At 41.5% G+C, this 72,089-nt stretch overlaps 1 long non-coding RNA gene across 1 annotated transcript; it reads right to left on the bottom strand.

The window, feature by feature from the left end:
• Positions 1-2,932: 2,932 nt before the first annotated feature.
• LOC119696097 lies at positions 2,933-51,403 on the bottom strand. Its single transcript, XR_005255489.1, has 3 exons — positions 51,267-51,403; positions 36,336-36,392; positions 2,933-4,896 (listed from the first exon to the last, which is right to left on the bottom strand). It is a non-coding gene; the product is annotated as an uncharacterized LOC119696097 (long non-coding RNA).
• Between the last annotated feature and the right edge of the window lie 20,686 nt (positions 51,404-72,089).

The raw sequence follows: 72,089 nt of genomic DNA on the forward strand, positions 1-72,089 counted from the left end.
AGTCCTTTGGTCAGCTGATATCCCAAACCCACTTGTGGAAAAATCCCTGTGTTCCAGCAGACACAGAGATGAGAACTTCTGCTTAGATTCCATTTCTCCTTGGCTCGTGTTCATAGCCCTGGCTGGCTGGAAGGATGGAGCACGGAATGCCCTAGTACCTGCAGTCTGTGAATAGAGCAGAACATGGCTTCAAGGCAGATGCTAGGATGTAGCACATTTCACCCCTGCTCACTGAAATTATCTTAACTTCTACTTATGAGATCCATTAAAGGAGAGACTTGGTGTTAGGTAACAGAATAGGAACAAAGGATTTCTCTACATGAACTGTTTATTGGGTTACTAAGATTATCGTGCATCACTGAGCAGGACACAGTGATGTATGTGACCTAGGAAGAAGTTGCTGAAGCCCCTTAGGGCAATTCAGATGCAGAATCCCACCTGCTGATGTTTATCAGGGTAATACTTTTCTCTTCCTACATGCTCCACCACTGTGATAGGACAAGGTTAGTTGCCTGGCGACTCTGTGTGATTTTTGTGTGATTTTTCTCCTCATAGTGGAGAAAACAACAGTTGCTCCTTGCCCAAAGACCTGTGACTGAAAGAGGCAGGTTCTGCTCCTGAGGGCTGCAGAATAGGGCAAAGGGACCATGTGACTGGGCTCTGCTAAAATGCAGGAGCTGGAAGGATCAAGGGATCTTAACAAGAAGGTTTCTCCAAAGATCTGCCATAGCAGAGTCCAAGTAGGCACAGGAATTGTGGGATGTCACCAGTTGTGGGAGATGGTGGAGCTCAGTGGAAGACATTTGAAATTCACTGAGAATTCAAACATTAAACCAAATAAAGAGACACAGAATTTCCCAGCAATATCCCCTTTGTGATTGTGTACTATATCAGAGCTGTCACATGAAATGAGGAAAACATAATGTGTCATTTTGAAGGATGTAACAAGGTGCTAAAGAGCTGCTGGCTCTTGGAGACACTGACTGTGCTACATCTGGTCACTTCCCCCACCAAGGAGCCTGGGGCTGATGGCTGGTAAAGCGCGGCTGGGTAGCACAGGAGGTAGGTGGTGCGTGACCTTTAATTCCTCAGATAGAGGAAATTGCCTGCAAGAATGCAGGAGAAATTAGAGGAATTAACTTTGGTCTGTTAATACTAGATCTGTCAATCTTGTTCTTTGGTTAAAGTGCATGGGAATTCCTGTAAACAACCGATGGCTTTAAAGGCTTTTAGCTGTAAGTCTGTTCACCTTCCATCCCCCTTTGCCTGACCTTGAGCTTTAATTAGAAGTTCTGTGATTCATGACTAAACAGAATAATTGCATAAAACAGGGCAGAAAGGCATTCAGACATAACTGGATTTACTCTAAATATGAACATTTGTACATGTACTGATCATCATCATCATCAGGATAATAACATGGTACATGTTATTCCAGATCTTTGTATCTATTAGTGAAAACCAAATTGCCCCAGGTGGTTTCTGAAATGAAAAAAATCCTGTTCTGAGTCTGTAACAGTTAATTTTTAACTACTACTTACATTCCTCTTACTCTACACATTAAACCCACATGTCATCAGCTATTGATTTCATAGCTTTAACAGTTGGTGAAGGAAAACAAACTGTGTGACAGAAAATAGAAAATCTATGTCAGGATGTGCTCCACTTTGTGTGCCATTTAGTAGAAGACCAACAAACTACAGATCCCTTTGGCATTGTCCAGCCTCCTCATCCTTCCCCTGGCAGCACAACAGCAGAGGAAAAAGGGGTTGCAGAGGCAGATAAGCTCTCTTCTTTCCATGGCCCCCTGAGTGTGTCCCCACTCTTTCTAAGCAACACACATATGTGCAGCACTCAAAAGCATTTGGTGAATAACATGGAATAAACCCCAGTTCAAGTTTTAGCTTGGCACTGGGATACACCCTTTCTGCTTCCTCTCCTGCACCTGCTTGTGCCAGGAGCAGGAGGTTTATTCTCCAGTAACTCCCCTCCCTTCTTCCCCCGCAGAGCAGCCTTTACTGCTGGGTGTGCTTTTTGTGGATATCTGGCTTCTTCAAGCAGAAAGTTTTGACAACACAAGTGTTGCTATTTTGCCAAGTGCTACAATATCTGAGAGTCAGGCATTTGATTTTCTTCACCAGATATTTTTAAACCTTTTGGAAATTCATAGCTACAGAGTTTTTGAGTTCAGATGTGATAAAAACCTGAAAAAGAACATATTCCCCTCCATATCAGGTCCTCAGTCCTTTACAGCCAGGAGGTATCACATCCTGACAGTGCAGAGACGTACAAAATGCCCTCTCCCCTCCATCCAAATGCTACTGATATTTCTAGAAATTCAGGTGTTATTTTATTAAATGACATTCCATTTCTGTAGGTGGAGTCAATCCAAAAAGAGATGGTGTCAGAGGATGTATGTTAGCTGCAACACTTTGGACATGGATTCTGAGGTTTTATTTGGCCTGTAATTAAGACTTGATAAAATGGAGCATTTATCAAACCCAAATGTGGTAGAAATATCCCTCTTCTGATGAGGCAGTTGTTTTTTTGGGTTACTGTGTACACATCCCTGCCAGTACAACACTGAGACAGGGGGATAAACAAAGGAGTGAAGTCAAAGAATTAGACTAAAGTGAAACCTATGCTTCAACCGTAACCAATAAAGTAAATTTAAAGGCAGAAAATGTCTGATCAGAGAAAGCACACAATTATGTGTGTAATAGTAGCTGGCAGAAAAGGGAACTCAATAATTACAGTGCAATTCTTGTAGTAATACAGGCACATATGTTTTGCAGACTTTAGTACTTCCTTGAGGAGCAATGGTGTAGATTCACTTGTCCCCTAGCTCCAGTCTCCCTTTGGGGTCAGAGGCCCAAGGAAGAGGGCAGTACTGAATAAAAGAGTGGACATTTTCATGAAGAGGGTTCCTGCTTCATGTATGCGTCACCATAGAGTGGTTGCATGTATCCATCCCTGACACAACCACAGGGCTTTCAGTAACACAGCTGGCAAGTAAAATACCATGCTTTAAGATTTTGAAAATGTTTTAATAGTTGAAAAAATTAAATTAACTGAGTGGAGAGGGTGCTGCCTTCTTTACAGGAAGAGATCCTGACTTCCTGTGCAGCATCATATGCAAATAGGTAATGAAATTCTCAGGAGGCTAGGACAGTTGAATGTTTTCAGGATATATTTCAGAACCAAATATCTCTTTTAATTGTAGGCTATTTCAGACACCAGATATTTCAAATAAGTTCATTTGGACCAAATTTATTTGGTCCAAATTGTTGATCAAATTTAACAAAAATCGTATCTCTTTCTGTATACTTACATCCATAGGGAGTTATTACTTGAATTTTTACTCAGCAGCATGTATAGGACTATCTGGTAATTTTATGTACATAATGAGTTCAATAATCTCAATGATGCAACATTTCCTGGTCTGCTCTGCTGATCAGCCCTGCTCTCAGGGTCTGCTGAATGGAAAAACAGGCACGCAAATGGCTCAGTCCATTACTGCCTGGCACCCCTCCTAATTTCTGCCTTCACTTGCCCCTGCACTGCAGGAGCAAGCTGCTAGTGCAGAGCTCTCAAAAGAAGTGCATCACAGAGGAAGGTTATTAACCTCTACTGTGTCTACCAGAGATCTCCTGCCTCCTGAAGGTTAATTTTCTGATTTCACTGTTTGCACTTGTGCTGTCCTCAAAGAAGGAGAAGCACACAGATGAATTCCTAAATCAGAGGAATTCCTAATGAAAATGTGCATACCTTTGAAGATATCTCTGTGTTGCTCCCAGCCCCCATTTCCCGGCTCCCAGCTCCTAGCTATTGGGAGCTTCTCAACATGAAAATTGAGAACAATCCCAGTGCTGTTGAAGGGTGAAATCCTTGGCCTGTAAAGCTGCTAAATTTCATCAGATTTCATGGAGCATCTCAAACTCAGTTTTGCCACTATCCTGGCCAGTGGTCTTGCTGACATGCTGGAGGAGTTTTGCTTGTTACTTTCTCTCCCAGGAACAGAAGAGGAAGAGACAATGTCCCTCTTGGCCATCATCTATTTTCTTCATCAGTGAAACAACTCAAGTGGTTGGGTCTAAGAGATGAAAGCTTCAGTAGATTTTTGTGATAAGACTGTAATTTTGTGCTAATTTCATTTCATGAACACACATTTGTTCATTGCTTCCTATATTTGCATGTATTTGATTTTCATACCACAGTCAAATGGTTTTAAAATCTGCTGAATTAGGAAGAACACTTCATAACATAAACTCCTATATATAGTATCTTGGTCTATGGATATTTAACGGACTCCTTATTGTATCTATAATTTAGTTGACATGCAAAACGTGCACAGAGTTCACAAAACAACTTTGAACTCCTCATACCAAGTAATCTGCTTTACTCGTTGCAATAAAATTAAATGTGGCAGGGAATTGCACAGGAGGCTGATGTGCCCCTGTATTTTTTTTTTTAGCAACTGGACTGCTTTTTAGCCTCAAAATTCACACAAGTAAGTTATTTGTTCTGATCTTTGTATAAGCAGTTTTTAGATGTGTGTTCTATACTTCTGGTGCCTGATTTGAGGCAGAGGCTGGGTGCAGAACTGCCAGATATTCAGTCCTATAATTGTTCTCACACATGCTCCCACTGTCACCACAAGACAGGTTTAGAGCAGGCTGAAGCTAAAAGAGACAGTGCCACAACCACATGTTCTCCAGTTCCTCATTCTGACCCTCTGCTCTATGCCTAGAACTCATTCAGGCAGTTATATCCCTGCCAGGCTTTGACTGATTACAGATGCCAAACTCCAGATGCCAGATTCTCTGTACACAACCAGGGCTGCTGCTTCTCTTCATTTTTCCATTGAGTAGCTGGTTACCAGAAAAATCAGTGATGCTGAAATAGAAGAGTCAGAAAACAAAGATTAGGAGTTGGGACCCAAATTCATTCTTGTCTTTCAATCTTAATCTTCTCTGCATTCCCAAGCCCCTATTGTAGCATCAACCTGAAGTGTAGTGACAGCTAGAGATTATCAGGAAAATGATCCTGTGAAAAGTAAAAGAAATGTCATTGATTAAAGACTAAAGAAAATGGGATCACAAAAGGTTTCATGAAAGAAACCTTATTTCCAAAACTATCTGTGTGGTATTTTATAAATTCATATTTCTTTAGGCATTCACTTGTATTTCATACAAGTCTGCTCAAGAAAACACCTCCTGAGAGAGTACACATGAAACACCAATGCTTTAGTCCTTTCTCCACATAGTGTCAGGGATTAGGAAATGTGAATGCAAAAGAGCATTAACCTGAAAGCAGCAAAGAAAGACCATTTCTCCTGAGGCCTGTAGAGGCAAGACCATCTTCTGAGTCAGGAGAAACTTCAATTATAGGGATTCTCCAGTACAAGAGAGTTATTTTGGTTTTGATTGATGTTAATTTTATTGATAAAAATGTGTGGACTGGATTATGAAAGGCTGCATGACTCACAGGGGCATATAAGCGTGTACAGAAAAGATCAGAAGAGAAAGTGGACTTTCTTCTGCCTGCAGTGGAGTGAGTCAGAGTCCAGAGAGCTGGGGAAGATGTGACCACTGCCCAGCACTGCCACCAGAGTGGGGTGAGGGTATTTTGCCCAGGCTAACTGTGGCAAGACTCAGCTGTACTGCGTCACGGCATTCTGGTCTCCTGAATGTGCACGCGCGCACACACACACACACACACACACAAACACATATATATACACAAAAATAGATGCATTCAATGCATTCAGTGCATGCTCTCTCTGGCCCAGGTCATGTCTGGAAGCTACTATAGAGGTCTAGATTGCTAAGTTTATTTCAAAAATTAGTCAGCTGAATTTGTCCTAAAAATCACAGCTTATTCACTCTACTCCCTTGTTTGCAGCCTGGCAGCTGTTGAGGCATGTGGATGCTCAAGGCTGTGACTGTCCTGTTTGGAGAGGGAGGTCCCGAGGAAAGCCACTCCTACAGGCTCGCACCGCAGCCACAGTGCAGTCCCTAAGCGGAGAGCCGCGTCCCTGGGGAGACAATGCCTTTACCACTTACTTTTGCCTTTGCTGCTGAGCAAGAACTAACAGGAAATATTAGCCTGGCCTGCAAGGATGCACCTGCACTCTTAGTCTTGTCCTCTTCAGCACACTCAATGCAGGTGGCATTTTATCTGTTGAGGCTGGTTTGTGATATCTGATCTATTTTTTCCCCTGATGATTATCTATCTTTCCTCTGCAAAGGGAGTATTTTTTTTCTTATTTTATTTTTTTCCTTCTTTTTTCTGTTTCTTGTTGTTGTAATATCCTGAGGGCAATAAACAGCAGAGCCTTTTTCTGTGAGAATAGATCCAGGTTTCAACATACATTACTTCTGTTCAGTTTCAGAACTATTTTTTTTTTCAGCCCAGTGACTTGCAGCAGACAGCCTAAGTTTGTCCAGCCACTCATAAGTGATGAAAAACTTTGACATCCTGGGAGGAGCTGCTGTTAAATGGCTGCCGTTGGAATATCTGCCTGGTGGTGGTTTGGTTTCCATCTTACTTTCGCCATCTCCAAAACCCAGTCCATCGCTCTCAGCCATTCACCAGTCACTCTGGTCACCCGTGCCAGTTTACTGGCTTAACACTGGTGGCTTCATGGCAGAAAATCTATTCTGAGCGTTTCTGAAACAAAGCCTTAATGATATATGACTGCCAAAGTTAGCTGTTTCACAGCTGTAATAGCACACTGTAGGCTGTGTGGCAGCCAAGCTGTCTTTGTTACTGTATAAAGTGAGGTGCAAGCGCCTGGAATGCTACAGGCAGCCAGAGCCATCGTGGGTGGCAGCTGCCTTCAGAGTCCTTGAAAGGATATGCTGTGATAACTTGATAAGGTGTTTGCATGTGTTAAAGGGCATGACATCAGTGAAAGGCTGGCTGGTGAGAGCACAATTTTCCTTGGACGTTAGGTGCTCCAAACTGCATTAGAATTAGGTGGAAAATATGAAGCATGTTGTGGTTTTGTACATGACTCGAATTATTTCATGAAAAATAGTTTTCCTGCTAATGATGTTGGACACAGGAACATAGGGCTAAATTTTTAAAACTCATCTAATGCCTGATTCAGTTCATATGTTTACAGATTCTTTTACAGTGCCCCTCAACTTTTCCAGTGAGGATATACTGCATTTTGTAAGAAATCCTGAAAGTCATGGCACTGGGATGTGGGTTGGCATTCCCATTCTGGGGGCTGGTTTCTGTAAAGCTGCTGTAAATCAGCAAGAATTCCACAAAATTATTTTGGTGTAAACACATGGTAGGTAAGAAGGGCCTTAGACTTGCTATTCTCATTCTCTGCATCTATGTGGACCTAAAAACTCTGGGCAACAAGAGAGTTTGACCACTGCAACTGGCCTTCTACTCTTTCTCCCAGCTCAAAACTGGTCCTTATGTTTCTTGAAGAGATTTTGTCTCCACTCTGCTTGGGGAAGAGTCAGAAAGACCCATCAGCCCATCCATGCAGTCAGGTTCCACACAGCCATTCTTGTGAGGCTGCAGTGGTTCTTGCTACCAAGTAAGAACTATAAAGTTCAAGCAAGCTCTTTAAAATAAGTGCATAGGATACAGCATCTAAGGACTTATGTTAGAGTGATTCTCCCTTCAGTCTCATCACTCTGTGGAGCTGTGTTAGCACAAGCTGGTGAGATGCAGGACCCTTATATAGTGTAAATATTGGCATTCCCTTGAGAAGGGTAAATGATATGGCAAGCATCTTTAAACTGCCTGAGGTAGTCAGCCAGAGGTGCTGTGGCTGCATTTTCCAAATAATAGAGAAAGCTGATTTTAACATGGATTTGTTTCTCAGATATGGGAATTACACCCTGTAACTGACTGGTGTGTCAGAGTGAGATGTGTATCCCACAGCAATGGAGTATTTTAAGACTATGTCCTGCTCTTGATGAATAAATTTAATTCACATGTTGAACAGTTTCTGGTCCCATTTCCTCTTGGTGAAACCTGATACCTCATGAAAACAAATTCTCAGGGCTTTTTCCCCTTATAATCCATTTGTCTAAATTTCACTGAAGTTGTTGAGTTATGAAAATTTAGCAAGAGGAAAATGAACTCTTAGTGATTGTCTTGTTTGAAGGATTGAACGGATTAAATTTATAACTAATCCAGAGCCACAAGCCATGTCTGGCTGTGAGATAAACACTGATGCTGCATAAGTTATTGATACCAGTGAATCATTTCCATGATGGGAACCTGAGATGAATGATTTGGACTACAGTACATTTAGGTTGTTGCAAGATCTGTAAACTTGACAAGGCAAAAGCACATGCTGTATTGCACATTGCTGCATTTGGGCTTCCATTTATGGAATTTTAATATAAATGGGAAGGCCCATTTATATTATGCTAACAGAAAATACAAAATCCCTCTTTCTCTTCCAAGAACTTGGAAGCAAGAGAGAAAACTGTAAACCCAAACCATCAGTGATTTTTTTCTTTTTGCCTAGCATAATTTACAAAATATTTCTCTCTTTGGCAGAGGTAAACTGGGGGCAGACCAATCACACCTAGACTAAATGTGTGTCAGAGGTCTGAGGTCTTTTCAAAATACCAGGAGAGATCCTCAGGTCTTCAGTGGAGCACCCAGACAAGTTACTCAGGGCAAGACAGGATAGGAAATGAACTCACAGAGATGCACACATGCATGTGACTAGCCCGGCATGAGTAGAGAGCACCTTACTCCTTTCTCACTTAGAGTAGGAAAAGCTGCTTCACATTCAGCCTGGTCTGCTGGAATGAAGACGTCTCTGCCTATGGCAGATGGGCTGGAACTAGTTGATTTTGAAGTTTCTTCCACACAAACAATCCTATGATTTACAACAGGCTTTTGCAGTGCATGAAGCAAGTGGTGTGCTATAAATTGGCAGGTGTTCTTACTTCAAGTACCCTTTTCTTATGCCCATTATTTGATAGAAGTTTCTCAATTATTCAGTCTCATTACTGAATAGTGTTGTGCATTGAATTCCTGACCTCCAGGTTATTTCAGGATGCCACAAAGTGGATGTAGCTGGAGATCTTGGGCACAGGCTGCAAAAGTGAATAGATATTGAACTGATGTTGGACACAGGAACATAGGGCTAAATTTTTAAAACTCATCTAAAGAATTCTATATTTCCTAGACTACTGAATCCACATGCATAATCAAATGGATTAGAGTTGCTCAACTGCCCCTCTTGGAAATGCTTTTGTGCTTCTTGAAGCTGTTTTTGTTCTGCATGTAGGTAATATGGAAAGGGATATGTTCCACTAGCATCTTCATACCAAAAGAACAATAAATGTGCTGAAAATTCAGATGATCTGGGAATAAGTTAACTTAAACAGGAGGCTTTTAAATAGACTTACAAGCTGCAACAATGCTGGTCTATTGACATACATAATTGGAATTTTCCTCTTCAGTATAAAATAACCCAACAACTGAAAAATCAGAATATACTAAATTTCATCTGTCTTAGCAACTTTCTGAACTCTGCAGTAGTATTGTGTTTCTAGCTGGATGCCACATATTTTCAAGTTATCTCTTCTCCTACATGACCAGAAAACCTGACCTTGTAGACTCCACTGCACAGTCCTCTCTGTTGCATAGAGAGTGAGTAGGTCACAGGTCAAAACTCAAGTGGTTGTTTGTCCTTTTTTTGTTCCCTCAATAGCCAGGAGTATGATGGCACAGGCAGATGCTGAGATGCATTCCAGAATTCAGGATCAGGGATTCAGGTCCTGGCTGATTGGTTGGCAGCTCTCCTAAGGCAGTCAACTCTAAATTACAGAAACACTAAGACATGAAGTAGTATTTGTATTCACTGCAGCTATGCATTATTATTGTTGTTGTTATTATTATTATTATTGCACAGGAGAAGTTAGTTTTCCCTTTAGTAACAGGAACAAGTGGTCTGAGGAACAGCAGTTCATTGAAAGTTCAAGCAGTTACTTACCCAATGGGCACAACAGATCCAAGATGTTGAGCCACTTAGAAATGATAGCTAGAACTAAAAAAATCAACGAGGAGGTGATGAATCTTGGATGTGTATCAGGTTTATGTGTTAAGCCAGCCTTCTGGGAGATATTTTAAAAAATTCAAATTGTTTTGACAACAGAGGAAGATAGCAAGGAGCTATATCATTCATGATAGCTACTATTCAGAGAGCAGGTTCCTGTCTTGTATGTTTTCTCTGTCAGGAAAATCTTCATTCCGAATTTGTGTGGAGGGGCATGAGCAGAAAACTCAACCTTCTGGGAATTTACTGTTTTAGTGGTCTGTGAAAAAGCTGCTGGAGCCCCTTTTGTGACCCCATGCTCATCTCCAATGGCTTTCTCTTGGCTTTGTTCCCTGACTAAGCCAGGTGGCTGTGGGAAAGATGCTGCTCCATTCTACATTTAGAAACAGGCAGAGAGCAGAAGAGATGCTATAAAAAGTTTTAACTGCAGTGAGAAGTTCAAATCTACCACTCATCCTGTAGAACCCTCTAGAGTGCTGCCCTTCCTCCTAAGCCCCCTTCTCCCTTCATACACAGTCAGGAAACATTTGTGAATCTTAAACAGAGGTCATGCCTAAGGCCCACTCACTTGCAAGCCCTTTGTGTGCAGTGAACAAAGAACCAGTTACAGATTTTTCCTCCAGCTTTGACAGAAGAGCCCATGAAAGGACAGGTGAGGTCAAAGCTGTAGGAGGACAGTGGAGGTGAGTAGCTGGAGGATCAGCAGAGTGAACCTGTGAGAGTGTTCAAGTGGTGTAACTCTTGCATGCAGGAAGAAGCAGGGAAAAGTTTTCATGGACTGGGAAAGGACTTCAGAGGGCATGCTCTCTGTTTCACACTCTCTGCTGCTGATTCCTCCAAGGGAGGAGAAGGCTTCAGGTTTTGCTGTCTTGCTCAGACTCTCCACCTGATAGGTACCCTCTAGCTTAATTTCTCCTTCATTCAACAGAAAAAGTAGTGGAGTTGTAAAGGACAAAAATTTTTTTTGCCATCTTTGACAATTCTTGTATTTTGTGTTGACTTCTCATGTAAGGAAAACCAGTGTGTTGTGTGTGTGTCTGTATTCCTAAGATCATTGAGCCCAATCATTGAGCCCAACCACTGAGCCCAGCCACCACTAAACCATGTCCCCTAGGGCCGTATCTACACACCTATTAAATACCCAACTGTTTCCATGGACAGCTTGGTCCACTGCTTGAGAACCCTTTCCATGAAGAAACATTTCCTAATATCCAACATAAACCTCCTCTGACACAGCTTGAGGCCCTTTTCTCCTATCCCTTTTTACCTGGAAGAAGAGAGACACCCACAGTGCTACAGCCTCCTTCCAGGCACTTGTAGAGAGTGATAAGGTCACTCCTGATCTTCCTTTGCTCCAGGACATACAACCCCGGCTCCCTCAGCTGCTCCTTGCATAATTTACCTTCTAGACCCTCTGCCAGATCTTTTGCCCTTTTCTGGAATTGCTCCAGCACCTCAATGCCTTTCTTGTAATGAGAGGTCCAGAACTGGACATGGCACTCAAGATGCGGCTTCACCAGTGCCCAGTACAGGGGGACAATCTCTGCCCTGGTCCTGCAGGCCACACCATTGCTGATCACAGCCTTGGCACCTGGGCACACCCTGGCTCATGTTCAGCTGCTGTTGACCATCATCCTGAGGTCTTTTTCCTCTGGGCAGCTTTCCAGCTGGTCTTCAGTGCTGTGTGGGGTTGTTGTGACACTAGTGCAGAAGCCAGCATTTGGCCATGTTGAATCTTGAGGTAACATTTCCGTTTCTGTAACCTAAGGAATGTCTGGCAAAATGGTCTGGCGAAAATCTTGGAATGCTGCTAAGAGAGCAGGTAAACAGAACATGGGACATCAGCAGTTTTTGTGACAGTACATACAGAAAGGACAGTAATCCTACCAGCTAAAGAGAGGGGTTCTGCTGGTGGTCATCTCCATCTCAGAAAGAGCTCAGATGGTATACACTTGGTGGAAAGTCATGTCCTCTGCACTTGCCAGAGTAGATGTGGCTACCCAGAGAGAGCTTTCATGAAAACATAAAACCATCCGGGACCCAAGTGCCAGAGTCTGTCAGTAATAATGGCTGGCAGTAGACACAACATCTGTGTGAGGTGTGACCGTGTGGATGACCTTCTCAGCCTGATGTCAGCGTTACTAGAGGAAGTAGGAAGGTTAGGGAAGTCTGAGAAGGAAATGAACTTGCAGAACCATTCTCTGACCTCCTGGAGATGGAAACAGGAACAGAAAGCAAAATCAAGGGGATCCTGTGTTTTTCCTCCAGCAAGCTGAAGACAGTAGCTTAAAAGCAGCAGTGAATGGAGGCAAGTCCACACTCAGGACAGCAGGCAAACCTATTCCCTGATTACCTCACCTTCCAAGTGCCTCTGTACAATAGGATAAGGGATGCCTGCCGACAGGTACTGATTGCTACCACAACAGTGCACCTTTGATAATTTTGCACCGGCTGGGACTCCATGAGCCCCGTCCATGACATGGATGGACTGGAGATCCAGGACAGGAAGTGGGCAGAAAGACTCACACACCCTTCAGTAGTCCCACGTGGCCAATGTGTAAGTCCAATGAGGAATGGAGACTGACAGTGGACTATTGGGCCCTGAATGAAGCCACACCACCACAGAGTGCTGCTGTGCTGGACATGCTGGAGCTTCAGCATGAGCTGGAGTCCAAGGCAGAAAAGTGGTGCTGCCATGGACATTACAAATATGTTTCTCTCCATTCCTCTGGCAGCAGAGTGCAGGCCACTTTCACCTGGAGGGGCATGCAGTACACCTGGAACTGACAGCCCCAGGGGTAGAAGCACAGTCCCACCATCTGCTGTGGACTGATTCAGACTGGACTGGAAAAGGGTGAGGCTTTGGAACATCTGCAATACATTGATGACATCGCTGTATGGAGGAACACAGCAGGGGAAGTTTTTGAGACAATGGAGAAGATAATCTGGATCCACCTGAATGCTGGTTTTGCCATAAACCAAAGTAAAGTCAAGGAACCTGCCTGCAAAATTCAGGCTTTAGGAGTAACTGGCAGGATAGACATCTTCAGATTTTAATGGACGTATTCAATAAAATATCAGCTATGTCCCCACAAACCAGCAAGAAGGAACCACAGGCTTTCCTAGGCACTGTGGGGTTTGCAGAATGCATATTCTAGATCACAAACCCTCAGACCATGTGACATTAAAGAAGAGTGATTTCAGGTAGGGTCCTGAACAACAACAAGTTCTGAACAATTAAACAAGAGATTGTCTATGGAGTTTCCCTGTAAATTGCTCTCAACCCATGACCTTTGCCTTTTGTCTCCCATTGGAGGCTGAGGGGAGCAGCACTTGGTCTTTTTTTAGTGGGAATACTAAATTCCTAAACTATATCAACAGTTCAGAAGGGACAGGCAAGGCAGGAGGGGCAGAAGGATTGCCCTCTATGGGAGGAAATAAATGGACTGTGAAGGGTTCTCTCTGAAACCACAAAGAGATCAAAACTTTATGGGTGAGAATCAAAGACTGAGGTAACACAGGGAACCTTGTGGATGGTGTCTGTTAGAGGCTGCCTGATCAGGGAGAGCCTGTTGACAGCAACACCTTCTTGCTCTAGCACAGGAGGCACTGAACTCACCAGATCTCGTCCTGCTGGGGCTCTTCAACCCCCAACATCTGCTGGAAAAGAAGCACAGTGAGCTGCAGGCAATCCAGGGGACTACTGGAATGCACGGAGGATAACTTTCTAAGCCAGGTAATGGACAGCCCTGACAGAGGGGATGTGTTCCTGGACCTAATGGTCACCAGTGCAAGTGAGCTCATGGGTGATGTCAAGGATGGAGGCAGCCAGGGCTGCAGTGAACATCACTGCTGGATCTGCAGTCCCGAGAAATATGGGATAGGTGAAGAACACAGTCAGAACCCTGAATTTTAGGAAAGCAAACTCCAGCTGCTCAAGGAATTAGTCAATAGGATGACATGGGAAACTGCCTTATGGACAAGGGAGCAGAACAAAATTGGCAGATCTTTATGGACACTTTCCTTAGAACAAAATTCTTTATCCACTGGCATAAGAAATCAGGAAAGGAAGGGAAGAGACTGGTATAGATAGTCAAGACTTTCTGCTCGAACTAAAGGGCAAGAATGCCCAGACAATAGAAGCAGGGACAGGTATGCTGGGAATAGTGCAGGGACACAACCTGGCTAGGTAGGGATGGGGTGAGGAAGGTCCAGGAAAAGCTAGGAGCAATCTTAGCAGGGGCTTCAAGGAACAATAAGAAGGGCTTCCACATGTATGTGACCCAGAAAGGATAGATCAAAGAAAGTAACTACAGACAAGGAGAAGGCTGAGGTACTCTGCAAGTTTTCTCTTCAGTCTTCACTGGCAACGTCTCTTCCCACGCGTCTTGAGTGGGTGAAGAGAAAGAGACAGCCAAGTGCTGTCAACTTGTTATGTTCTGATCCACTGGGTGGGTTTAGGTAGTTTTATTTACTCTAGGTGGTATGCAGGAGAAACAACAACTCTCAGGAGGTTCAATAACAAAACATTTACTTACAAACTTTAGAACATTAAGGTAGAATAAGGTTCTTGGCAAATTTTATAATGTCACTGTTTTTGCTAGAAATGTAGCAATATAAAAGCATAAAATTGACATTTAAGAAAAGAAATGAGGTAAAAGAAACAAAGAATAGGAGCAGGAAGGTATGTCTTCACCCGTTCACGGGGGAGGAAGCCCATAAACATGAAGTCCATTGGGTTAATATACACTCAGGCTAGGTGGCAATGCCAGGGAGTTTTATACTGGATAATGTAGTACTGTAGATCATGGGACATTTTGGGAATCTTTGATATCTTCTAAGATGTTATATCTCCCTCTTATATTTGCATGATTGAATCAATTATGGCCCATCGGAAGGGATGAATGTCCTCACGCTTACCTGAAAATGTCCCAGTGCTTCACTTTTCCAGAGGGGAGTTTTCCCACCTGAGCCTCTTACACAAGGACATTGTAATGATAAAGAGCACTATCCCACCTCAAAGCATTTGCCTCTTACCTGCCTTGTTCCTTATCTTGTTCAACACAAAGCTTTTAGCCTCAAGTGAGGGCTAAAACTTGGCATGTCTCCACCCCCTCTACACCTGGGCAATCCCTTGTAACACAACTGTTCTGCATTTCTAAATACTGGCTCTTTGTAGTAAAGATCGTGCCCGGTGCATGCTCTGCCAAAGTTGGTGGTTGATTAAATCCGTAATGATGCCTACAGACCAACACTTCGTATTTGCTAAAAGCAACTTTTTGGAGCTGTCTGTGCATCATGTGTGGATTTGTTTCTATCTGAAGAGTTAACATGATGTATTATAATATATTAATATTGCAAATATGTGAAATGGTCTCACTCTGTAACTCAGAATGTTAAACACCCATCACCCTCTTGAGTGGAAGAACATGCTGAGAATGTTCAGATCTATCAAGACTGAAGAGACTTGATCCAGCAGAGATGAAGTTGTTAATTTGAAGATGTGCTGTAATTATTCCAGTGTAGGGCATCATCCCTTTTACAGTGTGTTGCTATGCCTCACCTTCCTCTGCAGAATTCATTCTTTCTGTCTCATGGCTGAATGTTAAAATAGGTCCTTTATGAAGAAATGCTGAGATGAGTGAAGCTGCAGAGGCTTCATTGTTCAGTCACAAATTGGCTTTTAATCTGACTTCCCAAGTACCTGGGTGGTCTTGACTATTTGCATGCCTAAGAAAAAAAAGCTTATGTCTACAGACAGAATGAATTTACATTCTTGTTTTTCCTAGCTCATTTTAGATATATGGCATTGAGCATCATAAGCCAAACATGTGTATTTCTGATGTCACTGCAGCATCATTTACAGCACTGAAGCCAGAATAATCTCAATGTGTATACTATTTCCTGCCTTCCTCACAGACCTCAATTATTTATATTTCAGAGACTCAAACTCGTTTCCAAATTGCAATTTTTTGTTTTCCAAACAACTGAGGAGACCAAAACAAGTTTTGAGATTCACCATTAGATATGGTATACCCTCTTTCACTTTTAAAGCAGCTGCTATCACCAGGACAAGACACTTAATTTTGAGGGAGAGCATCCAAGCAATGGTGAGTCAAGACAGATTTGTGGGACACAAATCTAGAAATTCAGAAAGAAATGTTTCAGATTGTTTGTATTAAAACTGTAACAACAGTGATCCTATTCAGGCTGATACAAATACATGCTTCCATATGCCTTTGAACAGTTAGTAAGGGATTAATGTTAATACCTGTTTAACTCGCAATTGTAATTGGCCCTTTTCCAGCCATCTTTTTTTTTTTTTTTCTGAAATCTTTATTTATGAGAGAATAGCAAAGCTGGCAAGAATATAGAAATTTTTTGCATGTTTTCAGAAATTTGAATATTCAAGTGTGATCTGTGTGAGCCCTGGCATCAGCAATTGTGCCCAGATGTATGTGGCTCTTCCCTGGGAGTGTGCAGTGGAACAAGGTGTCAGGGATGTTTTCATGGACACCTGCAATGGCTTCATTTTCCAGTTTTGACAGAAATCCCCAAATGTCTCTGGTAATTTGGAGAGGTAACAATTAATGCTGCTCCATATGGCTTCATCCCAGAAATAACTTCAAAAGTAACTTACAAATACTGTCTGTATGAAAAGTAATTTTGGGAAAGTCTGGATAAGTGCCTTGATGAATGAGATTTGTATAATATGTAAAGGGACAAGCACTGTAACACTTTTTATGGCAGTAGGCAAGGAAGGATTTTCTACTGTCTAAACTTTGAAAAGATATAATCATCTCCTAAAAAAGAGAAATAGTTCTTGTACCTTTAATTGGCTTAAATATAAAGGATTTATTGAATTATTAATCTCTTTTTGTCCCAAAGGAATTTTATTCCTGTATTAAGGCTTTATTTTCTTTCCAGTGGCTTAAGTTATCTAGCTATTGAACTTGCAGTTTGATTTTCAGTAGTGAACTGAGTCTCCCTCAAAGTGATGTCTTTAAAAAGTTAAAGACATGTATGGCCTCACCTGAGAAAACTTCCACTAAGATGTCTCTCAAATATTCATTGTACTTTATTGTCATTCTTCCAGGCTACACGTGATGCAACTGTAAGAGATAAATGTTTTCCCAAAGATGTAAAATTTCAGTTCTATTTTGATTTATCAATCATGTTACTAGGTTTTTGATGGAGTTACAATTTTAAAAATACCACATTCCTTTGCCTCAGGAGGAATTTTACTGGTGATTGCTTAGGTTTATACTAATGGGTTGGGTGTTAGCTACTCTGTTCAAATCATTCACAGTGCTGTTTAGCAAATATGAAAGAATTCAAGCTCTTCTGGAAGAAGACACTTATTTCCTGTAGCAGTGCAGTTAAATGCCACCCTCAATTTCTACAGGAAAGTGAGAAAGAAAAAAGATGAAGAAAAGAAAAGAGACAGGCTTGGAAGTGTTTGTATTTAATGTTTCATAAAATGAATGACAATAACAACAACAAAAGCAAAAATAAAGAAAATGAAATATGCACAGTCTCGACACTGAATAGTGTTTTAGTCTGTCAGCAATTTTACCAGAACCAACAACTATCCAGGCAAAAATCAATCTAAACATAACTACAAATGCACTAGCACTATGTATTTTAAAATAATAAGCTCTGTCCTTCTTGCCATTCCCATTCCCTTGGAGGAATTTCTTGTATATTTGTTATTCCATTGACATTTTCACTTACTTCCGAGGAGGGGTGAATGTCCTTGTTTCATCACAGTAGTGTTTGGAAGAAGGGTGCTTGTAAATGGAATGATTTTAATCATGGAAGAGAATCACTCTAGACATGCATAACAACTCTGATTCAATGTAAGCCATTTATTTTCATCAAAAACTTAGTTTTTGTCAGACATGATTTTTCACAGTAGCTAAGTGGTTTGGTTGTGACAGCAGCTGCCATGACTCAGTAAGTGCAGTTCATCCAGGGAAAAAGCAAAAGACATTCCATCTGGCCATCTCTCCTCTGTAGGAGAAGATAAGCATGGCTCTAAGCCACACTACAGCAATGCAATAAGTGAAGCTCCTCTTTCATATTCTTATTCTATTCGATGTAAGAGAGTCCCTATCAGATACTACCATACAAGCAAGCAGTCCTAGCCAAACTGGAGAAGAACCTCACTAATAAAAGGAAGAGAGACCACAAGAAAACTTCTAGAGGGTCAGAAACAGGAATTTCTGCTTATTGGTTTGGCTGAAGGTAGTCTATTTAAAGATAGTATCTTGTAGTTACATAGAAAGTGAGATTATCCAATTTCAGGTATGCAGAAACTATGGTAAAATATCCATGAGGGGTTGTGTTAAGATACAGTTTCCTTAGGGGAAAAATCACCCTTACTTCCAATAAAAATGAGGACGATTTATCAGCTGGATTTGTGCAAGAAATCAGCCCCTCTGTCTAGGGCTTTTTAAGAGGAAGGGAAGAAGAAATATTTTCTTCATGGGTAATGGTTCTAGTTGCATTTTTAGTGTACATATGTAACTGTGGTAAACGCTCACACAAAAATATGTGGCCAGAAGCTGCCAGTTTGAAGGGGCCTGGTGGGAAACTGGAGGGGTCTTAGTCTTCACAAAAGGCCAAAGAAGCTTAGTATTTAGCACTTATATGCCTGCATGTCAAACACATACTTTGTTTGTTTCCCACCCTAGGCAATATGTGGTAATGAAGATGTCCTGGTAGTTTATTACTAATAGCAAAGAACCTGCAAGAGGATAAATTAATTTTGCTGTGACTAACATCTGCTTCTGCAGAGATGCCCAAACTAGTTCTGAAGGAGCATGGTCATCATCCTGAGCTCAGGACTCACCAGTGGCCCAGTGCTCTCCCTGCCCTTTAGGACTTCTCTGCAGCGCACCTGACACATGCCCCAGGATCCATGCAGACATGGCTGGATCTGCACTGGGACCCCCAGCCAGCAGCAGCATCCCACTTTGAGCACACTTTGAAATGTGAAAGTGCAGCATCTACCCTAGCCCTGTTGCTATATGTCAGACTCAGATAGTCTGCCTCTTTGATTGCTTCTGGCACATAATCTGTAGTATATGCAGAGTAAACTTTAGCTTAATTGCAACTAGGAGCAGCTCCAGCATGGTATCTGGTGGGCAAAAAGATGTCAACTGAGAGGTGCTGAGGTTCAGATGCTTTGTTACATCCCCAAACTGGGACAAAAAATCTCTGGTTGTCTGCAGAATTCAGAATACAGAAATCAGCTTTTTCAGTCTTGGATGATCAGTAATCTCTTGCAAATCCAAAGCAAATCTGCAGAAATTTTTTGGGCTATGCAGAAATAATGGAAGGGGGAAAAAAAGAAGGCAATTACATTGTTTATTTAAACTGACATCTGATGCAAACTAGAACTTTTTAATTAAAAGAAAGTGCTGCAGGTACTTTATCCTGAGGCTCTCATCACACCTTATTGTTTGACACAAAGCCCTGGAAACCCAATCAAAAGTGTTAAAACCATTTAGACTAAAAAGTGGGAAAAATAAATGCCAGATTTGCAATAATTTTAACCCATGATCTGTCACTATTCTGCTGACATGGAGGAAAGTGTCTGCTCCAAGAGGATGTGATGCTTCTTGCAGTCAGAAGAGGTTGTTGACAGCAATCCTGGCAAGAGCATAAATTTGTTTTCTTCTGCATCTTGCTCATTTTAGGAGATGGTGGCATGTTGGAGGTGAATCCCCATGCTGTGAAAAAATGTAATCCTACTTGCAGTATGTAACAATTCTGTGTTGTTTTTTAAGGAGAGTTGGACACATCTGAATTTCTGGCATCAGCCCAGGCTCTCCCAGAAGGTCTATTCCGAGCTCCCTGTGCAATGAAGTAAGAGCTGTGCATATGTCAGTGTATTAAAGGTTCTGCATGCTGTGAAACATAGTTAAGGGAGTTTCTCACAGGCACCCCTTGCTTTTATATTTGGAGATCCAACAATCTTGCAATGGCACAAAAATCTGGTAAGAAGCATGGATTTGATTTCAACTGACAAGTAGTATTGGTTTAAGCTAAATTTACCTCTGTTTAAAGCATAACTTAACAGATTGCTGTTCACTTTTGTTACTTCAGTGATGTAGCATTAAAGAATGCCAATTCAAAGATCAGGAGATGCCTAATTAGGAACACTTACTGAAATTTAAAACGCTTCCCATCAGTTAAAGGATGACTGCTCATATGCTGTAGTAGAAATCACAAGTAATGAAGTGGAGGGAATTCTCTCACACACTGGCATTATTGATAGAATGGACATTTTCTGCACACTGAACTGATAATAATCCAATACAAGCTCGCACATATCGACTGTCTCTTTGTATCTCAATATTAAGTGTTCACCCAAACATGAAAATCAGTTTTTCAAAAATAATTTTTTCACTGAATAGCAGCTTGATTGATTAACATATTTTAGAAGATGTTTATTCCCTATCAAAAAGCCTAGAGTTTCAAATGAGAAAAACATATTGTGTGAATTCATTATAAATATAGAATGAATAGATAAATACAGATAAACTGTAATAAATATTTCTGGGAACTTCTATTTTATTTGCTTTCATCCCTTCAGCCTATCTTGAAGTAAAAAACTGGAATATCAGCACTGGGCACTGGAGGACATAATGCAGAAATAGAAATGCCTGAAGAGGAAAATTCATCATGTTTTTACTTGTTGCAAAACAACTTCAAAGTGGATAAATTCTGACAATTTAGGATCCATCTTTATCTGAAGCACTCTCCTATTTCTGTCAACAGGGATGTCACTTGGCACCATGAGTTCATGAGATAGATTCTTATCTACCAGAAAACCCATATTTAACCTGACAAGCAAAGACCTAATTTTATCACAGTAATGTTGATTTTTGTTGGGTTGTTTTTGGGTTTTTTTTAGAGTAATCAAAGGTCCTTGAGGAGTATGATTAGGCAATTATTTACTTAGGGAAAAAAAACAACCAAACTGCTACAAAACCAGAATTCTAATTATAAAGAGACACTTATGTTTGCATTCCTGGGAATGTCTTCCTCAATATTACTTCTTTGTCACTGGAGAATGGGAATAATAGGCTGTACTGGTACATATGTTAGTCAACCTGCAGAAAAGCTCAGATTTCATCTATGCCCTTTAATGATCCTTGTGGATCAGAACAAACCAGCCAAGACTTAATTTTCCAATAATTAAATGGCATTTTTGTTTAGTCTACATCCATCAATTATACAATGTTTTTAATGGTCAGTGCCATCTGCCTCTGGCTTCCTACACATCTAAAACTCAAATGCCAAAGCCAATCTTACAATAGGGAAAACTGAACAAATTATTTGCATTAAGGAGCAATCCATGTTATTAATCTCTGTTGCAGTGTGCAGTTAAGAGCAATGAAGGCTGAATCCTGATGACATTACCCATGTAAACTACAGTAATTTAAAATTTATTTACTCCTGAAACTTGACTAATCTCTTGAAAAGTTCAGATATCAGAGAGAATCTGATTTTAAAGCCATTAACAGGATGCTAGATGTAATAGCTCACTATACCTTGCACATAACACCGTTTTCCCTAACAATGTCATAAACAGGGTACATTTAAAATTAAAAATGTAGCCTCCACAACACAAAATGCAATTCAGTATTTTACAAACATGTTATTAGTGAAGAAAGTCAAGCTTTTAAAATTGAAATTACTATATTTATTCACAGCAGAATCACATCCAGAAATGTTCTCTTGTTTCAACATACTGATCAGGTAAGTGGATTTAAATTTCTTGCAAACACTATTTATTATTCTTTATATATATATTTCTCACCTGCAGTCATCTGGAAATATTCAATTACAGCATCAGAGAGAGCACAGTAGGATATGCTCACTTCCTTCTGGATTCCAGCCAGTATTATCAGCTAGGTCCATCTTTAAGTTCCCATACACCACTGTGTAAGCAGAGTAGCTGTACTACACACCTCTTCCACTGGGATAACACAAAAGGATATTCATGCAGAGCTCTCCATCAACAGTGAGATGTCAGCCCATCTGGAAAGTTGTTTACAGGCCATGTAAAAGGGGGACAGAGAAGAGGATTGACTCATGGCAGCCAGATTCATAAACAATGACCCAAATATCACTGTTTCAGAAGGAATGGTGCAAGAGCTAAGCTCCCTCCCATGAATTTGGACAGCCAGTATTTATGCTGCAGATAACCCCAGATGACCTTTCTAGCATTGAAAGAATAGCTTTGCAGAGATGAACCAGTACTGAACAACTTTTCCAGTGTGTCAGGCAAAACAAACTTGGTTCACACCATATCTGCCATCTTTTGTGATCTTACATAAGTGTAACATAATAACAGGAATCTATTGCAAAGAAATGCCATGCTGCTCTTGCTCAAATTCTACTACCTCCCTTTTCAACTACATTTGAACAGTATCTTGTGTTAACCCTCCTGGTGGGGGATGAGAAAAGCAATTAACTTTATCACCTTGGTGCCATCGCATAGTTGGTGCCCCCCTTTTCTCCCTTCATGATAATTTCAAATGCATGAAGAATTAATATTTAACTACCTTCTAAACCTTATGATGCCTAGGTTATTACTTTTATCAAATACCGAATAATGCATATTCCATTACAACACAATTGTGTGAACTCTTGCTTGGAAAAAGAAATCACTAGATTTCTCATAGCCTCAAAGAATAAATATATTTCACTCTGGGAGGAAAATTAAATATGTACATATTGCTTAGCCTCAGCTGCATCCCCAGACATAATCCCACCATATGCCTTCTATATTTTTATTACTACTATTTTTCTATTTTGGGAAATGCCCAAAACAAGCACTTCCATTCCTCTCTTGTTTTAAAGTGATGAAAACTGACTTGGCTGACTTCTGTGTACAGGGCAAATTAACAGGACCATACCACAGAAACCTTTGAACTAATATAAATTTAATCACTGCTATTTGTTGTGAAGGTAAATACAAGCATCTTGACTCTGGGAGCCTCTCCAGAGAGCAGAGAATACTGAACCAAAGGGATGCTAAGTTTCTTAACATTGCATTATTTAAGCGCTGTTGTCCTTTGCTGAACTAAAGAGAAATATATTTTTTTAAAAATTGTCCATGGAATAAGAAGCATTGTTCTGTGGCTAACATAAAACATGCAGAAGCATCTGACCCTAGCCGCTTATCTTGGGTGATTTCATTAGCTAGTCTTATAAGCATATCTTCCCTGGAAGCAGGTGGCTTGGTACACTCTTTGCCCTGCAGATGTGGGGTTTGCAGGCACCACTAGTGAGATGCAAGTTGAGCAAAAGTGGGTGACATCTGCATCTTGTGTTGAAGGTCACTCTAGAAATACAAGTTCAATGAAGCACCCATACACCTTGGGGCAGAGGGGGGATATGTGTATCCTGCTGTGACATGTGGCTCTGACATCAGCCTGACATAAAATCCATTTCCCTGACATGCCCTTTTGGTGTTCAAGATCCTGGGTCACAGTGCCTGCTGCCTGGCTGTCTTTTCAGACTGTGCTTCCTCTGCTTTGCTAATGCTTGCCTTGGCTTCCCCTTCTCCTCTGTCTTGCATTTGTTTTAACAAGACTGATGCAACTTGCACTTCTCCATGTGAGGACAAGCCACACATCTGAAGAGAAAATTGCTCCCTACAGATTTGCTTGCAGAACCAGAAAAACAGTCCTTTGCAGAAGGGATTTTTCAATACTCAGTGTGCGTATGCCAAAATGCCTCAGCAGATTCTCTTGCCTTCACTTCTCCGCTGAACTAATTGCTCTGCTGGAGTCTGTTCCTGTTGTTCTTAGGGAGGCAATGGAATAAACTGGATAATGGAAGCCATAGAAGTGGCAAATGTCCTGTGTTTTTTTCACCTGCTCTTCCTGCCCTAGGAAGGATGTGGGTTGATCTTGAGAGGAAAGACATCAGATCAGTTCTGTTTTTTCTTTTTCTAAAATCAGCCACTAAGTGAAATAAAAAATTGTGCACAGGAATACTAACAGGTCTTTGTTTTCCCCCCTCACTAAAAGCCAGCAGCTGCTTAGTATTTCACAGGGAAAGATAGGCAATGTGATGATTGTGGCCACTCACATGCACTGATTTGTTTTGTTGTATTGTTCTCAATCAAATTTCTTAGTGCTTTGAGACTGGAAAAAATCACAAAGAACATCAAAATTATGAAATTCCTAGGAAGAAAAAAAATATTCAAGTAAACAAATTGTGAGTTAGTTTTACCATGAAGTGTCTTTGCTGACAAGAGAATTAGATCAAGATGTTTTTGACAAGCAGGATGTTGTGTTGACTGTGCAAACTTTTTCTATGCTGACATATATCCCTTAATAGTAAGGTAGGATCTTTATTTCCACATTTCATGGAGAAACTGATTTACAGGTTGAAAAGAAGATGAATTCTTTAAAACTGTACAACATTTAAACATAATCTTTTGGTATTCTACACCAGGTTTTCTGTTTGCATAGAACTATCTCCAAATCTTCTTTATCTTCTTGAGATTTTTCATTTCACCAGATTTACTTCATTAATTCCTTCTTCAAAAGAGATCATTTTTCTCCAGCCCACTAGATTGTTTAGAAATAATTAAAGACGAAGAGAGGGAAGTGAGAGATTTTGATGCCACATATTCACTTATGATTTGGTTTTCGTAGCTTATAATTTTCTTGACACCCCTTATAGTGTAGCTAGTGTGTCTTGAACAGCAATTTGTCAAACTTTGTCACAGCTTCACCTCCACAAGTGAGAAAAAGGCCTATTTCTACAGATGTCCAAATAAAACCTCTTCCAGAATCAAATGGTTAGTGCCCTGAATTGTTGTATAGCAAATGCACAGTCTCTAAATAATTTCAGAATGTATGTAAAATGAAAGAGATCTCATCCTGTTTGCTTTTTCCATTTGCCCCATTTTTGTGCTCCATCCTAGTCATGAAAGTCAGTATAAAAGTCCGTTGTCTGTGCTCCCATGCCAGCGTACTCATGTTGTGGTTGTATTCATTCAGCTCTCAAGAAATAGATAAGTAGTTTGGATCCAAGGCATATCACACACACTAGACTCAGGTCTACTTTTATCTTTGAATCAGTAAGACTGAACTTTTGTCTGTCCCATAACTATTTTCCCCACTCTCTGAGTTGCTGGAACTATCGTGGCTGGAGAAAAAAAACCACAAAAATGAAGATTTGCTGCAATGTTCACAAACAAAAGACAAGCTGATATTAGTGCAAATTCTGAACAGTACATTTGCAGAAGATTAGGCAATTGCTGACTTCCTTGGAAATGCTTCTCTGGTTCCTGTTTCATGAATGTCCCATAGAAAATGAAATGTACTCTGATTGGCCAAAGAGCCTGGGAGGGAAGTGTGACTCCTGGTTGGTTTGTGCTGAGCATGGAAAGCTGTTTACAAGAATATATACTGAAGATGTTTCCAGTAATGCTGCCCTCTCAGCTATGAAAGAATTGCAGAGCCCCAGGCCTCACTAGAACTCTCTTACAGGATCCTACTTAATTTGCTAGCCTAGCCCCTTTCTAGGCTCTGTTTGAAAATTCTCTGTTACAAAAGCAGGGTGCACAGCAGGCAATATATTTTGAGAGGAGTATTGTTCTACTACCAAGACCATATCATTGCTTCTGGTCAGATTCTGGGCTCATGTTTTACAGTATGAAAAGGATGAAGGATGCCAGAATAGGGCAATACTGCCTATCATTTCAAGTTATGCCAAAACCAAACCTGTTGATAAGGAAAAGGTCTGTGAAATCTATGAACTACTTTTTACAGATGTACCATACACAGACCTCCACAAGGTCAAGAGAGGGGAGCAGAGGAGGCTGTTTACTTTGGCTCTGTCTGAATGGTATCTTTTCTTAGGAAATCTCTCATCCAACAACTTTTTCTGTGACCACAAAGGTTACTGTGAGTATTGTATGTTTGTATTAAGGTAATGAATAGAGCTGCCCCAGCATGTGTGTAAAGTGCTCATCACTCATCCTCTCTACTCTAAAGAGAGAAGCTTCTGTGTGATTGCAGACAAGATGCAGAAATGATTGATCCACTGCTAGGGAAATGTTGGTGGAAAAAGAAAAAAAAAGCCAAGCATACATGAACAAAGTGCTCAGGGAATTGGCTTTATTTGTATTCAAATCCATACTTTACTATAATTCTGGAGACTGTCACCTATCAAGAAAAGTGGGATAGTTCCTTTCCTTGGTAAAAATAATACCAGAAGATTAAATTACCTTCTTCTTCCTACTTATTTGAAAAAAATGATCACTTTTCCTATAACACATTTTGGACATGAATAACATTTCTACCCAGTTATGCCTATCAATAACCTTTCACGTATTTAGGATGGACCATCATGTCCTTCTAAATTTCATTCTAAATTATGATCTTCCAAGCAGAAGTTCTTGTGTGTTCTGGTGTATTTTGATATCAACATGTGGGATAAGGAGGTATTACCTGAAACCAACAAATACAGCTTTTCTGAATTTACTTATCAAGCTCTTTGCTCGCCTAACATCTTTCTGTGCCCTTAGATTGTGCGTCTTGGACTGTTTTAGGCTACTCACTTGGCTGTTTGCATTATGGCTCAGTCCTCCTGGGAGTTCTGAAACAAAGAGAAATAGAATTGGAGACAGTAGGAGTAGCTGCCTCTGCTGGCTGAACTTTGATGTCAGATAAGGGCAATTCCAAGAGAAAGAATAAAGTACTGGTGGGATTCTGCAAAGGTCCAAGCCCATAGACCAGACAACCACGAGTCCTCAAACCAGGAGGACTTTCTTCACTTGTTCTGGCTGAGACCATAGTATCCCAGCACTGGAGAAGGTAGATTCTCTGGAAATGCAGAGAATGTAAATGCTTAGACAATAATGTATTTTGGGACATAGTTGTTTTATCTGGAATTTTGAACACACATGCTATATCTAATGCCTTTGACATCTTTATTTGATCCTAATCTGGTGTAGTTGTATCCTTTCCTGGCATCGAAACTGTTTACCACCCCAAAGAACAAGATAGATTGTTGTATGAAGTCAAAAGGATAACTTGGGGTTTCTCTTCATTCACAATCTTAGGACTTTTCCTTTGTCCTTTCTACGTGCTTTAGTCTCCATGTACAACTATTCCTTTTAAAGTGCAGTTTTTACTTTACAGGATTTTCTAATATGGATGGTAAAATGTAGTTTCTACAACAAAATTTAAGTCCATAATAGAAGGGTTAGGTTTTATACATCCAGAAAACCAAAGCCTGAATCCCTAATGATTCATCCACTGTTGTATACACTTCCAAATTAGAAGTGGAAACATGAAATATAGGGAGTAATTAGGTGATGACTAATAGAGACTAATTATTTTGCTGCTGCAAGATGAGAAGACATTTTTAATATCATCTTCAGATTGACTTTACACACTTACACCTTGTCAGCTGAAGTTGAAAATCAGTAGAGAGGTCTACTTGAGGTACTGAGGTGCTTATTTTTAAGGGAATTTGAGGTGAGCAGAGAAATAACCATTAATAAATCAAATTCAAAGAATATCTTCAAATACTAAGGTTAAGATAACAGAAAGTTCTATTTGTGAACTTGCAGATAACCAAAAACAACAGTGTAGAGTGGAGTTAACCACTTTTATTCACCTTAAAAGGCTTAAAATGAGGTCCTAGCAATCATTACTTAAATGTCAGTGGTACTTACTAATTTGATTAAAACTTATATGAGAAGTGATTTCATAAATATGAGCACATTTTTCTGTGGCTGACATTTTCACAAGGGGGCCTGGACCAGGCAATGGTTTGGGGGGATGTAATTTCTTTCCTATTGTATAAAGGAGTAAAATTTGCAGGACTAATTGAGACTTTGATGGAGGAGCAAGCCCTGGTGCTTTCAGCAGAGCATGGGAGTTGCATTTGAACTGCTATACATTCTGCTTCTAAAGGCATGCTATTGTCACACTTCAAACAGGTGGAGAGAGCTCATGCAGCACACAAACCTTGGGATTTGCATTGCTGTTTCCTCTAACTTTTCAAATGAACAAGGTTTACTTCTCGGCAGGGTCAGATCAGTGAAACCTCAACATCACTTTGCAGTACCTGGCCAAGAAGTAAGGCAGTTTTAAGGAGGTACTACCCATAGGACATGCAAAATAGAAGTTATAGGAGGTCAGGCACACCACCAGCAGCACCTTCTGAATGTTCACTGCAGAAGGTGCAGCCATGGAAAGAGTTAGGGAAAGTTCAGGAAAATTCCACAAAAATTACTTTTCTGAGGATAAGAAGTGAAGCAACAGAAAGGACAAAAAGGACTTTCAAGTAATGAGGACTGTAAAAAATACATAGGAAATACAGGCTCAGTGACAGAACAAACTGGTCACCTCACTCATGTGTCGTATTTCTACTATTTTCACTTCACATGCTAGCTAAGATAATCACTTTGCACCTAGAATGGAATATGCTATCTGAAGACCAGTTTGAGCCTTTAATCCATGAGGTCTTGGCTTTCTCCCAAAGCAGAATGAAACATTAACTAAAGAAACTTTGAAATCTTTGATGAAATTGAGTAATTTTCTAGCCAACCTTGCTGTCCCTAATCCCTGTGACAGGAGCAGGCAAAATGCTTATGAATGCTAAAACAGATTGTGTCTAGGTGATCAGAGAACGAGGAAAGCTTAATGAATAGCTTGTCTGAGCCAAGTGTAAAACAAGGAAGAGAATTGATGAAAAGTCACCTGCATGTGCTCCTCTCCTCTTGCCTTTGATGTCTGGATGACAAGTTGCTGTATTTGAGGTGCCCGCCACAACAGGCGGTTTTTGAAAGGCTTCAGCAGAAGACATATGGCCCATAGTTATCCCATAGTGAAAAGCACAACAGGTAAGATAGCCTGGTGTTTTTGGGACTCTACCGCATTGAGGATATTTGTGTGGAATGGACAGCTGGGAGAAACACTGTAAACAGACCCAGGAGACACACAGAGCCACTGAGCATGAGAGGATGACATCAGGAAGCTGAAACCTATGTGGATTTGAAATTGGTGAAAGAGGTGAGGGGTAATATGAAAGGTTTATGCAGGTATTTCAGCAGTAAAATATCTAGAGAAAGCACAGGCCCATTGCTGAACATGGTAAGGAACCGGGAGAGAATAAACACAGAAGAAGGCAAGGTGCTAATGGTCTTTTCCACTTGGTCTTTGTTGAAAATAAAATGCCTTCAGCAATCCGTGGAAACAGTGGGAGATCCCAGAGCAAGGAAGATGCACCCTTGTTGGAGTGTCAGGTTAGGGAGCTCTTACAGACACTGGAAGTATACAAATAATGAAGTCTCATGGGATGCTCTCAAAACTGCTGATCTAGCTGCTCAATGTAACTGCAAGGCTTTTTTGCTTATCTTGGAAAGACCATGACGATGAGAGTCATTCATGTGGGATGAGAGAAAGCAAACATCACTTCTCAGGAAAGACAGGAAAAAAAAATCTGGGGAAATACAGGACCATTGGACTCACCTAAATCACTATGAAAACGATGGAGCAGATAATCCTGGAAACTATTTCCAGTTGCATGAAAGACCAGAAAATGATTATGTGTAGTCAAACGTGGATTTACAAAGAGGAGTTCTTTTCTAAGTAACCTGACAGCCTTCTAAAATTAGGCTAGTTTGGTGTACGAAGGGAAAACAGTGGATCCTGTTTACCTTGACTTTAGTAAGGCCTTTGACACTTCTGTGACAGCCTCATAGAGAAGCTGAGAAAGCACAGGCTGAGAAAGTTGACTGTGAAATGGATAAAAAGCTGGCTGAATTTTCAGCTTCAAATTGGTGGCCTCAGCAAGACAAAATGGAACCAAGGGCCAGTCATGAGTGGGGGGTCCTCAGCAGATATTACTTAACTAATACGGTTTAAAATGCTCATTAGTGACATGTGAAACTGGGGAGTGTGGACCCTCCACAAGCTGGCACATGGTGAAAAACTGGGAGGAGTGGCTGATACACACCACATGGTTGTGCTGACATTCAGTGGGTCTCAGCTGGAGTAGATTGGAGAAACTGCCAGAGGGCAACATCATGAAATGGGAATATGCAAAGTCCTGCGCCTGGTGAGGAAAACCCTGTGCACCAACACAGACTCGAGGACAGCCATCTGGAAAGTAACTGGCAGAAAAAGATTTGGGTATCCTGGTGAATAAGGAGCTGAATATGATCCAGCAATGAGCCTTTGTGGCAAAGACAGCCAACATTAGACTGCATTAGAAAGAGCCTTGCCAACACTACTGGAGGACTGTGTCCAGTCCAGTGCAAGAGACATGAGGACATACTGGAGTGTGTCCAGTAAAGGCTGTGATGATGACTCTGATAGGAACACCTGATACAGAAGAAGAGGCTGAGAGAGCAAGGACTGGTCAGATGGGGGAAGAGAAACCTCAGGGAAATTTATCAAGGCATATAAATAATTGAAAAAATGTAGTAAAGAGGAAAGAGCCAGGTTCTTATCACTGGTATCCAGTGAAAGGATTAGAGGCAATGGACAGAAACTGAAATAGAAGACATTCCAATCGAATATAGGAAAAAACTATTTTTACTCTAAGGCTAATCAAGCATTGGAAGAGGTTGCCCCAGAAGGTTGTGGAGTCCTTGCCTGCAGGTGTTAAAACTTGACACAGTTCTGAATTCACTCTGCTTTGAACAGAAGGGTTGCACTAGATGACCTCCAAAGGCACCTTCAGCCATTCTATGACTTCATAAAGTGAGCTGAAAGCTGAACAAATAACCCTTCACTGATTCTTCTTCCCATTAAAACTATGCAGCAGCTTTACATCTCCCACTGTTTTAAGAAAGAGATGAAAATAATATTTCTTGAAACAGATGCAAGTGATCTTGATCCTGTGGGGAGGGGAGGGTGGGGTGCATAGGGAGGCATCAGGAACTTTTCATTTTGTTAGTTTAGCCTTTTTGCTGTCTACTTTAAATTCAATGGCTAGAACCCTTTCAAAGAACAGATCGTCTTTTTTTTTTTCTAAAATAGAAAGGGATTTTAAATATTTCAGGTTCTATAATCTGCTGATATACATGATGGAAGTACTTTGATTCTATTATCAAGGTAGATGCAAATAAGAGAACTCAGTAGATTATTTCAGTTTTAAAAGGATCGTTAATTAGGTGCTTTGGAGCAAGGGAGCACTTTCAAAGCAGATAGTTAGGAGCACTTTCAAAGCAGATGGTTAGGACTTCTCACTACAACCCCTTGCTTAGAGGCATGGACCAGTTTCAGCTTTAGGAGTGTCAGAACTTATGAAAACCATGGGAACTATCATTTCAGAGGTAGAATGAAGTCTAGATGTATTGCCTATGTAGTTTCTAAACTGTAGTTTCTAAAAGTCCTTTTTGGAAAATAAGCCTTGCTGCACATAACAAAGTCATACTTGATGAATACCAATACAAGAAAATCTAGAGGATTTTTTGTTTCATTAACTAGTTTCCCACTGCTTAGTATTCAGTATATGGTTTATATTAAGTCAGTTGATGAATATCAGAATAATTCCAGAACTTTAAAAAACTAAGAAGACACACATGGCAACCAAACTTTGTAAAATTAAAAAGGGTTAAAAGTATGAGCTGTTATTTTAAAATCTGCCTACTCCCACTCCAGCAATGTAGATCTACTGTCAAAAGATAAGGATTAAAATGTAAGATGTCTAAAAAATACATAATTAGAAGAAATAATGGACACACATATTCCTTTAACCTCACCCAGACTCAGAATCCCACTTTGGGACCTGCGTTGATAAATACAATCAACACATACTTAATGTAGCAATTCTTTCTAACCCTTTTTGCTGACTAGCTCTACCTAACTATATTCAAAGTGCAAACTGTTTCCCTTGATACATGCAGAAATTTCCAATATTTCATCAGGCTGGAGTTGATTGGCTTCCCCTGAGGCTAGCTGCAGTTTTATACTGCTATATTATTTTAGAGAAACAGGAGAATAGGTCCAGTTGAAATGACTACTGACAGAAAAGACAGGAATTTAAATTTTGATACTGTTCATCTTCCAAGCAGTGACATTTTAGAGGTAAAGATCTCTGCAGAGAATATCTTCAGTATGGTATAATAATTAACAGAAACATATAGTTACATAAACCCTCCTTTTTTATGAGAGATTGAAAGTGTTCCCTCATAATGCAGTCTTTGGAAGAAATAGAATATCTGTACAATTTGCATTTAACAGTTCACCAAGACATGGAAAGAGAGGCTTCAAAGGTGAAAAATGCTTGCAAAATATTGTGTTAAAAGTGGGAGAAGAAATCAGGTGGATCACACTCACTAGGATATTTGCAGGAAAGAAAAAAGTGCAATCCAAATACAGACATTCCCTGCTTTGTTAGGACTGACTTGCCATTATGGAACCATCTTGAAGACTGCATCTTTCTCTGAGGTCTGTGAGGTCTGTTTTTGGGGGGTCAGGATGCTCTCCCGGGTGATATTCTCCCTCATTCTACCTGAGGCCATCAAGCAGAAGAAGAGGACTGGTGAGAGGCTTGTGTGAGCAATCTCTTAGAACTGAAATGGTCATCCTGACTACATGAATGTCCCATCCCTCAGAGAGCAGGGTGAGGAACTGATACAAACTGCCAGGGGGAAGAATGCAGAACAATTGAATATTGTCAGAGCTTTGCTTTTGAAGACAGAAAGAAATGGAGAGGGCAAAGGTTGCCGATGCGTCAGATGTCCAGCTTGTACTCCTACCAGGCTTCATGTTGTGCATTCAAACCCTTAAATAAAAACATAAAATAGAGTAAGCCACCACCTTTTCTTCTTGCTGCTGCACAACCAGCTGGTGACATACTTAGTTTCCTTCTCCCAAATATGTCCCAAAGTCACACAGATTCCAGATTTAGATTCCAGATTTTTCCAGATTCACACAGATTGTTTTCATCGCATTCTTGCTTGCAAGTATTCCTGTAACAGCAGATCAGCACATCTGACTCTTAAAAAGAATCCACTTGAAAAGGTATTTTCCCATCATGCTTCTGAAGTTACCACTAGCAATCCATCATCATTACAGCATCATGGAAGTGGCTCTGTTTTCTGTTCTGCATTTTCCTCTTCCACTGCAGAGCAGGAGGATGTGGCCACCTCTGTGGCTTTGGGATTTTGTGCTTCTTCAATTTATGGCTGCCCTGGAGCTGCCCAGCATGGCAGGGTCATCCAGACCTTGCACAGCAGTGGCTGATGCAATCTTTCAAAATGAAGGGTTTGAAATAGCTGCATATGAGGCAAAAGCACACTTCAAAAAGCCCCCATATAAGGCAGAAGTGCTGGATTAGTTTTATGAAGGGAGTAACACTGTCTTCCCAAGAAGGACCTATGCCCCAAGACACTGGGTGCTCAGGCACAAATAATTCTAGTGCTGTATGAGCACGGGTTCACAGCTTTCTTGACACTGCACACTACAGACACAGCTTGTCATCCCCTCCTCAGTAGGAAGCTGCCTGTAACACCCTGGCCTCTCCAGCCCTGGCAGCATTCTCCACCACTGAAGTCAATGAAATTGCAGCCTTTCATCACCTCTGGGGGGACCATCAGGTATACGAGTCAGCTGACAATGTGGCACATTTCACACACATCCCTTGCACTGCTCAGCGCTGCTGATCCAAAGTGAATTGGCAGCGTCTGTCAACCATAACACTGCAAACAGAGAGACAGATGCAATTTGCAAATAGTACAGAAAGGTTTTACAAGTGCCTGCATTTTACACATATCTATCCTGCTTTTTCTGGAATCTGTCAGGAAAGTAGGATATGGTGTATAAGAATACCCTGTATCCTATAGCAGAAAGACTTCAATTTAAATGTTTTTTAAAAGTTACCTCTTTCTGAACACTGTCAATAATAACAAATAATAAAGATTTCCAAAGTACATGTATCTATTTTCCAAGGGGTAAAAAAAAAGGTTGCTGCAAAATATTTTTTGCAACTACTGAAAATTCCAGACTAAATTGTTTGGCAGGAGGTTTGGCCATCAATGCACTCAAAGAAACGGGCTCTGCAATTATCACTCATCAACCACCACCTACCAGTTGGGAACTACTTGGAAAGGGTTTAACATGAATATAAATGAGGAGGGAGGGATATGTGGGAATGAGATTGTGTGGCATATTTAGGGGATTTTTTTTGACTTCTTTCCAGACATATTTCAGTTTACATAAATATTTTAGGATTGGATCAGATGGGATTTGCCACACAATAGTATTAGGAACGCCTTTGCAAAAACTGTGATATGTTTTAAATTAGTCTCTGAGGAGGGGGAGGGCAAATGATGCTTTCTCAATTTATACATTCAAGCACCATTTAATTATTACAGACCAGGATGATGGGCTTCCCCACCAGTTTCTCCTCTTTTTCTTGGTCCCCTCTCCCTCTCTGTGATTTCATTAGAAAGTGAACTGCATTTTTTAGATGACTGACACTAGCTAACACTCCTTGCAGAAAGAAAGATGCTTGCTGAAGAACAGGGCTAGGCAGTGCACATGGGATGTCATGTCACAAGCGGCCTCTTGCTGACCTCCTGATTTGGCCTCAGTGGGTTAAATCTGCCTTTTGGTGCCTGGGTGTGCTTGCCTCACCTGCCAAGTGTCCCTAGAAGGGCAGGAGAACCCACCCTCAGCTCAGGCTGCTTCCCAGAGGAGCAGACTGGAGGCTCTCCCAGGCAGTGCCTGGTGGAGCAGAGGCCAGGGAGACTGCCTGGCAATGAGAAGGCTTTTCTGCATTTTCAAGTACCTAAATTTCCAAGTGGGCAAGAAGGTATTTGAGGAAAAGCACATGGGGAGCTAGTTACTTGGAGCAGAGCACTGCAAGGGTGAGACCTGCAAAGATACAGTCTTGAAAAAGCAAACTATCCATTTAAATCTTACTTTCTCTTACATGATTCTGGACCAGCTCTTTGGGAATCAGTAGATACATTCTGGATTTAGACAGGAGTGAGGGCAATAATCTGACCATGGTTCTTTAAAAAGTTTTTCTGAGAGTTGCTCAGGTCAGATTTCCTCCAGCTCTATAGTGCCAGGATAAAACAGATTTTCAGATACCTCCTGTTGAATATGAAACACTTTTATTTAAAGCGTCTTTTAAATAAAAGCATTTTTCCTAAATAAAAGAGAGGTAAAATGCAAGAGCCTGTTGTTGAGTAAAGCAGGAAAGGGCTTCACAGTGAGATTTGATTGTTTACATTCAATGAAAGGAAAAGTCTGATTTAGAGTGCTCAGATTTAATCTCAGTGCAGATTAAAATGGTTCTATTGTGTTCTGCTGGGCTGTTTAGAAAGGTGAATTGAGGCTTTCGTAGGACTGTACCATTGCAGTATACACATGAGATTTACATGAAGTCACGTCAGACAGTCACACAAAAGTGCCAAACTCAGGTTTTCTGGCTTCAGCTGTGCTAACATGGTCTTTCACATCTTGAATTTCTACCTGGTGTTGTTAATAACCTCAAAGCTCATTTCCTGAGCTTCCTGTTTCTCCTGATTGCTTGCAAAAGTTGGTAGTACTGCACTAAGGCTGTAGTTACACTCTGGGGGGAATCTGCTGCAGGTTATTGCGAGCAAACTCGATATGCCTCCTCTGCAGAGCAATTAGGCAGCACTCCCAGCCTCCAGCAGAAATAGACTTCTCAGTGAGAGCGGAGGTGCCTCTCCCTTAAGTTCAACCAGAAACACATGCTGAGCTAGTGCAACAGATTTAGCTCAAAACCAGAAGGATTCAGGATCTGACTGCTAATGAAACTGCTTAGTTACTACTCTTCCCCTGCATTTTGTGCATATATATGACAAAGGGGGAGGCCTTAGAGCATGAGAGGGAGAGAGCTGTATCATTTAGCAACAAGTAAACCCAGCAGACTCTTGGGGGAGAGGCAATTTGTTAACAAACACTGCTAGATATCAGATCTCTGTTTACAGAGAATTGTCCACACTGTGAAGTTTGTTAGGGGAAGGACACATTAACCCAGGGCAGTACATTGTGATTCCTTGCACTGTTAGAAACAATATCTGCTTTCTGAGATTCAAAGTGACAAGCTAGGAGTTTTTAAGTTCTGCCCCAGGTTCAGATGGCACTCTGCCTCTCAGAGCAAGAAGTTTAGGTTTCTTTCAACTTTAACAAAGAGTTTATCTCTTCACATTGTGAGGATACCAGCATCCAGAACCCTGGGAGAATTGAAATATTACAAAAATGCTTTAGAGATGAAAGCAAAATAAAGGGGTGTGCCTCACCTGTGTGTAAATTCATAGATTAGAGGCAGTCAGATACTATGGCAGAGGGGACAACCCCTGTGGAGAAAGACAGACAGACAAAATGTTAAGAAGTGATCTTTCACACTTGCGATCAGCCAGCCCTCCAGTGAACAGAAGCTGTTTAACATACTGTGAAAAGATGATTGTATACACTCAAGGCTTGGATTTTCTCAGACAAGGCAGGTAACCTCTCTATGGCTGCATCCCCCTTGGCTGTCTCTGATGCCAGACAAGTAAACCTTCTATGATGCCGACAGCCAAAGTTCAGTTTATTTTACACCAGCGGGTGCAGATCAGAGCAGGACTCTTCTTTGAACATGTTTTGGGTCGTAAGCCTTTTTAATGGCTAGAATTCCTTATGTAGGTATGTATGCATTTATTTCTTTGTTTGTTTTTATCATGGAACACAGCACTGTGAATTCTTTCAGTGCCATTATGGTTTTGTCTAGAGCACAGAGACAAAACCAGCTGCTTCAGAAAGGACTAGGGCTGTCCTTGGAGCCTCAGACACAATGCTTCTTAGTGACCAATAAATCTTTTCTCAATGGTGGAAAAGAGAAAAGAAACTGCTGTCTTTTTCCTGACCTTTCAGGTATGTTTTTTTCCCCTCCAAATAACCTTTAAAAGATGGAACAAGGACAGGAAACAGTGCAATTCAAAATTATCAGAGTTTATGCTTTTGGAAATGCATTTGGCAGTTGATAGAGCAGTGAGTGGCAGAGTTACAGGGAATGCCAAGCCCAAAGTGAACCTGAGTGTTAAAATCTGAGGAAAAAAAATCTGAAAAACACACCAACAGTCTGAACCATTATTAGCTGTATGGGGAAATTCTGCACCTGCAACTACAGGGAGAGCTAATTTAAGCATCTGAAACTTGCAATTCTAGTCAGCATTCATCTAGTACTCTGGGAGCATTTGTTGTTTATTTTGTTTAAGCTCAGCTGTGATTTCCAGGAAGGTGCATGGGTCAGGTCTGCACAGCACCCCTGGTGTCCCTTGCCTTTGCATCCCATCAGAAGAGGTCACATCAAGAAGACCTCACCAAGACAACTGAAGCACCAAATTGTCCAGGCCTGATTGCATCCAACAGAGGGGCAAATGCAGGACCAAGAGGATTTCTCCTGACTGCTGCCAGTGGCTTGGGTGAGCAATAAAATCATTGAACTGGGGAGGGAGGAGCCTCACAGCTGCTGGGCTGACTCAGTCCATAATGAGCATTCCCTGCTCTTTTTATAATCTTTTCTGATCTTCAGCCCAGCATCAAGAAGTTCCTCACACATGTTTTACCTCAGCTGTAGATTTCTGCCCTGTTTTGGTTCCCTTTTCATGTGTGCTGTGAATACATCTCTCAGGCAGTTTCACACTAAGTGAAATTTGAGAGAAAATATATATTAAATTTAATTATTTGTCAAAGACTTTAAGATGCACGCTGTTTGAAACCCATCACATGTTCATTAGTGGGGAGGCTCCTACAGATGAAATCGGCAGCTGATGCTCCAAGTGACCCAAGATGCAGTGGTAAAGTGTGATCTCAGCCAACAAAACTAGAAGGAAGGCAGAAGTTCTTTTAGTTAGTCCTAGATTGAAAATTTAATTCCTTTTGCTTAGCAGGACTGATTTTCACAACATCTCTGTGGCATCTATGAATCTTTGGTTGTCCCTGACATCTCCAGCTGTGTCAATGTGGGAACTTCCTGGGGAAATTCCCTTCTTGTGCTTATGCTTTGTACAGTCCTAGGTTGTGAAAAACAGCCATGCAAAAATAAAACCATGAAAATTTTTCCCTTTCATGGAAATTTAATTTTTTAATACTCTCTTCTTTTTTCTTTAATCTTGCCTTCCTTATTTTATTTTGTTCTAAATGGCAAAATATAGATATATTTACTCACATGTTTTGGTATATTTGCTGCTGCTAGCCACATTCCTCCCTTCCCATTGAGAGATAACACCCACTTCCATGCTCTTCCTGCATCTGGAAAGCCCCACAGATGTTTGCTTTGAAAAATCACACTCTGTTCCAGCAGCAAAATGCCTGTAGCTACTTTGACAGTAATATATTAAAATAACCTGGGAAGGCAAACACACATTGAGAGTAGTGCAGAAGCAGGGAAATTAACCTCTGCAGTGATGTAAATGTTTTCATTATGATGAAGCAGATTCTGAGGCCAATTTACCTGAACACTGTTGTGCTTTTTAATACTCAAAAATAACATTTTTCAGTTCACTGTGACTAAAAAAGAAGTGACAAAAAGCAAATGAAAGTACTCCAGGTTGCTCAAAGTTGCACTTAAAATCTCAGAAAACCCAGCCAGAGCCCTGGTTTCTGAGTATTCAAAGTCAAGCTAAAGGTGTCAAAATGCAAGTATAGAAATCAAAGAGTGGGCAAGGGAAACTATACAGCAGTTGTTGGGCCTGTGTAGTCATGAAGAAAAACTACTTGATACAGGTCTGAACCAGAAGCCCCTTTCAGATCTCCCGCCGTTCCTTTCACCCTTGAGGGCCTTCATCCCCTTCCTTCCCAGGGCTGTGTTGGGTTGAGGCTAGAGCGGATCTTCCTTCCTGGATTGGTTTTGGTGTGATCAAGAAAGCAGCAATCTCAGAAGAGCAGGACAAACCACAGGGGTTCTTGGGTTGAACCCTCACAAGGATTTCCCTGAGGTTTCAGTACCATTGAAACTGAACTTAAGCCTTGAAATTCTTCTGCGTTCAGAGTCATGAGGCAGATGTAAGATCCTGACAGACAACAGTCAACTGGAAACAGAAAATGGCTCAAAATGCTTGATTAAAATATGCATCACAGAAATGCTGCAAATAAAAACTCTGATCATTGGATTGCTTAATCAGACAGTCCAGAGAGGCTCATTTTGCTTTGGAGATAAACACAAGGTGGCATGGGATCTGATCAGTTCAGACATATCTGCACGTAATGAAAAGTGGTGACAGACACCAAAGCTGTGTTATTCTTCATTCTTATACTCTTCTTCATTTTTATACTCTGTTCAATTTTTTACCTAATTTGTAAAATGGTCGTAATATTTATCTCAACGTTATGATTTTGAGAGTATAGCTGAAGCCCTTTCAGTTGTTGGGCAAGAAGATTGGGTAACAAGAAAAAATGCTTTGCACATCTAAACTCCAACAGGCTATGCAAGTAAACAGCAAAACCAGGAGGAATTTGCTTGGCTTAGAACCTCTGCTTCACAGTGAAAGATAGTGAGCACAGAAGTATTTGTCCACAATTCCTATTAATATGCAATGTACAGAACTAATTGTAGGAATGCAAAGACCTCTTCTTTTGATGAGTCATGTCTGAGTATTTTTACCTGGGGTTAAAAAATCATACCTGGGGTATGATTGCTGTTACAAAACCCAGTCATAATAAAACTTCAGTACTGCCAAGTACCACCTGGGAAACAGACACTCAACAGAGGTACACAAAGAAAGCAGATTTATTTATTCTGTGTGTCCTTTCATCCTTTTCTTTATTAAAAATGAAGCATTTCTGTTAACAAAAGAGCAAGACAATCCTACAACTTACAATATAATGGAATCAGCTTACTTTAAAATAAAGCATGTGACACTGCACAAAAAACCATAGGGTTTATTTGTCTCAGTGATACCTCAGCCATGTACAGAGTTCCAGAAGTTTAAGTACTGAGGCATTATTAATCTTCTGTAGTATCCTGACACTCACTTGGGCTATTATACTTTACAAATAAATATAAAATATAAAAATACACCATAATTTCACTGTTGACATGTCTGCTTTGAAATCAGTCCCTGCTCTGGAAAACAATTTAAAATAAAGAGGGAGAGGGGAAGAAATTTTTTATCTTCCATTTTGATCATGAAAGTGAGTTAAATTAAGCTTCTAATCCAGAGCTCAGGGTCTCAATGACAGCCCTTCCCAGCAACTTGTTGAAGACCATCCAAGGAAATCCCACATGTGCTGTGGGGAAAAAAGCTTGAAAGGAAAGGAGGAGAAAGACACATTTGGCTTGCTATGTATTCTGCAAACTCCAGAACATCTCACATTCACAAAAACTAGGAGTAAGTTTTATACTACTCTAAGGTTGAAAAAAGCTGTCAGAGTTCAAGTCAAGGCTTGCATGTAAAAACTCTCTTTTCCCTTAATGTTGCAGCCTCTCCCATTATCAGATGAACAAACAGATTATGATGTTTGAGGCAGGATTCACACAAAATGTTTTTAGATTTAACGGCTTCTTTTCTGGTCATGTCTGTTCATGAATTTCAAGTATATACATTCAAGTACATACAAGTGTAACATCACAGGCAGACACAAGCACAAGATGTGATGCAGCCTTTCTCACGTGGAAGGACCCTGGGCTATAAAAGTGCAGCAAAGTTTGTTGTCTTTATTTTTCTTTCTCTGCAAGAAGATACCCTTTATTTTCAGGATAATTGACTCTACTTTGTAGATCATCAAAACTGTGTTGCAGAAGATTAGCAAATCACATAACCTGATTCAACCTGAATCCAATGCTCAAGGACAGAATTACCCTGAAGTGAGAAATAGGAAAAAAAATCTAAGCCTTTAATATCAGACAGATGAGACTTTATAACCGTCTTATGAAAACCAGTCATGTCAAAAAATTGTTTCTTGTTTAGCTCCCATAATGTTATTAAATGGTGAGGTTCTAGATTAGAGAATATCTATAAAGAAACTGCTATTAAAGCAGCTGGCAAGTTTTCCATTATGCTCTGAGTGCACAGCCTTCTTTCACTGTGTGATATACTTTGCATCTCTAAGTAACATACAGCAGTTTGTTTAAGGAGTAGCTATATCTCTAGGACAGTATTGACCAAGATATAAATAAATTTCACAAAATTCACCTAGGAGGCATCAGTTCAAAACTAGAATTGAGAAATTACACTTTAGAACAGTAAGAAAATTAGATTTAAAGATGTTCATATCAACCCTGGGAGAGTTAAATTCTTTAGTCCTCAGCTGGTAGAATTCTTATTTCTCCTATACTTCCATCTCAGGTTTAAAGATTGAGAGCTACTGTAAAGTCTTACAGACATTGCTATAACAGTAGGTGTAATAAATTAGAATCTTGTTGAAAACCACACAGTCAAGACCAACTAGTAGTCTCTCAATTATACTGAAGGGGTATAGTAATAAATTGATTGGCTTGTAAAAAAAGAGGTAATTTTAAATTGAATTAATAGATGTAAGGACTTAAAAACCAAATACCATAGTGATGAGCTGGTCTGATCTTTGCAAAGCACTAAGTAAAGATTTTAGTGAGATCTGTTCTCAGTCACATTTGTACACTTAAGTGAAATAGTGAATCTATTCAGAATGCAGTAGTCAGCATCTCAATGTATTTTATAAAACCTACTAGCAATTAGACTTTAAAAAATCCTCCAAGTTGCTGCTGTTCTGGTCCTTCCATCACAATAAGGAAAAGGCATACAAAGTACCAGAATAAAGAAAAGTGATGCTGGGGAAAATGAAAAATTTAGTTCAAGTGAAGAACCAAACAATATATTTGTTTACACAGCAGAAGTTGTCTCAACGCAATATCCCAACGTGAAAAGCTCCAAGGATTCAAAAACATTAAAAGCACTCTCCTGGCTAGTGACAATACTCTCAATTATAGATCATAAATTTAATAAGTAAATGCATTACTATTGCAAGGATTCATATTTTCAGTTAAAAGAGAATGAGAAGACACTTGGAATAGAAGTGTAAATGTTGCTGGATAATTTTTCTCTATTTATTGTATCTTTGAAAAATATTGTGCATTTTTCTCTGTTTGTTGTACCTTCATCAGATTTCTCTTCCAGGTCTGGATCAAAGACATAGCTGGACTACAAGGAAATAATTTGTACATCCCAAAGGGGAGAAATAAATCTGACACAGATTTTTAATTTGAGGATCTAATTGGGAAATATGATGCAGAAATTTATAAATGGAAAATACTTAAGATGCATATGAACAGCTTTACAAATTAATCTCTGCAGCCGTGATGCTCTCAGGTTTGGATCATGAGATTAAATCTCTCTGGAATTTGCAGTCTAAAATGATTATTGGTTTATTTATCCCTTATTTAGTCACACTGCTTTTTGCCACTTGATATAGAGTCATAGAGAAATCTTTTCAATGAAGGTAGTGGAGCTAATTTTGATCTAAACCTTGCATTGTGAACTGGTATTTTTCATGGCATAAACCCCCAGAACTGACTATAACAGTTATTTTCAACTGGAAGCCCATCTGCTAGCTACATGGAGGTGTGTGTAAGAAATGGCATAGGAAGGGCAGATTCACCTAATTGTGTGACCATCTACATGACATTTGTAATGGGGTTCAGATCTATATTGCAATAAACTTGAGGTTTCCCACCCTGGGGAAGTGATGGTGTTTCATCGCTGTAGAAACACCAGAGTAGCAAAACTAAAACTAATTTCGCTGTAGCGGAAAGTCAATAAATAAATAAATGTGTAGAGGTGGAAATGTGTTTTAATCATTTTGTGCTTTCTCAGAAACTTCTGACTTGATGTAATATCACTTTTAGAAGTCAGCACCACATACTCAAAATTAGTGTGTTGTTGATGTGCTTTAGCCTTAATTACACTGGAGAAAAGTGAACTAATGATTGCTTTACTTCAGAGGCTCCACACCCAAAAGACTCTCAGGCTCCACAATCATCATAAATACTTGTAATTAGGAACGTTTTCTGTAACTTTTGTTTACACAAGCTTACTACTTCTGTGTCACAGCCTGCCCCACTTCCATTGAAATCAATGGAAATTTTGCCGTTCCCTCTAATGAAAGTAGCCCCTAGCACCCTGTTACACTTGATGATGATGGATCACTACTCCTTCCTTGCAAGAACAATGGTGTAGCAACCATGCCAACAAATATGCATGTCCTCAGCTGTAAGCACCCGAATAGTCTCACTGGTTCCAGTGGAATGGCATAAATTCTTGAAGTTAAATGCTCTTTCTGTTTGTTTTAATCTAGCTGACCGCTGGAATCCTCCTCTGTTAACACAACACAACTTTCATTAGGACACATACAAACTTGGTATAATCTAGATGCTATCAGCCAGCATATGGTTGATCTGGTTTAATATTACAGGTCCTGCAATTGATTATGCAAAAAATAAAAATCCAAACATAATAAATTTGTAGGACAATGCAGCTTATGTTTTTGGGCTTTACAATAGAAAGGGAAGGCTAGTGGGGTTTAAATTGCATGCCATTCTGGATGGAAGTGCAATGTATTGGATCGTCCCACCAAATATAGGAAACATATGTTATTCAACATAGTGACTCACACAATGAGTGATGTAGACTAAAGGGTATATTCTCTAAAGGGTATATTCTACCCTGCAAACAGACATAATTCTCAGTAACTAATACTCTCATAAATACCAAAGGGCCTTATCTAGCTGAAAGTGTGTGCAGCCTTGTGAGCTTTTCAGACTGCACAGGGCAACAGATGTTAGCTCCTCATCACCAGGCTACTCCTTCTTGTCCTAGAAAAACAGGGTTCACTGACAAGGAGTTGTAGAGCCCGAGGTAGAGCTTTCCTCGTAAGATGTGACATGAGGCCTGATGCCACTGGTTCCTGTACTCCAACTCCACAATTCTCCTTGAGTTGTGACCATAACTAGAATCTTAACTATAAAGACAGATTGAAAATGATCTGTTTGCTGAAGTCTGCTCTGCTTGGTGTGGAGAGCTTTGAGCTCCTTGCCATATTTAAAGAGGAATAATGTATTTGTCATTGTCATTGCAGGTGGTGCTGAATAATAAGGACAGACATTCTGAGGCTACATTCACCTCTTCAGACTTTGTTGGTGCTATGCTTTTGACTAAAGCTTCTCAGTGAGGAAAGCAGAATTATAAATACCTACTAAGGAGCACCTGCAAATTTCTGCAAATTACTGATGGAGCTACCTGGAATTTGGCTGAGTGCTTGGGAGTGGGACAACTTTTGGCACACCTCATAAGGCAGGCAATGAAAGGGACTATTTTCCCTTTTGAAACATGGAATAACTATTGCCCTAGTTCTGGGCTAGTAGAATACTAAAAGTTAGCGTGCACCCTCAGCTGACAGACAAGAATGAAGAAAATGTTCAAGTGTAGAGCTTTGTACTCTCCCTGAGTTACAGAACACACTGACGTACTTTTCTTCTGGGCCAAAAATGCTCAGAAATTTTAGTGCTCCTGTAAAACACAGTGGAGTTGATGTGATCTGATTTCAGCCACATTTTCCAGCAAAGCAAGGCGTATGTGTTCAAAGCATCCCTAAAAGCACACTTGCCTGGAGCTGCCTTCCAGTCCTATCTCAGTAACCTTTGAACCAATCTTGACAAAACAGTGAATGTATCCAGAAAGTTCTGAAGATACTGTGAAATTATGTCTTTGGGTAGAGAGGGAAAAAGAGGCTTATTACTGCCTCAACTGCAAGCTTTTATGAGACATCTGAGGTCTCATAAAAGGTCCATGAGAGATATATTCTCATCCATACTGCTGAAAGAGGTCCATGGAGGAGCTTAGCCTGTGGATAGCCACTGGTCTGCAGAGCCCATTTCTTTGCTCACCCCTCAGCTTTGCTTTACAAAACCACAGCTAGCTTTATACAATACAACACTCAGCCTTAACTTGGGAAATAATTTGGTCAGGGGCTGTTCCCAGGAAGCACCATGAATAAGTTCTTCTCATTAGACTTAGTTCCTCATTCCTTCAACAAAGACATTGAACTGTCACAGTCCACATGCTCTACCCAAGGTCATGCAATGCATATGCTAAGTTTTATACTATAAACCCACTGTTAGTATGAATTGCAGAAAAGTCTGCAGTCTTTATTTTCAAGCATGTTTAGAAAACCCTACAACACACTAAAAATAACAATTGTTCCTTAGGGACCCCATCCAGAAGTAGACGGTGGTATAGCAAATATATATTTGCTTTACCTGTCCTTAGGACCAGGAATCAATTACCAGCTCCTTTTATTCAGCAATATAGAACTGTACCCCTAAACCTAGCCCTTGCTTTATCAGTTTTGGTTTTACAGAAGACTTTCATTATACACCAACAATGTCACTCTACTTGCAATGAAACCTCTTGCCAATCTTGGACTCTCAGCACTACTATCAGCAGCTGTCCATTTTCAAGGTTTATTGTCTGTGGAAAGAGCTAGAAGATGACAAAGGCCAAAATTAAGTCAATGCTGCAGGAGCTCTGAACTCAAGAAGATGTGCCAGGACCTGCTGAGTGCCTTTCAGCTCAACCCCTCATTCAGAGTTAGCATCAAGTATTCCCAGGAGTCCCTGCTTTGCACACAGTACAAGTAATTTGATCAAATAAATGCAATGTTGGGCAATAATTGGACAGTTAACTTAAACCCTTTCCTGCCCATGGTCTCCCCAGTGTAGAGTATGTTGAGAGGCATCTTGAGCCTGTGAGCTGCTGCTTTTTGGGAGCCTCAACTGGTGATGCATCTGGTAGGGATAACTGGCCAGCTCTCGTTCTGGGTGTTCAGGGGAGCAACAATGCTTGGGAAGGTGGATTCTGATGTTTATTTTAAATTCCCAAGGAGTTAAAGCTCCTTTCCAGCATTAGCCAGAATGTTGACTATAAATCCACAATTTTCAGTAATTGGACCTCATTAATAAATTCCTCAAGTGTTCCCAAAGGGAGGAGAGGTAAAACAAGAGCCACAGGGATCAGAGAAACAGGGAACTGTGAGGATTCCTGAGTGCATTGTTAATTCCACTTAATCAGCTCAGAGAGACTCTGTATTCAGAAGAAAATAACCATGACTCACAAAATACTCCTGCCAGCGGGGAATAGGATTCTCTCCATTTATAGTAATATTTTCCCCAATTTTTTGTTCTTTCTTCCACTCCATTTTTAAGTAAAGAAAAAGACCATCCCTCAGGCACGCTGAACACCTGCTGTGTCCTTGGGCCTCAGGGTAGACTGAAAGAGCTGTGCTCACAGGGAAAATCCAGCGTGGGTCCCTCAGAGCTTCTGGGAGACCTGTTCTGCAATCCCAATGTGCCAGAGGGCTTTTCCATCAGATCTAGACTGAACAGACTGTGAAGCAGAGGCATAATAAGGCAGATATAAGATTTATTGCTGTTTGAAGAGGACTCAGATAGTAGCAAACTTCGAGGCAGAGCAAGCCCCATTCTCCACTCTGCACTGCTTCCCACAGAAGGTAGACAAGTCAAACAAAGACAAGACAAATTACAGGGATAATAATTCAGGTCATGAGAAAAGCAGGGATTATAAAGGATGAGAAGGTAGGAGGGTTTGCCAGGAGAATGGAGCTTTCTGAAGGTGGCACGAAGGAACACCTGAAGAGGCAGGTTCTCCAACACTGTATGGAGAGCTTCAAGTGCTGGATTTTGAAAACAAGAAAAGCAGAATGAGAGTCAAGAAAGGAAATGGAAAGCTTTTGAGAAAAAAACATAGGGAAGACGAAATATTTGGTTAGAGAAAATTTGCACTGGATTTGCAAGATGCCTATAAATTTTGGAGCATAAGACTGTGCAAGCAGATGAAAAGCACGAGAGTTTGTGGAGCCATCAGAACCACTGCTCAGGCTGCTCAGAAATCTTGTCTGTGCACTCCTCCTTTCCCTTTTTCCTCACAACAGAACGTGAAGGTACTGCGTACTGCTGTGCCCTCTGTGGCCTGAAGGGATACCTGAATATCACAGAATCATTTAGGTTGGAAAAGGACTCTGAGATCACAGGGTACAACTTTTGACTGATCACCACCTTGTCAATTAGGCCCTAGCACCTAGTTCGACATCCAGTCATTTGCTGAACACCTCTAGGGATAACCACTCCAACACCTCCCTGGGAAGCTCATTCCAATGTTTGACAATCTTTTCCATGAAGAAATTCCCCCTGATGTACAACCTGGCACTCCCTTGGCACAGCTTGAGGCTTTGTACTCTTGTTCTGTCACTTTCACTTGTTACTTGGAAGAAGAGACTGACCCCAACGTGGCTACATCCTCCTTTCAGGCAGTTGTAGAGAGTGATAAGGTCTCTCCTGAGCCTCCTTTTCTCCAGGATAAACACCCCCAGCTCCCTCAGCTGCTCCTCACAGGACCTGTGCTCCAGACCCTGCCCCAGCTCCATTGCCCTTCTCTGCACTCTCTCCAGCTCCTCAGTGTCTTTCCTGCAGTGAGGGCCCAGAGCTGGACACAGCACTCGAGGTGTGGCCTCACCAGTGCCCAGCACAGGGGGACAATCCCTGCCCTGCTCCTGCTGGCCACACCATTGCTGATCCAGGCCAGGATGCCATTGCCCTTCTTGGCCACCTGGGCACACCCTGGCTCATGTTCAGCCACTGTCACCAGCACCCCCAGGTTCTTTTCCGCTAGGCAGCTTTCCAGCCACTCTGCCTCAGCCTGCAGCACTTGGGGGTGTTGTGATCTAATGGCAGGGCCTAGCATTTGGTTTTCAACCTCACTCCATTGCCTTCAGCCCATCATTCCAGTCTGTCCAGATCCCTCTGCAGAGCCCTCCTGCCCTCTAGCAGATCAATACCACACCTAACTTGGTGATAGACTCAAACTTACAGAGGCTGCACCCAATGCCTTCATCCAGGTCATTAATAAAGAGATAGAACAGTACTGGGCCCAATACTGAGCCCCGGGGAACACCAGCTGCCAAATGGATTTGGCAGCACTCACCACCATTCTCTGTGCTCAACCATTCAGACAGTTTTTACCCAACAAAGGGTATACCTGTCCAAGCCATGCCCTGTCACGTTTTCCTGGTGAATGCCACTGGATACAGTATTAAAGGCTTTGGTGTAGTCCAGTAGGCTATATATCCACTGCCTTTCCTTCATCCACTAGGAGCATCACCTGGTATTAAAGGAGATCAAGTTGGTCAGGTAGAACCTACCTTTCCTAAACCTGTACTGCCTGAGTCTGATCCCTTGGTAGTCCTGTGTGTGCTGTGTGATCACATTTAAGATGATGTGTTCCACTATCTGCCCAAGCAGTGAAGTCAGTGAAGTCAGGCTGACAGGCCTGTTCCAGGGATACTCCTTCTGGTCCCTTGTGGGTGGGTGTCACACTGGCCACCTTCCAGCTGTCTTTGTATATTTATATAAACTGGCTGCCTGTGCATTGCCCAATACCTGGGCATGTTTACCTAATTAAGGATTACATACAGAAGTGGATGCATGTCTGCAAGGGAAACTCCATGGTCCCCTTAGCACGTCTGTGTGTGATTCATCCAGTAAATACCTTCCAAGAAATCAACAGAGCACCTTGCAAGGGAAAAACCCATCTCTTTTGCAGCTGGCATGACTAAGGAAAATGTGTGCTGGACAACAGGTCTTTTATTTAAACATACCACTTGAGGTTTTCCAGCATAAAAATCTTCCTTGAAACATGTGGTTTGGATGTCCTGGCAAAGTAGCAGTAGGGGAAATATAATAAATGAAAATGGCTTCAATAACTGACCCTTATTTCTTTCTCTTTCCCATTTCAGACTTTCTCCCTAATTGGGAGAAATATATCTCCTATATTTGGGAATCCTCTGGTATCAGTATCTATTTACTTTATTTTTTTTATTAGTGTCCTTGAATGTAATGTAAGAATAAGCATTTCAGTTTTCACAGCCTTGTGGCTTTTCATGGGCGCTTAGTTGCAGCCACTGTGTTTACAAAACTGAACTGCACCACAGTGTTTGTTAATTTGATGATCCTTGGATTATCCATATTTTTGGCTGCAAAATTACCATTTAAATGTAGGGTTTGCGATGTTTTCATGGGTCTCAAGGGGAGTTTCTAGATCAAAGTTTTAGAGTCAAACAGGACCAGCCAGCTTTATGGCTCACAGAATTACCAAGTTGTTTTACTATGCATGTCCCCTCCTGAACCCACACCAGGCTCCTGCACTCAAGCAGGGGAAGTGCAAGCAGGCTGAAATCCTTACCCTTGTGCAGGTCTCTCTGTATTGAGATCAGAAGAGCCATGACTGGTTGGAGTCAAAGTCCATCTTCCTCATCTTAATCATTAGAGGAAGAATCTTGGAGGAAGGATGTTAGGCATACAGACCTAAATCTTAAAAACACTGGAATTATATGATGAATTACAGTAACACAAATTTCAAGTCTGGATAAGCAGGAAATCTGACAGTAAGATAGGCAGCATCTCCAGATAGTGGGGAACCAAGGAATGGCAGCACTGGCATAGGGAGGAAGGCATGCTGTCCTGCAGTGAAGGCACAGTAGATGGACTGGATATGGCTGGGAAAACTTGTCTGGAGATGCAGAAGAAGAGTATTTGGCTGAGTGTACAGCTTAGCTGAAGAAAACAAAGGACTATTTCTCTGCAGTTGCCATGTATACACGTATAAGAAAAAGCAAGAAAGCATACTGTGGTCTCTAGAGAGTTAACATCTTACAGAGGAGTTAAGGTAAAAATTATGGAATGGATATATATTGCAAGATGTGTTAGGGGAAGAACTAAAGAGAGGGAGAGAGCTGTGTCTTATTGTATGAGAGATACTGTGACCAGCAAGAATGGGGTTCTAATGGGGTTTTGTTTATAACCCTATGTATGACTTATTCAGTTCTGTCAGCAGCAGTGCCCTATAAATATGTTTTGTTTCAGTCCTATAAAGCACAAGGCAAAACTGGAATATTTCCACAGAATTTCAGCAGGTCCTTTACCTACAGCTAGACACAATGCCACCAGCAGAAAATCATGCCACCTGCACAACCAGGGAGTAATGACAAATTCTTAAATGCATATTAAGGAGAAAATTGCTTTTTTAAATGCTATGGAATTTGCTGGCAGAGAGCTGCATTAATGCAATGCCAAGATTATGCACTTTAGAGTATTCACCTCAGCAAAACCTTAAACTTCTGGAAACCAGGACACATGCTAAGCATATAAGTTCTGTTCCCTTTGAGCAACACCCCAGTTTGCCCATTGTACATATTCTGCCTTAGCACCCTTGCTGAGCTTGTGGCCCATGACCATGGGAAGCAAAGAGAGAAGAGCTGCTTCTCAGTGAGTGGTACCCTCACCTGATTCCATCCTCATGGGACCAGCTGACCCAACTTCCCTGAAACAACATCAAACCTACCACATTTTATAATCCATCTTTCCTAATGGAAACAAACCAAAATCCTGTCCAAAACAATACTGTGTGTTACATGTCTTTAGCTGGCGAATTTCTGATAAATCCCATCTTGCTCCTGGTTGTCCCCTGGCAAGAAGACCTTTGTAGATCACTATGCCATAAAATGATGTCATTATACTTTAATCTTTTCCATCTGATCACACTTACGTTAGCAGCCTAGAGGAAGATTTGATTCCTTCACTTACATCTGCATAGCTACTCTGCAAATGTAGCTGCTGTTCAGAGCCCCCTCCACACATATCAACAAGCACTGCAAGCTTTTTGTGTCCTCCCTTCTCTGTTTCTAAATAAAGATTTTAGACATCTGAGAACAGAGAAACAAAAGACAGACAAGCTTTAGACTATGAACCAAATACTAGGTATACCTGTGCCAGAAGTAGAAAAGGGATAGAGAAGGATGAAGGGTGTATCTCCTGCACCTTGACTCATATGAATAGTCCCCCTGTTGTGGGGTGAAGTCAATATTGGAGTTAAGGCATATCCACATGAAGTAGAGGTTCAGCAGATTTTGAGGACTAAGTGTCTAGACTTGAACTGATTGTCAGGTAGTACATGGTCTAGATGGACTGTGTAAAGGCATGGTGGGTAACAGAAAATGCCTGATGTTATTCCCTGTGTGTGAATGGAATCCCTGAGTGTGAAAAGCCTTGCACAAGTACCTATGACCAGACCTGAATTAATTGCATCAAATGGGAGGAAAAAATGGGGAACACAAAAAATGAAGCTGAATGAAAGTATGCAGTTTACCTTGAGAAAGGGTGATTAAAGGAGTCCTGCTCTGCACAAGCTCCAACAAGTCCATGAGCTATTCCTGCTGTGTGAGACTTGTTTCCTTGCTGTGTGAGCACTATTCCCTGGGCAGCACAGCTGCAGGCTGTTTGCCATCTGGGCCTCTTCCTTAACAGAAGAGGTTATTTAAGTAAGGGGCAGGAGGGAAAGGCAGGAAAAAACATGATTTCCTTCATTCTAAGCAAATTTGATAGCCTGGGCTGAGCCTGCCTTGAGATTAGAACACAACCTTCCAGCTCTACTGTTGTATCCTTACAGGGAGCGTGCAGCCCTCTGCACATGCACAGCCTGGTCAGTGAGCAGAGAGACAGTGGTGCCATGGAGCAGCCTGAGAGCACTGTTAGCTGACTGACTCTTCCATCCTGTCCTCTACTGTGAATGCATTAGTAATGGTGATCACAGAGCTCAGGAACTTGCAGCTTGCCTTGCACATGGAGGCACCAGCTGAGGCTTTACTGGAATGTCACTGCTGGTACTAGACATCCTCCCATCCTAGCAGGAGGGAGAGGTGGGGAGGATATGCACTTCCAGACCACGCTTTCCACCACATTATACTTACAGCCAAATTTTCCCTTGGGATTACAAACTACAGCCCCATGTTTTTCAGGGCTCCAGCACCCAGCCTCCAGTGTTCCCTCTTGTCCGCTCCACTGCCGAGCTTCCCACCTGCAGTGTGCAATGTCATCCCACATGGAAGGGAGACTGTCTGTCTCTCTTGTTCACTGTGCCTGCAAGGAAGGAGGGTCTGATAGTGAGTGTCATGTGGGGTGCTGACATCCTGTCCAGCTGCTGGGCATGTGTCTCCCAGCCTTGGGAGACACAATAGGATAAGAGAAACTGTGAACAGCAGTCAGTAAAAGACATAGAGAGTAGAGGCCTCACTTCAGTGAACCACACCTGAACCTTTAATATGATGGAAAAAAACATGTCTCTCATATGGATCTGGAGAGGACAGTGTGAATTTTTCTGCAACCCAGGAAGCCACGAAAAATAAAATAAAAAAAAAAAAAAAGAGAGGGCAACAAGGCTGGTTCAAGAGCCTGGGACACAAGCCCTGTGAAGAATGGCTGAGGGAGCTGGGGCTGTTTAGCCTGGAAAAAAGGAGGCTCAGGGGAGGCTGTCACACTCTACAACTACCTGAAAGGAATCTGTAGCCAAGTGGATGTCAGTCTCTTCTCTTAGGCAACCAGTGATAGGATGAGAGGACAGTGTTAAGATGCACCAGGGGAAGTTTAGGTTAGACATTAGGAAAAAATTCTTCAGAAAAAGAGTTGTTGGGCTGTCATGGTTTGGCGCTGGCACAATGCCAGTGCCCTCATGAAGACATATTCTCCCTGGTATCTGCTGTGAGATGCAATCAGAGATAGAGCAAAGCAGGCCTCCACTTGTGAACAAAGAAGGAAAAAAACTTTATTATCTTACAACTATAATAAAATGAACACACAGAGCAAAAATGGAAACCTTTCAAAAACATTTCTCCTCCCCCCACTCAATTTCCGCAGCATAAAACAAAACCTTAGATCTTTACCAGTCCATCACCCTTCAAATAATCAACTCAGTCCATCTCCACCCTTCCGACAATCACCTCTCATTTCATCAAGGAGAGAGGAGTCCCTCTTGCGCCACAGGCTTCCCCTGGAAACAGCTGAATTCAGTTGTGTTTCCACGTCACTCAGCACCACCTTCGTGACTTCTTCCTTCCATGTCCAGTGCTCTCACCACTGCACATGGACCAGAGCTGCTTTTAGGGTTCCCTTTTCAAGGATGCTTCGCCCAGTTCCAGGAGAAAACGACAGTCTCTCACCTTTTCGGGACACTAGTCCCCCCCAAATTTCACCCCCTAGGGCCGAGGGGTCTCGAGAGCACCATCACCTCATCACCTGTCGTCTCCGCTCACATCACTCCTTTGGCACCAAGCCATCGCCTCCCCCTAAAATGCAGTCTCTGTATTACAGGAAAGGTTCTGTCCATGGCCATACAAGAAAAGTTCAGCCAAAAGCCAGTCCATCATCTCCTCCCACCTAGAATTCTTCTCAACTTCTCTCGGTCCTTCTTCACTTGCACAGCTTGCATCATACTTGCGCATTTCCTCCTACTTTATCCCTGTCTCTCTTCTCCTTCAACTCCCGGAGGATCAGCATTTGCAAGGTTTCCATCATCCCATAGAAGGGTTAAAATCACAGTCTCTACTCGTCCACAACTCCCATGCTGGCCCTGCCAGGCACTCTTCTCACCACCCCCCCTTCTCCTTCTCGGCCAGGCCAGTGCTATCAAATTTCAAGGTAGCACTGGCACCTCTCTCTCTCTCTCTCCCTCCTGAGAAAGGGGGGCTGCCCGATGCCTCTCAGAGTTCTTCCACCCTTCCATAATCTGTGGGGAACTCACTCTTGTCCTGCAGGGGCCAGGGGCCTTCACCTCCCTTCTCTGCCCAAGGCTCTGGCCTACCTCCCTCTGGCCTCGTGGCTTCTCCTCCCCCGCCCAGCCCGCAGCTGGGCAGGGGAGGTCTGACCTCTCCATCCACTGGAACCAAGAGAGAGTTCCCCTGGGAGTTCTTTGCTTTTACCCCTGTGTTCTCAGAGGTGTATCCATATCCTCAATGGCCAAACCAGGTGCCAATATTCACATCTGAGCACCTATTGGTTTGACCACCACCTCCCAAAAACTCACTTCCTCTCAAACCACGACATGGGCACTGGAATCATCTTCCTAGGGAGGTGGCAGAATCATGGTTCCTAGAGGTGTTTAAAAAATGGCTGGACGTGGGACACAGTGCCAATTGTTCTTTCTCTAATTTAGTTGATAAGGTGGTGTTAGGTCATAGGTAGGAGTTGATGATCTCAAAGGTCTTTTCCAACCTAGTTAATTTGGTGATTCTGTAAATCTGTGATTCTGTGAAAATTGCTGCATCTGAAGTGGGGCTTGACTCTGCAAAGTGCGGAGGTGTGCTTTATTCTATATCACACATCAAGTCTGTATTTTCCCATTTAAAGACTATATTTCTGTGGTTTAAATTATGATATTCTGATAAAGTTAACCCTAGAGACTGGAAACCTGTGGTAGCTTCAGGATGCCTAATAGTGCGACTGCTATACCATGAGACTCTTACGCTCTTCCACTTTTAGCACTGCTCAGACCTAAGTGTTGATGAGATCTTTAATTTCAGAAATAACCAGCAACACAGGAACCAGTCCATGGCATTTTCCAGCATGGAGTGGTGTGCTCTTACTCCACATTGTAATGATTTGGCATGGTAGTGCACCACTAGGCATTGCAGAAAATGCCATTCCTCCCACATCCCAATGAACAGCTTAAGAATAAGAATAAGAATAAGAATAAGAATAAGAATAAGAATAAGAATAAGAATAAGAATAAGAATAAGAATAAGAATAAGAATAAGAATAAGAATAAGGAAAGCTCAGCTTTGTGATTCTTTTACCACAATCAAAAGTAGGCCTAGCTAACAATCTCTCTCCTTTGTCTATTTCTTTGCTACTAGAAGAAAAAGAATGCATTGGTATTTAACTACGAATTGCAAAATAACAGAAGGCATTACCTAGAAATCTGTCTCATTCAAGCCAAGATTACCAATATACTATCTAGGAAAAGACACAAAATACACAGCAAGTTATGTAAGGAGTCATTTAAGATGCAGAACTCAAGAATTAAAGAAGTCTTCCCAAAGAATGAGATTAGTACCTAACAAGTTTAGTGCTCACTTTAATCTGCAAGCTCTTAGTACATGTCTGCCTCCCAAAAATGCTCAGGGCTGCTGTGTCTTAAATTGAGACGTGACAGTGAAAAGTGATGGGAAAATGGTGGAACTATTGTCCAGGTCACAAGAAGTACAATTTCTAAATCAATTTCCGGCCTTATGTACAGGCATTATGCCTCTTCTTAAAAGTTAAAATTCTTTTTTGCCTTCTGGCTTTACAGGGAGGAGAATGTATTGGTTGGATATGTGGAGATGCAGTTCTCAGGCTCAGCTCTTTCCCACCAGAGGCAGGTATGTGCTACACCCATCCCATTAATTAGTGCCTGCTCTGGGCCTCTTACAGAGGAGGATTGCAGTTTAAAACAGCTCTCCATGTCATTGTGAGTGTTCCCATGAAAGTACTCTGGCTTGTTAAGACATTCAAAATCAAACATGTGCCTGCCAGACAGAGGATCACCCCAGCTACAAATGAAAAATGCCTTAGATCAGGGAGTCCATCCCTATGCTTAGGTGTGCTATAACTCTCAACAGAATCACATATCTGTTATCCTTCTTGATTTCTCTGCAGGATGCATGCCAAAGTCTTTTATTGCCAATCCAGAACAGGATCAACACAAGAGAAATTCCAAAACAGCACCAGGGAACAGTATGCTTGTTTTCTTCCCTCTCTTGTTATTTCCTCACATTAAACAATTCATTGACTTTATTGTTCTCGCCTCAGGCAAAGAAGCCTGGCAAATTTGAAGAGTATTTTTATTATTAGTTAGGTGAGTTTACTTGCCAAGCATACTTTCCCAAGTTCTCTGAACATCCCACTCATCAGTTGCTAACAAAGGCCCCATTCACACAAGGGCTACCAAACAGGTTTGCAGCATGGTTTACAACTGGCCAAGAGGGAGAGCTCTCAGGGCCCACACTCTGTCTGGTGCTTTGACATCCAAGGTCATTGACCATTAAACAGGACACTTAAGCCTCAGCAAGGAAAAGACTTGTCTAAAGGAAGGTTTAAGTGGAATTGTGATGCCTCATAACAAAATTGCAGTTTCAAAAGTTCCTCTTCATAAATACAGTTGCCTCTGGTTTTTGGCAGAACACTCCCAAGTTACATCAAACTCTTCCCATTATGTGTCCAGATCTGATGCACTTTGGGCAGTCCCTTCTGTATGCAGCCACTAATTTTTCCTTCTCTAATTTAATAGTTCCTCAAATAGGAGATATGGGCTCATCTGCATCTTCAGTCCAAGGAGGTTTATTGTACGTTTTCTGTTTTCCCTGAGAGTGGCACAAGCACCAAAGCATGGAGGGCAGTAAAACTTTGTCCTACCTTCCGGCTGAAGTTGGACCCAAAAGCTGAAAATAATATTAAATCCAAGAATTTTATTTAAGAGTAAGGGTGAGTCTGTAGAGTTTAGGAGATGACTCTCAAACAAGGCTTTTCATAGTGAAGGAGGAAGTCAGAAATCCAAGTCCTGCTACCTCAGCTATGGAGGTGGGCCCTTTACCAACAGTAGTTGGTAATTCAATTTGTCCTATAAGGCTCTGAATTTAATCTGGGGACCCAGCTGTTCTGCAGAGGCTGAGTGACTGCCAGGCAGCTGCAAGGCTCTGCTGGAAATTGCCCTGGGGCAAGGAGTGGATGTGCAGAGGAGCGTGAGTGAAGGATCTGCTCAGAAATGCTGTTTGAAGGTGAATGCAACTTGTTGGTAACGTCTGCCTTCCTTTTGAATCCTTTTGGTTCAAGCAGGAATTACAGCTTGTCTGTAGTCAGCACAGTCCTGCACAGGCCAAATGGTAAGAGCTCTTGCTGGAGCAGTCTGGCAGAGGTGGTGCGGCTGACAGGCAATGTACCAGTAGGACCTGGGAGTGGAAGCAGAGAGGAGGTGAAGAGAATAGGATAGCTGAGCCCTCACAAGGTGGTGAAGACTTCCACTTTGCACAAGTGTGGAGGTGAAGTTGCCTGAGAGTTGACATCAGTCTGCTTTTGTGCATGTGCTCTCTGGTACCTAGGAATAAAAGATCTGTGTTGTACTTCAGGAGTGCTGAGGGCATGTGGGACTGCTCCCAGGGCACTGTGCTTGTGAGGAGTCCAAGCTAAAAATCCTTCATGGAAACCAGAGCAGCAGGGAGTGAACCTGACATGAAGGTCTTCACTGACTCTGTGCTGTCACATTAATTTCTCCAACACACCACACAGAAATCCTGTACAACCCATATAATATTGTATTGCCATGAACAGCACAGTCCCACTCTTCCTGACAAGAGAGAGTCCTTTTAATCAAATGTGTCTGGAAGCAATTTTGCTGAGATTTCCTTTGAAAACCAGTTAGAATTTTTGTATTTTCTGTCCAGAGAAAGTCCAGTTTGACTGTTCAGAAAGCACAGTCTGTGAAATCTGCCTGTTCTGTGCCCTCCCTCCCGTAACAGACTGAGCCTCAAATCCCACAATATATCCTTTTATCTGAATATAATGCATAGGGCAATGCAAGATGGAGCCGCTGGTAGAAGAGGTCATGAAGTTCCACTGCACTAGCATTTTGAAAGGGAATTCTATTAAAAAAAACAGCCTGACATGGCTGCTGAGATAGATCCTGCACTCTGTCAATGTCTTGGCATGTAGTTAGCACGGAGTATGAGACTGGACACAAGCAGAGAGTGGGCTTTTTTTTGGCATTGGCCACAATGAGTGTGGTTGTCCAAGGAAAGTCTGAGGGGGAGGCTGAGGGGATAGAAGAAGACAGACATGTTAAAGGAAAGTGTGTTCCTACATAATGAGACATTGTACCACATCTTTAAGAAGAAAAAAAAAAAAAAAAAAAAAGGAGGAAAAAGAAAAAGAAGTCCAGGGTGGTGAAAGGATTTCCCCAGCAATGGAGTTTAGGCTGAACATAGTTTTGACTTACCATTGCTGAACATAGTTTTGGCTTACCATTATGGTCTATTGTGTCTTTGTAGGAATGGGGATCTTACACTGGACCAGCCTTTGTGTCAAATCTAGCTGCAATGCCTGAGTCCCCCACGCTGCTTCTCATCTGTGAGTCAGCTTTCATTTGTTTCTACAAATGCAGCTGCTATTTTTTATTTAGTCTAATTTTAGCATATCTACCAGCAGCTGCAAATGTAAATGGTCCCCTTTGGTATCCAGCACGCCCAGTTAGAGAAGTGGCCCATGTGAGGTATGTTGGTTTCCCCCAGTCCAGATAACTTTAAAAATAGACAAGTAATAAACAGTTTCTGCAAAGTATGATGTTATTACAAACTGTATGGCACAATTGTATGGGGTTTAATTTTTTTCTGATAAATTGTGAGCACAAATTGTAAAGTTCACACACAAACATTTCATTTCAGATTTGGGAAACCAAGGACTTTGTCCCTGAACTGCCACATTGGACCTGGAAACTGAAGCTCATTGGGAGCACAGAAACAGAAAAGCAGACTTCTGGCATTGAGTGATATTTTCATGTAAATGTGTGTTTACTTCTTAGGAAAGGAAATGAACCATCCAGTAGGAAAAAGGGATGATCAAAGAAAAATTTAGGCAGCCATAGTAATAAATATAGTATTGATAAATAAAATTTATTAATAAATTAATAATAAATATTTAAATATTAATAATGACAATAATAATAATAAATATATTAAGATTTTATCAGTGAGTACCAGTCTTCCAGGTTCAAGACAGCTATTGGGAAATCTCCTGAGCTATTGGGGGGGAATTGATATGTTGCTAGGATTTTGATATATTTTTGGTACATCTTGAGATATATGTTTTTTTTTTTCCCTGCTGACTCTTCTGCTCCCCTGTCTGTGGCTGCACCCAGAACCTGCCTCCCTGCCCAGCCCTGGCACTCACCCCACATGTGAGGACCAGTGTGCATTTGGCTCCTACCAGTACGAGGCTCATGGTCTGTCAAGGGTTCGCACACACTGGTGGAGTGCTTCACCAAAACGAAGCCCAGAACATTAAGACAAGAAACTGTGTCTGTTCTTCCGTCACTGTATTTCCATGCCAAGGGTAAAAAAACATTTTATTCTCCTTGCTGACACAGCAGACTGGTCCTTCCCTCCTTTGGTCCTCTGTGCACACTGTGAAAGTAATTCAGAGGTGGATATCTTTTATGCTTAGCCAAACTCAGGTGTTTTAGTTGTTGGACAAGGTCTCTGACTTGAGTTATTCCTTCCTATTCTTCCAACAAAAAAAAGAACAATGTAGGCCCTTGTCTTAAGACCATGCCTAATGATTGCTTATTTGGGGAACATGCTTTGAAGTCTTGGCTTCTCCCAAATATATTTCCATTTTCTAGCCAGGGTCTAGGCAGGGTGGGATGGCTATACAGACCTTCAGATCAGCCCTATGCTGCCCTGCTGGTGTTCTACTAATCCTATTATGGCTCCATGTATGAAAAGAGAGATCAAACAAGTTTCTGTTTATTTTTGTCTGTGAGCCATGAGAAAGACTAGTCAGGTGGGAGTTTGAGAATAATAATTATCAGAACATCAGTACAACAAAATTACCTTGTACCTTTTTTCTTTAGTCATTGTTGAAGTTTCATGTTGAGTACTTGAAACCAGCAACCCAGCTGTGATCTCACAGACCACTGGCAGTCTTTGCTCATTAATCTTGCTGAATGGGAAGTGAAGATCTGTTACAGACAAATTAAGGTTTATCATTGAGGATGAGCACTCCACCTGGAAGAGACTGCCAGTTGAGGGAAACAATGAAAAAATCTTTGTTTTAATAAATAGCGAAAAATATTTGTGGGGGGAGTAGATGGGGAATTCAGTACTCTTGTATGAGCACTGGGTTGGCCTATGTTGTGTTTGGCCGTCTCTTTTGGTAGTCTTTACTGACTGCATTTTTATTTTCAATCATGAACATGCCACATACTAAAACTATTCCTAAATGTACCTCATGTCAGAAGCAAGCTAGATCAGCTCTGGCTGTCCTCACACACTTGAACAGCAGCGTGACTTTTGCATGTGGTAGTTTTTGATTCAAGTTTCAACCTAGTTACAGGATTGTTAATGCCTGTCAATACCAGATCCACCATACTGAAAAGGGAGTAAGTATGACTTTGAAAATCAGCTCAGAAGAATCAGGCCTTCAGGTGTAAATTCTTCACACTCTTTGTACAATGGAAATGTCTCAGTCAAGCAGAAACACATTGGGTTTTTAAGACTAATAACAAATGGTTAATAATAACAGCTTGCTATTTAGCCATACATCAATACTGCTTCCACATGATAAAAATGGCAAATACCATTTTTTACCTATCAAAATCAGATCACTAACAACTAAAGTATTTAAAATGTTATTGTAAAATATTCACAAAAAGCAATTTTACTAATTCCAGCTAACATGAGACAAAGCTGTTATTTATGTAATTCACTGATGGAAAATTTAATACAGCTGGAAAGAGGCACTGGAGAAAACCAATAAAACTCCTCAAAGATGGATATACTACTCTGTATATCTTTATCACCTTATTAAAAACAGGGACAGGGTTATTTGAAATGAAAAAAAAAATCAAGACTAATAATTTTTTTTTTAAATCCCATTTTTTAGTAATGTGATTCTAATTGCTAAACTGCTAGTGATGCCTGCTTAGCCTTTGCCAAGGGAACCTTTGCTGAGGCTCTTGTCTTACCAGCCATCAGTCCCACTCTGCCCAAGAGGGGTGCAGATTCATGAGACAAGAGTCATCAAGTCTAAAATCACTTCAGATGGCAAAGTCAACTTTAGTGCAGGCTAAAATTTTTTCTCTTTAGTATTCTCACATTTGGAGGTTCACTGCTGCCACCTCTCCCAGCACTCTCTGTGCTTCAGGGACCATCCTGCACAGGCCCTGATCTCCCAACCCAAGCTGTGAACGACCCAGGCTGCATTCTAATTTCATGCATCACCAGAAGCCCAGGCTTCACACAAGTCAGGCTTACATGGCTGGTAGGACCATGGCTCTGCAACTCTCATAGCTGGGCTGAAAGGCCTTAGAAGCTGCTGAAGAAGAGGGATAGACCTCAACAAAGCTCTTGTCTTCTCTGATTCCTCAACCCCTTCATCTTTGCTGATGGAGCTCCCTCATGGGTGGGATCTGACTTGCCAGCACAGGGGGCTTGTCTGGGAACAGTGGGGATGGGGCTCAGTGCCTCATCTTCCCTACAGGATACATCCTTCCTTTTTGTGCCTCCCAGAAATTCAGTATGCTCATGGCTGCTGGGCTGGCTGAGCCCTGTGGCTCACCCTGTATTGTCCTGCATCTGCACCACACTATCTGCACAAACCCACAGCAACTCCCTGTCTCTTTTCCCCCATTTCAGACGGTGTTACTACTCATAAGGGACCGCTAAGATTCATGAGCAAACATCTCTGACATGCTTTGCAAAGAAAAGGTGCTGCATGCTCTCAATGCTGCTCATTTCTCAGAACAAAGCTGCCTAAGAACACAGGACTTGTGCCATGTACAGTAGACATTTCTGGCATAGCTTTTATTGAGGTTAATATAATATTCATAACACTGCTAAGGGACTGCTTGTTGGACAAAAGGATTTTGCTACTGCCATTTATCTATAGAAAAGTTTTTCTGTTTTATGCCCACATACTAGCATATAATTATAGTAATAAAGTCTAGTCCCTCGCTTGAAGTGACTGCTGCCAGTATTATGAAATCATGGCAATGGTTGTAAAAATAAAAGAGGTCATAACCCCTCCACACACACACCCCCACTCTGTAGCTGATATGAAATAGCTTTGGTGGGAAAATGCAGACCTTTAAACTTTCTCTACCAAACTCAATGCATTCTGTATTTAACTTATCCTCTGAAACAATTTGTGTTATAGGAATTTGAAAACTGCATATAACCATGGAAAAAGTCTGTACTTAATTAGCTACTGAGTTGAGCTCAGTTTATGCAAAATAACAGCCATTTCTTTGTGCTAACTTTTTAAAATTACATGCATTATATGCATCAGACTGTCCTTATGCCAAGGCTATTTGAGCATCGACTTCTGCTTCACTGTTCTAGTTTTGGCAAAGAGAAGCATCAGGAAATGTCTGTACGAAGATGCTTTTTCATGTCTACCGGGGCAAGAACATTACTTTCTCAGGAAAAAAAAGCAGCTATCTTAGCATTGTCATGATTTCAAGCACAGTATGTTACAAGTTCCCAGTGCCTCATGGTAAAGCAGTGCAGATAGTGGGAGGAAGGGCAAGGACAGGTAGGAAAAGCTACAGCCCATATTCTTTGCAGACACTTTTCCAGGGAGTAGCATATACCCCCTTTTCTGTAGCATATACCCCCTTTCCCCATTATGAATACAAATATTAGAAAAAAATGTTAGGTGACTAATGCACAAGCCATGCAAGAAGCAAAAGCAGAGTGGGCGAAACCTGAGCCTCTGTATGTCACAACAAAACAGACAGCAACACCCACGTGCAGCACCCAAGATGGAGCTGGGCTGTCTCTTACTGCTGAACATCTCAGGATGCAAAGCTACACCTAAATAGTTTTGGTTCCTTTCCCTTTAGAATACTTTCACAGAGACCCTGGTTTCACGAAGTGTTTGAGCTACCCTGCTGAAAGGAGTTTAGCTTCCTCAGGTGTCAAGAGTAAACCTCCAAGAATCATGACCTGCCTGTCAGTCTTACTCCTGAGATTATTTTTCACTCAAAAAATTGCAGCTTCAAATCTGGCTCTGTCCAAAAGATGACAGAATTGAAGATTTAGTCAGAGAGTAAGAAGAGGAATTAAGACAAAATAGAAATAAATCAAACAAGCACAAGACTGCTGCATTTGACAGCCTCTTCCTGTTCCCTCCACTCTTCATAGTTTCTGAAGTGTCAGAGGTATACAGTGGAGACAGTTGAAAAGTACAATTCCCAGCATGGCCCTGAGCGAACTGTCTTGTTTTGTTTTCTTAGCTGAGGTCTTTGGAGCCAGTGGGAAAATAAAAACAACAACAAAACTCTTAGCTGTTAATTCTTGTTTACTGGAAGTGGAAAATAAAGAAGAGTAAGCAATGTAGAGGGAGAGGAAGGTAGAAATAATAAATTACAGGTTGCCAAGGGGAGAAAAGAAGTTCAGAAAGGGTGATACAAGACATTGGAGAATGCTGAGAATTATGAAAATCTCAATTGAATGGAAAACTGGAGACTTCTTAGGTTTTCTTACCTGATCCTGTGTCTCATTTAAAGAGAAAACAATTCAGAAAATTAGTGCACACAGGGCACAAACAGGTTAAGCTCAGAGAACAAAATCAAAAATATGGTGACAGATCCTGTGCTTGTTTATCCTGGGGTAAATCTTTAATTGTCCCTTTGGGACAACTCTGGGTTTGCCTCAACATGACTGAAAGCAGAATGTGGCCCTTGCACAATATGTCCAGATGTTCCTTTCTTCTATGATGAAAATGCGAGAGTTTCAAAGATATCTCTCAGAGTGATGAAATTCACAGCCTCCACCCTCTCCCCATGTAGCACTACTTAATTCAGCTGGTTACACCAGAGACAACTGGACTTTTGGCTCACTGAATACTTTTCCAATGTTTTACATTGCAAACCTACTATACAGGTTTGGTAGTGCCTGAAATTTAGCAAACCAAAGCTATCCTGGTGCTTTTACAAAGACAGCTGGCCCAAGGGAAACCTTTCTGATGTCTAGGAGAGCAAAAACTTTTTTGCTTCTTGCCTTGTCTGCAGACTGCAGGGGCTACCAACAACCTGCAATACTCCCTTTTTGTCTTCGACATTATGCCACATAATAAGCAAGCAGAGAGGTAATTGTTCATAACTGGCTGCTGAATTGCCAGGTGCACAGCTGTCTCTCACACTCTTTGGCTGGATGATCTCATTTTGCATAGATTCCTTGCGCTTTGTAATGAATCCCAGAGATATAGAAAGGATCCATCATTTTATACTCCCGTGTCAAATTCTGGCAATGTCTAAGCAGGTGTTCAGATATGCTGGATATCCAGAAAATCAAGATACTTGCAGAAGAAGATGGATAGTTGGTTTGATTCGCTGCATTTTGTGGATGTGTTAATGTACCTTGCAGGAGCCAAATACTGTCCTAATGAAACAGTGCAGAGGACAGGGTGAGAATAAAGGGGAAGGGAGTGATAAATGTGTGTAATACTGCCATTTTCTTTCCCTAGAAAACCCTCCACATTTTGAGGTGGAGGGAGTCATGGGTAGCAATCAAAGGTGCCTTGTCCTGCTTGGCAGTGCAGATAGATTTCCAGTTAAATACCAGGGTCTGGCAGGCTCTGCCTGGGGCCAGCTGGACCTGTCCATGACTCAGAACTTGCCCACTGTAGCATGGCTGTCCAGGGAGATGGCACAGCTGGAATGACTGTATGAGATTCACAAACATCCTTTACCTCCTTACTCTGACAGTATTCCATTGACCTTCCCCAGCAGTTAAGCCCTGGTCTGACACCCCTGGAGTTTTGGCTGGGCAGCCAAAAAACTGCCATTCTTCTGTTGTCTACAAAAAAAAAAAAAAAAAAAAAAAAAGGTCTCTGGGTGCCTTGTCCCCCATGAATCCAGCTGCAGACTGCAAGAAAAAGAGTCAGTCACCGTGGCCAAAGAGCCAACTTGCCTACCTTCACTCAAACTACATGACTACTACATGACTGCTGGCATCATGCTGGTAAGAGTCTCCTTGCTCTCTCACCAACTTTAGCCATGCAACTTCTTCATACTTGATCATCTATTACAACTGCATGTGTAGGGTCTGATTCTATAGTATCTGGGGCCCTTTATGGCCCTCAAGATGCCTTTGGATTGTACAGGCAGTCCCAGGACTGGTTATACTACTCCCAGGTTTGATAAAGTGACAATAAAATGCATGGATGGGCTGTGGCCGTGAGGTTCAACCCTGCTCCCACAGAAGTTAACACTAATTCCAGTTTTCATAACAGAAGATATCTTCCACAAAACTGTAACTTCAGCAAGCTAGGGCATTATTAAAATCAATAATAACAGATAAAAATTAAAGCATGGTGGTCCATCAGTGAAATGATTTCCCTTTCTTCTGTTACTGAAAGAAGAATCCTCTCAGTTTCTTTGATTATGCCTTTCCCGGAGGACCCCAGTGTCCCCTCCTGCTGTGCAAGGTGTTCCTTTGGTTTACCATGGTGGACCTGGACTGAAGCATGGTTGCTGTGCTATCTGCAAGCTGTGCTGCTGGAAGGAATGGGACAGGCAGTGGGCTCCCTAGAAGATTGCCCCTTCTGTCAGGAAAGAGAGGCATAACAGGGCCAGTGGGATCAAATAGAGGGGTTTGTGGTCTTGGGCCACAACTCATACATGTCTCATCTCATACATGTCTCTTGTTCAGTGAGAACCTCCTCTCAGCTGATTAACTTGGCTGTGGTAAGCTGGACACCAGACTGGGTGCTGGTAATTGATCTTACTTCATTCTGGGTCTCTCTGAGTTAATCCCACACCCTCCCAGGGTAGTGGCCTAACAGCTGTGCAACATGGCCCAGCAAACTTGACACTTTCTGGGACTGCTGCTTTGATACTGACCCTTTTGGGACAAATTTAACTTAACATCAGCATCGATCTGCGCACACTTCAGCTGCAGGCTGTTCTTCCTCTGCAGAAGCAGAGACCTGCAGGACAAGCACACTTTTTGCAGGACAAGCATGTTTGCACAGTGTCCACCAAAACAAGACTGAGTCTACAGATGTTTCCATAACACACTTGGGCAAACTGACCAAGGGAACTCCTTGATGAGCACACAGCACCTGAAATAAATCCTCCAGGCCATTGCTAACCCAATTTTTAACTGCCTAATCAGGGCATAGCAGCAGCAAAGCAGAGTTGTTTAATACCTTTGCCCAGAGAAATATCCAGATACCCAGGGAGAAAAAAGCCGCCCTTGGGCACAGACTTTAGATACACAACAATGAGACACAGGAGGGGGGAAAACACATGACATTGCCTTTGGCCAAAATCTATTTTGCAGGGAGATGTTTAGCAAAACAACAACCATCACCACCACAGAGCTCTCTGGGTTGTCACAGAAAATGATTACACTGATTAGCCTTGAAGTTAAAATCAGGAAAAGAATTGTTTCGATCAATTCTTGCTTGCAACTAAAAAGAGACACATACTTCCCTATATGGTAAAAATGCAGTTCACATTCAGTGGGGAAATGTGGATTTTATTTTCTTCAGTTACAGTGGTTAATCCTGTCAGTTCATTTTAATAATGTTTTTTATAAACCTATTCTGATCCAGATGTGCTATGTTATTGTGCTCTTTCCAGGGACAATGGGCATTTATTCCACATTTACAACAAAGTAATGATGCTCACAGGAAAAAAAAAAAGGGGGATTAAAAAGCTATGGTCCAATAATTATTTTTAACATTTTCCAGTATCTTTTTCAAAATGCCTAAATTCACTTTATCTCTACAGGATAAAGCTTGTCTGCATACCGCGTTTGAAAAAAAGATAAAAGATCCTGGCTTGACCTGAGGATGACCTTTCTGTACACAAGCTCCGTTATTGTAGAGGAACTGAAAGCAGCAGTGCTTAGCAAAACCAAACCAAACAAGCCCGAGAAGCAGGCGGAGGGGCTGGAGCTGTCACCCAGCAGAGAGGAGAAGCTCAGAGCGCCAGTCTCTGTGCTCTGTTCACCTGGGAGCCAAACCTCAGTGCAGTCCTTGGGCAACCTGCATCAGCAGTGAACCCCAATGGGCCCAAAGGTTCCTTCCCAGCCCCATAAAGACTTGTGTCTAAAAGCAGATCTGAACAACCATGGTCTTTTCTCACATCTGCTGCTCTGAAGAAATGTTCAGGGGTTTCTTTGGTTTAAATTTGGTTTGTGTTTTTTTGTTTTGTTTGTTTTGGTTTGGTTGGTTTGTTTGTTTGTCTGTTTGTTGGGGGGGGGGGGTTAGGGTTGGGGTTGGTTTTTTTTTAGTCAAAGTTGCTGTAAGGCTCCTTGATTTCATCATCCTGAACAGGGCATGTTCAAAGCAGGCTGCAACTGCTTAGAGATTGCTGAGGAATTTGGACTTGCAGTTACTTGCAGAAATTTAGATAATTAGTCATTCTTTAAATGTGAGACATTTTTATACCCATGCAGCTCCTAATTACATAAGGAGCATCAAGTTTGTGATACCTAGTGGATGCTTCTTAATAAGTACTGTTTTATGATATGAGGATTTTTCACACAGACATGGGAATATACTTCTGGCTTCCTGGCATTCTTCCCACATATGAACTACTGGTGCTTTGACTTTGCTGGGAGAAGCTGCTGACAAAGCTCCTCAGCTGCAGAGCTCTGCTTTGCTCTGTACATCTCTGCTGTTTAGCAGAACAAATTGGGAAGTGATAGTTCCCTTAAGATAATTCTTTCCTTCAGCTGAAAAACAAACCACTTCTTTAAGAACTGCTTTGTCAAAAACGGATAATTTTTTTTCTGGAAAAAGCAAAAAAGCAAGTCACTAAGTAAGAGCTTAGAGATGAGGGAGTTGCAGATAGGTGCTCTGTGGTAAGGGCAGCTTCAGGGCATCTCAGTTTTCTGGTCCTATGAGCCTGTTGGTAAGGCTGAACCATATTGTCTAGGACACAAGGGTTTGAAAAACATTTCACAGCACAGTCCCACCCTGAATTACTGACCCTGGGGTTGGCTTGCCAGAAGAGCTGAGAGATCCCCTGCACCCCAGTGTAAGAACTCCATGTTTTAGTACAATACAACACCCCAGTGAGAGGCCCAAGAGGGCACTCTGCCCCAGGGCACCCCAGCGCCACCCTTGCCAGGCAGTATCCCTCATTTTTATGCAGTTGCCCACAAGTGATGTGGTCAGGATCAGGCCAGAGACCTCTCGTTCTTAGAGATGGCTGTATTAAGGTCCCCATGTCAAAACCAGTTTTCTTTACAATATTCAGAGCTTCGTTTCCCAGTGCTGGCTGATCTTTGGCCTCTCAAGGTACAGGCAGACTACAGATGAAAAAGCCAAGAGGAACAGCGCAATCCTCTGCAGGGAGGGACCTCCAGAAAGCTGAGTTGTGCTCTGTAGGAGTGGGGTGGTCTTGCTGTGTCAGAAGCAGTGCAGCCACCCCAGCCACTTAGTTATTAACATCCTGCATAATTTTTTGTGCTTCCTGAATGAACTGTATTTCACTTTTATCAGCCATCTGTTTTTCAGACTTGACATTGATGGTTATATTTTTGCTACTAAAATGCACCTTGCACTCCAGAAAGTATTTCCTGTTCAGGTTCCTGCCCAAGCGGCTTACAGAAACTGCGAGAGATCAGACAGCGATGGAAACTTGTGACCACGTCCTCCTGCAGCTGCTCAGCGGCAGAAATGCAGACGCAGCTGTCTACTGAGAGGCGGCACACATGGTGAAAGCATTGCCTGCCCGGCCCCTCTGCCAGAGCAAACTCGACAAGACCCTCCACGGAGGAGGGAGTGAGACCATTCTCTGTGAGACTGACAGAACAATCTCTCCTGTCCTCAGGATCACTCACCTGCCCCTTCTCTGGGAGCATACCCCCCCACCCCGCACCCAGCAGCAGGGCCAGCGGGAGCGCATCTGCCAGGATAACGTGCGCGATGTCCCCCAGCGCCCGGGCCCCGGAATGTCCCCTCGCTGTGCCCTGCCCTACAAGCACCCTCCCTGGGGCCATCCTGACCCACGACACAGCGCCTGGCCCTGGCGCCGCGCCCTCCTCCGCTTCCTGGCTTCCCCCGAGCAGACCCAGCTCCTCCCAAGGCGAGGGCTCAGGGAGCAGTGGGGTGTCCTGCCGGAGGAAGGCGTCTGGCTAGATGCAGACAGAAGACTGTTGAAAGCACAGGGATGTTTTACTTCACCTAAATAAATAAAACAAGATGATTTAGCAGTCGCAGGCAGTTTTACACTTTCAATTGTCATGCGATGAGGCTGTCCCATCACGTTCAGGCTCTTTGTAAACTGTGGGTGATTTCATCCTTATATCACTTGTATTTTTTTCTTGTTAATATTTGTATAATGAGTAAATTTTCTTGTTAATATTTGTATCATGAGTAAATTTTCTTAAGTGAGTACAGAACCAACGAGGTTGCTCATAAGGCGCTACTTGCAAACCAGGGAAGTCTAAGAAGTCAGTACACTTGGCATCAGGGCCACCAGTGATCGTGAACCAAAAACCATCAGAAAGGTGCATCGAGGGACTGAAGCATATATATGGACACCACTACAATACCAGTGGGAGCAAACTTACTCAGACCAACACTTCAGTGGTTTATTAAGACAGAGTAAATAATATAGAAATAACAATCAATAATTTGACCAGCTATTTCCTGAAACATTAGGGGATTTAAATTATTGAACAAACGTTTCACTAATTTGGATCTATAATGTGAAAAATTAATATTCAAACAATTTAAATGACAAATTATGGATATTATTTGAGCAAGTTAAACAGAACACAGATGTATTGCTTCTTTCTTAGACATATTCATGCCCAGTGCCAAAGCTCGTCTCCTGTGGGCATGTTCCTAAGTGTCGAGCACACAAGCCTGCCTTGCACACCCCAGTATATGTACATGCCGTCACTGTGTGGGTCACCATCTCCTGCTGCCATAGACACTCTGACATTTGTTGAATCAGGATAAATGGTGATGTTTCTCCTCTTTCCCTCCCTATTATATTGATAAAAGTTTATGCTAATCTTGATGTTAGCCAGCTGACACCAGTACGAGGTGTGAACACAGTTGTTGGTCATTCCAGAATCTGTTTATCCTAAATAAAGCATTTGTGTTTAGCTGTCACTGCCAGCTCTGACACTTCTGGAAAAGGCTGGGTTCTGGGTGCAGGCAGGTACTACTGAGTTGCACAACAGCACACTAGATAACTATCTTCTCTAACAGACTTTTCCTGGAGCATTGGACATCTAATTATGGCTGGAAGACAGAAAAAACCTTCTTTGAAGTCACTGAAATTACTTTGTCTGGACTGTATTGTATAGCCATTTTTTGGTCTTGTCAAGCACAGGCTCCTTGTAATTGATACAGAAAGAAAGAAGGAGAAGAATAGAAAAGGAATGGAAAATGCCATGGTGAGGTGACTGAAACAAAGTTTTTGGATATGTGAAGGATATCCAACAGGATGAAGTATTCATCTCTTTGTAAGATTTTCAGAGGTTTTTCCAAAGCAAACACTGAATGTCAAAATAATAATTAATCAATAGGGTCAAGCTATTTCCTCCTTACTCGTATGTAAAGTGTGACATAGCTTTTCACACAGCAGTCTGTAAAAGACAGAAAGCAAGAACATTGAAAAAGCAGCACTTTTGTGGCATTCACTGGTTTTGTTCTTGAACAGGCAGCATTTTTTTAAAGCAGCAAACCAAGCAACACAGGAATCTGCAAATTGTAACAGACTCTTGCAAAACAGCTCACACTTTATCTTAATGTACATCTGCAATTATAAAAGTTGTGAGAAAGTTGCAAAATAAACCGCAACCCTGGAGGACCTGGTTCTGCACATCTAACTATGGGAAGCTGACAAAAAACCCTTTATACCCTCAGAAAGAACTGAAAATCAAAAACCAGGCCTGTATGTTCTTTGTGTATCCAAGACATTTCCCAGAAAGATTTCCAGTTTTACAGTTAGCTTTTGTACTGGAATAAAAAGAAAGATAGTAACCATTACAGTGAATGGCAGCTCTGTGAAAGCACAATACTGTGAGAAAACATATTACATTACATATTGCATCATGAGGTACATTAATTAATTAGACAATATTAGTTTCTGTTGACATAAAGTATTCTTACTTTTCCAAATCAAATCATAGACAGTTTCATAATCAGAACAACATGTTTTTTTATCAGAGAAAAAAAGGAGGTAATTGTACTTAAATATCATGGCCTCAATTCTCAGGTTGTATTAATCTGCATTCTATGAGAGATATGTGGAATGGATTTTACTTTGGACTGTCACCAGCTAGGACTTCCTCTGCATTCAGAGAATTATGGTTTCTCCATGCTGCTAGAAAAAACAATCTGTGTCTGAACTGTGAATTAGGTACTCCATCCTCACCAACATAATTTATTGGATAAATAATGTGGTCTGGCAGGCAGGGAAAGGCCTGGGAGACATGTCTCCTGAGTTATGTGCCTGGTTTTACTACCAGAGTACTTTACAAACACTCAGCAATCCCATAACCTTCCTGTGCCTCTGCTTTATGAATAAGGACCATAATGACTTCCATTTTTTGAGGAGTATTAAGAGCAATAGGTAAAAGATGTTATGCTTATCCTAAAAATGATCATTGTTAGTACCAAAATTTTATGTTAAATGGCTGCAATATATGCAGGAAGGAAATCTCCTAATTAAAAGATGTAGTAGGATTTAGATCATAATAGCAGAGGAGGTTTTGCACAGTAACAGTCAGAAAAACAGAGCTAGAAAGCTCTACATTCCCATATAATTGTAGGGACATAAAACCATATCAAGCATAACCACAGCACCCCAAACAGCATTCATACATCAACAAGGACATAGACATAGGGAAGACATGGTTGCCACAATGGTCCTAAACAACTGTAGCAACTACTTCTGGAGTTAGAAAACTTTTCCTTCTATCTAACCATGCAGACTTTTAGTTAACTTAATTACACCTTATCCTACTCATGCTGAATTTGGCAAGCAGTTTATTCTTGGATTTTGTTCCAGTTACAGCTAGTAGGTCCCTTTCCAGTACTCTCTTTATGAGTCAGAGAAAATCCAGCTCCTCACAAGCTGCATTTTCTCTTTTTGCAACTTCTTTGGACTTTCCTGTGTTTGTTTATAACTTTAAGTGCTGAGTCCAAGTGTAGAGTTAGCTGAAAAGTCTTACCCAAGCAAATACAGAAGAATTGCCTCCCACGATTTTCACATGGTAGCCCTGATAATACTTAACAGTATAACTGTTGCCATTTTTGTCACAGCCTTTTGTTCTTGCCTCCACCACAAGCCTGGTGTCCTACAGCAGGACTACAGCCTACTCACTTTGCATCAGCACTCTGATCTCTGCTTCATCACAGCTGTCTTTATTCAATGCCATTTGTTCAATTTTAGTCCCATTTTCAGTCT

Source organism: Motacilla alba, chromosome Z (assembly GCF_015832195.1).
Source record: "Motacilla alba alba isolate MOTALB_02 chromosome Z, Motacilla_alba_V1.0_pri, whole genome shotgun sequence".
NCBI classification, from domain to species: domain Eukaryota; kingdom Metazoa; phylum Chordata; class Aves; order Passeriformes; family Motacillidae; genus Motacilla; species Motacilla alba.